General features: G+C 35.8%; 3 protein-coding genes across 4 annotated transcripts; 1 reads left to right on the forward strand and 2 right to left on the reverse strand.

Moving 5' to 3' along the window:
- Nucleotides 1-1,245: 1,245 nt before the first annotated feature.
- Nucleotides 1,246-18,733, reverse strand: LOC129281942 (eukaryotic translation initiation factor 4E-like). The gene is made up of 7 exons (XM_064112868.1): nt 18,660-18,733; nt 16,311-16,522; nt 14,560-14,623; nt 10,040-10,153; nt 8,598-8,737; nt 7,344-7,398; nt 1,246-5,642 (listed from the first exon to the last, which is right to left on the reverse strand). The coding sequence occupies exons 1-7, from the start codon at nt 18,696-18,698 to the stop codon at nt 5,583-5,585; spliced, it is 684 nt and encodes a 227-aa protein (XP_063968938.1). The 5' UTR covers nt 18,699-18,733; the 3' UTR covers nt 1,246-5,582.
- Nucleotides 18,734-22,528: 3,795 nt separating this feature from the next.
- Nucleotides 22,529-37,813, forward strand: LOC129282085 (phenazine biosynthesis-like domain-containing protein). 2 transcript variants are annotated; one of them, XM_064113321.1, is made up of 9 exons: nt 22,529-22,745; nt 25,265-25,364; nt 26,937-27,035; nt 27,499-27,608; nt 28,358-28,387; nt 30,368-30,456; nt 32,614-32,798; nt 33,305-33,367; nt 34,907-37,813. In XM_064113321.1, exons 1-9 carry the CDS (start codon nt 22,632-22,634, stop codon nt 35,017-35,019), a joined length of 903 nt encoding a protein of 300 aa, XP_063969391.1. In that variant the 5' UTR covers nt 22,529-22,631; the 3' UTR covers nt 35,020-37,813. The 2 variants fall into 2 exon arrangements, with proteins under 2 accessions (XP_063969391.1, XP_063969390.1); XM_064113320.1 differs by lacking the exon at nt 30,368-30,456 and adding an exon at nt 31,217-31,308 and having other exon boundaries at nt 34,907-36,790.
- Nucleotides 37,814-39,047: 1,234 nt separating this feature from the next.
- Nucleotides 39,048-48,773, reverse strand: LOC129282084 (bifunctional heparan sulfate N-deacetylase/N-sulfotransferase 1-like). Its single transcript, XM_054918018.2, has 5 exons — nt 48,629-48,773; nt 47,546-47,720; nt 46,153-46,323; nt 44,959-45,068; nt 39,048-44,184 (listed from the first exon to the last, which is right to left on the reverse strand). The coding sequence occupies exons 1-5, from the start codon at nt 48,721-48,723 to the stop codon at nt 43,965-43,967; spliced, it is 771 nt and encodes a 256-aa protein (XP_054773993.2). The 5' UTR covers nt 48,724-48,773; the 3' UTR covers nt 39,048-43,964.
- Nucleotides 48,774-63,939: the final 15,166 nt, after the last annotated feature.

Here is a 63,939-nt window from a genome sequence, read left to right on the forward strand (position 1 = left end):
CTACATCATTGGGTTAAGTATATACAGCCCCATCCCCCACACCTCGCGCAAATCGTACTCTAAACACGTAGTGTTGACTCTTGGGGCAAAAAGTAGATCCTTTATAAAACAAAATAGTCTAATTTTTTATACCCTCGCAAATTTGACCCTAAACACGTAGCCTTCCTAGCGAAAATAGATACCCTTTTTTCATAATTTTAGTGTTTTTGACACCCTTATTACGTTACGTACGTACGTAACGTGCCCTATCTTGAAAAAGACATCTTTTTTACGTGTTTGTTTGGTCGCGCATGGTATCCACTCATCAATGTAAGTGGCCCCCTCGGGGGTGAATTGCCAATTTGACTACACTTGATATGTCTGATTTCTACAGTTTGTCAACTAACCATTTCGGCTGATTTAGCCCATTTACCATTATCTCTCATTCCAGTAAGGCTATACCAGAGCTGCCAATCTGAACAAAAACATTTCAGTATTTAAAAGCTCAAAATCAGCATTTTGGTGGAGATCAGTATGCTTGAAGAAATACCATAGGACAATGGTCCAACACCCCTTAGACTAAATGGTTAGATGAACTTTCAATTGAATAAAGTAAAAGATAATACATGTACATGTAAGTTGATAAAGTGGAAATTAAACTTATAATTTGGCATTAGATAAAGAGGCCGAGTGAAGTATGGAGAAGACCAAATGGCCTGTATTCTGAACTCAGGATTAAATTAACCCTGGTTTAAATTTTTGGTTTAACTACATGTATGGAGAGCCAATTGTGTCACAAATCCCTATCAGTACACCTCCAATTTATTAACTTATTTGACACTCAAATTGTTCATAATTGTCTGGGAATTATATATTTTTCTTCATTATGAAAGCAAAAGCAAACAAAATAACATAAGAAATATAATCAGATTTTTTGCATTTTTGGCTCCCCATAATTTTAGTACAGAGTTAGACCATGGTCCAAGTTAAACCCGACTTCAGAATACAGGCCAGAGTGTTTATTCCATTATGTATAAGGCTATCTGAAATGTAGACTAATTGCTTAGTAGACCACCAGGGGAGCGTTTCATTAAGCATTTTTTATCCGACAAGTTGTCAGATCTAACAATTTTCCTTGATTATGATAGGTGAGAAGCACCATTACTATGGTAACTGTCTGATAAAATGTCTGACAAGTCCATTCATGAAACACTCCAGTAGAAAAAAATAGACATAAAAGAAAGTAAACAAAGGCTCAATAACTGATTTCAACTCCATAGTTTCTTCCATCAGTGGAAACAATTACATTTAATAAACTTTTGTGTCTTTTTCTTTTTTTTCTTTAAGATATAAAATACAACATACAACATTGGCTCCAAATTCACAGCCAAGATACACATTCATTGCTAATTAGCTGTACATTATGTACATTTTTTTTCTCATTTTTTTCATTTACGGTTTACCTTACACATTTCTTCTCTAAAATGAATTGAGTAAATACAACTCCCCTTCTAACGGCAAGTTTCTAAAAGAATACACAACTAAAAAAGTAAGTAAATAAAATATGCAAGAGAAACTCTTATTCCCCCACAATAAATAAAACAATGTAATATCCACTTACCGATAATACAAGATAGATAAGTAGCCAATATTTTATTTGAAGGAAAACCAAGTTACACAAAGATCATGCATCTAAATATCTTGAAAGCTGATACATAAGTGATGAATCTAGAGTAACATATAAATAATTTACCCTCTCTTACTTCACAAATACCTTACTTTATGAATAACATAATAAAACATGTTTTGAAAAGAGTTAACAAATCGTGAATAAAAACCTGTATGTGCATTTTAACAAATCGTGAATCATTGTGGTAAATGTTTCCCAATACTCAGAAAGGAAATTCTTTGAAATAACTATGGCATACATGTACAAATTTTTTTTTTTAATCTTGAGAATCAAATTGGCAGACAATTGGAATTAGAAGAGATAAATCATTTTGTGCAAATTAAATTGAGATACATTATATGCAGAAAAACCAAAATATAATTACCATGGTGATAATACATACATAACTGAGCATTTCCACAAATTTATCAACATTTTTGTACGTTGTTGTCCTTCCCCCATTTTTCTAACTTCAATTCATGAGCTACCCAAGTCATGATCGTTTGAGAGCACTGCAATTGTTCATTAGAACCAGAAAACGGACAAATGATTTCAGGGAAGGTCCTACAAACAGAGGGTCGCATTTCATGGACTTGCTCATCTGTAAAGCGCTTAGAGACATTGTTCTGATAAAGCAGAATATTTTCATACCTGACAACCCTTAGGGCCAACTTAAGGCAAAGGAACTAATTACTAAGAAATTTCTCGAAATGGAATATCTGACTCAAACAAAACTTCAGATAATATTCTGCCATTCCTAATTTTTTGGGGTTTTAAATAAATCTCTTTTGTAAACATATACACTGTTACATGCAGAATCTTTTTTTTTCATCACACCTTGATATGAAAGCATGGAAGCGTTCATTTAATGAAAGAGGACTCAAAAGCGAGTTAAACTCAAGCTGAAAATTCTTTCAATATTCTCTTCCCAATACAGCCGCATCAAATGGGTGAATATATACAATTACATGCTAATCTTAAACAGAACTATACAGTGTGATGACATGCCTTGGAGGATAACTGATCAATATATTTCTGTGTCTCCACGAGCCGAGGTTCGAAGCGTACACGTCTTACGAGCCACCATAATCATCATTCTCAATAATAAACACACTCTTATGTACAAAACAATCCTATAGCAAATGGTAGAAATACCTGCAAATCCTATTCAAAAGCTCCAATTTCTCCGCCCAACTCCCCACCTTCACACGCAATCCCTTACAACATGGTGATAGACTTTGTGTGAAATGGCACTTGGCTATAGATCTCAACACGTAAAAGGTATGAATGCTGTATCTGGTGCTATGTCAGACAAAGCTTGGGTATTTCCAGTTCCCAGTGTCGTCACCAGAAATCAATGCACATACTTTTGAGTCCAGAAATTCCATCATCGATGAATATAGAAATGTAACATTAATAATCATCAAACAAAGACATAGCTTTGATCATTCACAATCATATGATATACTCTCTGCCATTCCCCAAGTCTTGCTAAATATTTCACAATACTTCTCCAACAGACCAATTTAACCTCCCTGCCAACAAATCATGTCTACATAGAGTAAACGAGATAGTGGTAACATTCATGTTTGCGGTTTTAAACACAACTCTATCCTCGACCTAATACCACATGCATTATTCCGATCTCTCTCTACTATCCCCTCTTTAATCCAAAAGCATTTATAACAACAGTATCTCCACATTGAAGTTTACAAACTATGAGCTAGGCTCCTGACAAATGAAACAAACAAAATATCTTGTCCAACTTGACAATCTTATAAACTTAAAAGCTGAAGTATACATGTAAAACTTGACATACTGACAACATAGAATCAAATCATTGCATGCTATGTACAGGAAATCATAGACATGGGGGTCAATGGTCACCCTAAAGTGAATATGTTTCAAACTTGTAATTAATACTAGTGGGGAGATCTTGGCTTAGTATTAAACTTAATTTTATTGAATATGATATTCTTTCACTACATTGTAGATACGTGGTAAGATTTTGCTAACAATATATCTTAAAGAAGATACAACCAATGAATTGTTTATTTATTATTAATCTCTTTATTACAGGGTCCAGTGACTTGAATCTTACTACAAGGCAAATTCTAAATTTTTTATCTTTCGGAGGCTACTTTTCACAATTTCGTGCCTAAATATGAAACATTGGATAAGCTTGAACATTGCATTGAATGGAGATTTTCCTGGGGCAAATTCGCTACGAGCCCCTACGTAATTTTTTTCCTGCAATTAATTCTTTCCAATGGATCCTAAAATAATGTACCAAAGGATACTGGGCAGTTCCATACCAATCTTTTTGTGTGTCCCACCTCATGCTTCTCCAATCTACATCCACTTCAAAACTTCCTGAGCCATGATTATTTGAGAGCATCACAACTTTTCAAATGAATTACAACAGAGAGATAAATCATCTAGAAGGTCCCAAATGCAAGGGGTTGGATGTGGATACTTTATGCCCTACTGTGACATGTCTGTAAAGACTCCTCTAGTGAGTCAAGAAACCTGGGCCCTGTCTTACAAAGAGATACGATTGATCCCATCAATCATAACTCTATGGAAATCCATCAGTGTCATAATTTTCTTATACAGGAAATTTGCAAAATATCTTTTGTAAACAAAGGAGAACACACCAAAATGTCAAGAAATCAATGAATTTATTAATATACATTCGTTTCTAAATTTTTTTTAAACAAACATGTATTTTAGATGTTGACTTTGCTGGCTTTCCATAGTTGCGATTGATTGGTAAGACGGGGCCATGGGGCCCATAACACAAGGCTTAGCAATCATCGTAGAAGAATATCATCACGACTGTCTGCATTTACCACAATGTAAAATGTACACAATCAATCATGAAAAATATTCAGGGTAAGAACATAGTTATTCAGGTATGCATTGAATTTGAATTAGCCATTTTGCAGAACAAACTACAATTCGGTTATGAATGTAATGATCAATTGTGAAGTTGTTTTTATACATGGAGGTGTGCTTATACTTGTACAATACCATCCTGAAGAACAACGAGAGCCTAAAGAAGACAAATATAGATTATCTGTATATGAAATGATATGTGTACACTGACCTAGCTTGCATCACAACAATACAAGTTGAAAATCAAATCAAAGTGTTTGGCAAAGAGAATTATAAACAAACTCTTCATTTTGTGGTGATATTTACAATGATTTCCCTATATATTTACCAGTACATAATACTTGTATGATGAGAAATTTTCGGCAAACTCTGGATTTAGGATGCAGATTTTTCCAATCTTAATCTTGGAAATGGAAATAAGTGGAAATAATATTGAAGCAGCATGTCATTATACAAATAACACAATCAATAAAACCACTAAGGCAAAAAGCGTATTTCGCAAAAATTCAACTCACAGGCCTAAAACATTCAATGCACACAGAACATGAAAATTCTGATATCTATAGTCAAACACAAGAAAAAAGAAACTCAAAAGGATGTATTGGTTACGCAATATTGCTGCAAAATCACAAATCTATTGGACTGTACAAATTACAGCTTATATCAATCATAACAGAATAAAACCCAAACAAATTGGATTATGTTAGAAAAGCTCTGCCACAGTTGGTGAAAAAGATAAAACTTTCTTTTGCCTGTAAGCTGTAAGTGACACTAAAGAGAAAATAGCTGGAGTGACTTACAACCTCATCTGCAGAAACAGGTCATAAGTCTCAATAATCTTATTTCTGTGCGTACATCATGCCGCATGCAGAGGCATTACACAAGCAGGGGGTTGTCCCACGATATGAAGGGGGTAATGCTTGTAGTTGTTGGGAGTGTGGTACACGTGGCAGCGATGAAAACGGCGACGGATCTCGACGAGGTACGGAGAGACGGACACTTGGTAAATGGCGAAGGAGGGTGGAAAGGGCGTGTATCATACAGTGTAGAGACTCTTTGCCATAGACCCCGTCTTCGTCATTGTGTCTTTATGTGCCTGGGGGTGGAAATTGTGGCGAGATAAAGAGAGAGGAAAAAAGAGAGAGAGGGAGAGAAAAGAAAGTGATAAAGAAAGAGAATGAGGAAGAGAGAGAGACAGTGGAGAGAATAAAATATGAACACTGCATTCAACAAGATCTGATAAATAAACAAGTGGAACGCCTCTGGCAGTCTCGCCTGCATTACGCGATTTAATATAGCAGCAGTGCTAACTTTGAAAACTACTATAAAATAATCATTCACAAAAACACCATTCATATAATGACATGATACCACGTTCATTGACCATAGATGACATTTGGACGGTGACTTAAGACTTGTCAACTACACCCATGTCCACATTTCATTTACTCTATCCATAAACTTTCAAAGTTATAATGGCAATTCAACAATTACCCCAACATGGCCTACGTTTATTGACCTTAACTGACCTTTGACCTTGGTTTTGTGACCTGAAACTCACAGGGGATGTTCAGTGATACTTGATTACTCTTATATCCCAAGTTTTATGAAATAGATCCATAAACTTCAGAGTTAGGATGGTAATTTAACAAAGACCCCCAACACGGCCAAAGTTCATTGACCTTAAATGACCATTGACCATGGTCATGTGACCTGAAACTCGCACAGAATATTCAGTGGTACTTGATTAACCTAATGTCCAAGTTTCATGAAGTAGATCCATAAATTTTCAAAGTTATGATAGTAATTCAAAAAATACCCCCAACTTGACCAAAGTTCATTGACCCTAAATGACCTTTGACCTTGGTCATGTGACCTGAAACTGGTGCAGGATGTTTACTAATACTTGATTAACCTTATGCCTAAGTTTCATGAACTAGGTCCATATACTTTTTAAGTTATGTCATTTCAAAAACTTAACCTTCGGTTAAGATTTTGAAAATAATTCTCCCAACATGGTCTAAGTTCATTGACCCTAAATGACCTTTGACCTTAGTCATGTGACCTGAAACTCAGGCAGGATGTTCACTAATACTCGATTAACCTTATGTCCAAGTTTCATGAACTAGGTCCATATACTTTCTAAGTTATGATGTCATTTCAAAAACTTAACCTTAGGTTAAGATTTGATGTTGACGCCGCCGCCGTCGGAAAAGCGGCGCCTATAGTCTCGCTCTGCTATGCAGGCGAGACAAAAAGGACCTGTTAGAAAAATTTGAATATGTGAGGAACGCTCTTTGATTATTACATACACACTTTGTATTGGATTCGTTCTTGAAATCACATCTGATCACATCATTTATCCAGCTAATCATGAAACAACTTTCAATCTATGTACTCAGACATCACAAATTCAGACTAAAAAGATGCAAAAGACTCATCAAAAGAAACATTTCACATAGAGCTTCTCAGAAAAATATTACGCACCCTCTCTCCACCCCTCCCCCATCTTTTTATGTCCACAAGTGAATGCAAACTTTTGTCAAAGGGTTCGTGATTCATGCGAATTGCTATGATTTGGAACCAGAGTTTCTTGGAATCAACTAAAATATTTAAACATTCTCTGAATCAAGCACATTTCATGTTTGAAATCTATATAACCCATGATTTTGATTCTGGTTCAAATCCAGCTTTATGAAAAACATTTACAAGTATCATGAATATGGCCCTGGCTAGCACATGACTTCACCCTTGTAAAGAGTGAAATGATGGCTTTCTACAAATTAAACACACTTACCTCAAAACCTATTGTGTATTTGTGTGGTAGACCTAACCTATCTTTGAATTTTCGTCTGAAAGGAAGAAAATAAAAAAAGTTATTCAAAGGCGTGAAACACTATGACTATGGAGTGTTGCAAGAGGCTTGTAGCAATTGCAAGTCAATTTCAGGTCCAAAAATTGATTGTAAATTTTGTGAGTGATTGCAAGTTTGTAATTCATAGCTGAGCCCCATCTTACAAAGAGTTATGATTGATCCAATCAATCTCAACTCTATGGAAATCCATTCATACTATAATTTTTTCTACAGGAAAATTGCACAATCTCCTTAGTAAACAAAGAGAAACACACTGAATTTTTAAGAGAATGAATTAATGCATATACATCATATCTACAAAATATTTTGAACATACATTTAAGATGGAGATGTTGCTGGCCCTCCATAATTGTTTTTGTAAGAAGGGGCCCTGGTCTACTTCTTGCATCAACAACTATAAATTGATTTGCTTTAGTTAAAATTGATCACTTGTAAAATTGCAACTGAACTTTGTATTTGATTGCAAAAACTTCTTGCAACACCACCTTACATCTACAAATAAAATAATTTACATGAAAAAAAATTCTTATTCTGTGCTGGGTTACCACACTGGAAGAATGTGCATTCATTCCCCATTTGGAAAGCCAAGATGTATTTTGAAAGCTTTACAGAACTGCCAGTCTCATAACAAATAATTATTATATACGAGTGCAATGGACAGAATATTTCATGAGGTGAAAGAGAAATGATCCATTGCGTGAATGAAAAACATTCATTATTAGTTTTATATGACACTTAAGACGTCATTTGGCATTTAAAATGCATGTAATCTGATAAATTTTTTTGTAAAATAATCATTATCTCACAACAATGACAGCCTCAATCTGATTACTTTGCGAGCTTCCTGCATAGAATGTGCAGATGGATTGCACACATATTCACAGAACGGAAATCTCATTAGTTTTTAGCAAAAGTGGCTTTGAGCGAGATCCACAGACAAGACGTTAAGATTGTATTTTGTAATACGAAATAATAATATCAAATACCTTCAAGCCATTACGGACCAATTTTACTTAAAGAAATGTTACCTGTGTTGTAATTTTGAGTCTTAACGTCAATACATAGTCATTTTCATTCTAGCTGACGAAGTAATTAAGTATGCAAAGTGCAACATCTACTATTTAACATCACAATTTAGACTGACTCATAAGTTTTTAATAAGAAGTGTGAACTCACCCTATATTGGTTATTGAGTCTTCTTTCCGCCAGTCCCCTGTCCACATTGCAATCTTATTTCCTTTACTTCTAATGTTGACAACTGCACCGTTGACTAAATCTGAGTCATCATCGAAGCTCTCTCCTATCATTAGCAACATCTAAGGAATGAAAAAGAAAGGGGAAAATTTTACAGCTATTAATCAATAAGACCACGGGAAATAGAGTAATAATATATCTGTTGAGCAGTTTGAACAAAATTAAAAGTGCATTCCCTAAACGAAGTTAAAATGGTCATGAGAATAGAATCAATAAGCATCAATTCAATGTTCTATCACAATAGTTAAGAGTCTCCAAAAACATTGAAAAAATAATGTGTTTTACGGAAATTGCCCTTGATAAGAATGAAAAAGTAATAAAAATGAAATAAACAAAATTCGAAACAATGGTTTTAAAGCCGTGGTTTAAAGCACTTGCATAAATTTCACTTAATTCAGAGAACCATAAGAAGAGTCCATTGTAGCATGTGATCTTTCATTAGAGGCTGCTAAGTTCACACATATTGCTTTGGTATGAAACCAAAGTTAAAACGAATTAAAGGGATCGTTTCACTTTGCGAGCAGCTGATTTTAAAAAAAATCTCAAACTGAGATGAAACATATGTATGAGTGCCTGTATTTGTCCTCAAAAACCCTGAAGACCACAATATAGGATGAAAAACTCTTATTTAGATACAAAAAGCAATTAATTAGCCTGATTTTGAGAACCATCTAGTAGATGGGTTCAGCTTATAACCAGTTTTCTCCAATTCAAAAAGTATGTTGGCTATGTTGACTGCTTCTGCTGTGTGTCTCCTATACACACACTATTTTTAGCTGCACTGTACATTCAGTGTATACCTTGTACACACTGTATGTAGGTCATGCTGGGTTCATCAAGAGTTTGTGTTGTGGTGCACAGATTCGCTGTATATACATAGTCATTGAAACTAACCCCCAATTACTTTCAAACTTTGGTTAACATCTCCAAAGTTTTAAAATAGTTCCTGTAGATATGATACTTTGAAACTTATGGGTTGGCATTTTTACACTATAAGCCTAATGTTTAGCCCATTTTTTAAGAACCAAAATGAGATTTTTTTAAATCAGAACAAAGTGAAATGATTACTTTAAATGAACAGTGGTATCAAATCATAGCAGCAACCTTAAATTCAGCCTCATGTGACACAAAGCATGCATTCATTATAAGACTCTTATTTTAACAATGTTATTTATTCAGAATTTAAAAACAAAACCAATTTACTGACTGTAACATATAAATAATGAAATCTGCATGAACTGTGGATCCAACCCAAGGTTTCAAAATCCCTATTGTGAATGTGGGTCACCACTATAATTTGTTTAACAACTCACAGCTAGATTAATTGTATATATCTCTAATAGATCTAGTAAACTGAATCTTACCGTTTCTAACCAGCATCTGTCTATGTCTTGTGGTTTTGATTTGCGGTCGAAACCTATCAGCCACCTACCACCATCTTTGTTCTTGTCGTCTTCCCACATTGGTTTCACACCATCCTGGGTTGGGGGGGGGGGGGAGGGGAGAGAAACAAGAAGGGATACATAGATTTAGAACTGATTAAAATGACGAACCATTAAAGCAGCACCAACACCTATATCAGGATGACAGAATAAGTGGAATCTATGATGGAAAATCATCTGATTACCGTCTTTGTGTATATATCCTTCAGCATTCTTTTGTTCAAAATAAAGTTCTACTGTTTTGTGCTTTTAAAGCATTATAGAAAGTAAAAGATTGTTGCAGGGGATTGTCCAACCATGACCTCTAGGTGACACAACATTTGCTCCTGTGACTATTGCTCTGGGTTTTATTTTGTCTAAGATATAGGGTTAGGGTTGCAAGATGATTTAATGTTATGTTTAGGTTTCAGTTTAGGGTAGGGTACATGTATACTGTTAAATCTAGTCATTTGATTAGTGTGTTGAATTTTCTGGCAGAGCAATTGTTGCCGGAGCAAATGTCACAGAACTAACCTCTAGCCATGACTACTCTCTTCTAAAATATACATGGAAGAAGATTAAGTGATGAACAGTATTCAATCAATATCAATAACATATACAGTGTATATGGCTGGAGTCATTTCCAGAGGCGAGTTCTGAGTCATCGTAATTATGCTGGTAGTACAAAACATATTTAGAAGATTCCATTCATGTTGTGTTTCACTGTATATCAACTAGAACTTGTTTCAACCCTTTCGGGTAACGGTAGGAAGTAATTCCTTAAAAAGCTATGTGCGCTATGAACACCTAGCTTAGCCGGGTAATACAGGAGCGCCTTGAGCACCTAACAAGGTGGATATTAGTCCAGTAGATATGTGAAAAAGATGCTCGAATCTGGCAGAAAGTGTAAAATTTGGCATACAGGGGTATTTTTGGGCGCTGATTTCAAAAATTGCCGGCCCCAAGCGATTTGACCATCGGGTCGGCCGCCATTTTGAAATCCAAGATGGCCGCCATTAAAAATCATTAAATGTCATTTTCTTGAGTTTTTCATGTCATGTGACACTGAAATTTGGCATATAGGGGTATTTTGAGGCACTGATTTCAAATATTGCCGGTCCCCAGCAAATTGACCATTTGGCCGGCAGCAAAATGGCCGCCATCTTGAAATCCAAGATGGCCGCCATGATATATTATTGCAATCATTTTCTCGAGTTTTATCTGAACTGCGGTATTGAAATTTGGCATATAGGCTTATTTTGGGGTGCTGATTTCAAAAATTGCCGGCCCCAAGCGATTTGACCATCGGTTCGGCCGCCATTTTGAAATCCAAGATGGCCGCCATTAAAAATCATTAAATGTCATTTTCTTGAGTTTTTAATGTCATGTGACACTGAAATTTGGCATATAGGGGTATTTTGAGGCACTGATTTCAAATATTGCCGGTCCCCAGCAAATTGACCATTTGGCCGGCAGCAAAATGGCCGCCATCTTTAAATCCAAGATGGCCGCCATGATATATTATTGCAATCATTTTCTCGAGTTTTATATAAACTGCGGTATTGACATTTGGCATATAGGCTTATTTTGGGGTGCTGATTTAAAAAATTGCCGGCCCCAAGCGATTCGACCATCGGGTCGGCCGCCATTTTGAAATCCAAGATGGCCGCCATGGAAAATCATTAAATGTTATTTTCTTGAGTTTTACATGACGTGTGACACTGAAATTTGGCATATAGGGGTATTTTGAGGCACTGATTTCAAATATTGCCGGCCCCCAGCAATTTGACAATTTGGTCGGAGGCAAAATGGCCACCATTTTGAAATCCAAGATGGCCGCCATGGAAAATCATTAAATGTTATTTTCTTGAGTTTTACATGATATGTGACACTGAAATTTGGCATATAGGGGTATTTTGTGGCACTGATGTCAAATATTGCCGGCCCCCAGCAATTTGACCATTTGGTCAGAGGCAAAACAATAACAGAATAAATAATGAAAAAAATATTGAAGGTTTGAGGAAATTCCATCTAATATTTCAAAAACTATTGGAATTTCATTTGGTGTATTGGTGACGTCAGATGCAAGCAGTTCCCACATGTTTCTTATAGTACAAAATCAATGAAATGTAGCCTCCTAAAAAAAATGAAAATGTTTTTTATTGAAGCCTCGGTATATCAAACAAATGATTTCACACCTGCTCCAGAAAGAAAAAAAAAATACCCATGATGAACCATTTATGCATTTTATATCACACAACATAATGGGGCAGCTGCTCATTCAGTAGCCTATAATGACGTCACAAATAAAAAAAAACTTTTCTCTGGGCTGAACTCCCCTTTTTAAGGGATAGAGCAACGTCCGATGTGGCGCTGCTAAGTTGCTGCCGGGCTCACGATCTACAGAGTATGGGCAAAATAAATTTTCGGAGCATTTCTGTTACTGAATTCTATTTTGAACAATATTATGTGTATTATTATCCTCCATCATTAATATTAATTTCATCATCATCATCATACCACTATAACCATCAGTACTTCAAGTCTGGAGCAGTTTTCTTCATGTTGATTTGTAATAAAATATTGCAATTAGTGCAGCAATATTCTGAAAGCAGCAGGCCAAAAACCTGCCTGTATGTCTAAAATGCAGTGCCTCAAATTATTTAAAACCAAGAAAATGATTTTGATGAATTTTCATGACAGTCGATCCTCTCTAGATTTCAAGATGGTGGCCATTTTGCAGCATATCTATTGGACAGATTACTGGGGGCATTTTCAATATCCCTAGATGCCAAACTTTAAAATAATACGTTACGTGATACTAGATAAAGTGATTTTTTCAATGATATTTTTTCATGGCAGCCATCTTGGATTTCAAGATGGCTGACATTTTGCTTCTGACTCGGGATCAGATCACTGAGGGCCAGCAATATTTGAAATAAGCACCCCACACTCCGTCGATATGTCAAAGTGCAATACTGCAGATCATATGAAGAAATAATTTACAGCCTCTCAACAGAAAAACATTGTTCCGGATGGTTATTATTCAACCAAAGCCACTTCAAATGTGTAACTGCAGAAGAAGCTAGCTGGTTTGTGTATGTATGGTGTTTCATACTTACGTAACATCTATATCAGCAATTAAGGGTGCCAATGTATTGTAACCCTTGCAACGGACTAAGGTGTGGTTGTGTTGGATTTGTTTTTTTAGTGCCTATACAATGGGTTTTACTCACCATTATAATGATGAACATCATTCAAACTTGGTAACCATATTGGAATTCAAAATAGCATCTATTTATTATGTTCTTTTCATTGATCAAGGATGCAAAGATCAAGTTTTTCTCCAAATCTAAAGTGTTACAGGCCATACGTAAGACTTGAGCAAATTATCTTTCATGGCGGCCATCTTGGATTTTAAGATGGCGGCCGTTTTGCCGCTGACCTGGAGGTCAAATTGCTGGGGGCCGGCAATATTTGACATCAGTGCCACAAAATACCCCTATATGCCAAATTTCAGTGTCACATATCATGTAAAACTCAAGAAAATGACATTTAATGATTTTTCATGGCGGCCATCTTGGATTTTAAAATGGCGGCCATTTTGCCGCCGACCAAATTGTCAAATTGCTGGGGGTCGGCAATATTTGAAATCAGTGCCTCAAAATACCCCTATATGCCAAATTTCAGTGTCACATGACATGAAAAACTCAAGAAAATAACATTTAACGATTTTTCATGGCGGCCATCTTGGATTTCAAAATGGCGGCCGACCCAATGGTCGAATCGCTTGGGGCCGGCAATTTTTGAAATCAGCACCCCAAATTAAGCCTAAATGCCAAATTTCAATACCGCAGTTCATATAAAACTCGAGAAAATGATTGCAATAATATATCATGGCGGCCATCTTGGATTTCGAGATGGCGGCCATTTTGCCGCCGGCCAAATGGTCAATTTGCTGGGGACCGGCAATATTTCAAATCAGTGCCTCAAAATACCCCCATATGCCAAATTTCAGTGTCACATGACATGAAAAACTCAAGAAAATGACATTTAATGATTTTTAATGGCGGCCATCTTGGATTTCAAAATGGCGGCCGACCCGATGGTCAAATCGCTTGGGGCCGGCAATTTTTGAAATCAGCGCCCAAAAATACCCCTGTATGCCAAATTTCACACTTTCTGCCGGATTCGAGCATCTTGGCCATTTTTTGTCACATAACCGCTCCACTATATGTGCGCAATATAAATACCCTATATTATTATTATTTTGTAAATTGTAGAACAAGGTCAATTTCATTATCAGTTGAATACAATTATTTGGCCAAAAGAACATATGTCCTCCTTAGTTTCTTTTTATAAAGGGGATATTTGTGTCATTTAATTTACTGTATTATTCCAAGAGATGAAGAATCATTCAATTTTTTTTTATAGAAAACTGGAGGAAAATCTTACTTTCTTACCTTAAATAATGAGTAGTCGCATCCTGACGCTAATCTACTTGCAACTTGAATGTAATTATAAAGTCTGGAGAAAGAGACAAAAGAAGTGATCAAATACATTTGATATCATTAAAAGAAAAATCATATTTTGAGAATGAGAATGAGTGTAAACGTGCTTAAATGAATAAGTCAAAGCAATCATGTATACCTCTTTAAAGTCAAATTTCTCTAAAGCTGCACATATTTCTTTGGTCTTAAAAAGATTTAAGCGAGGCAAAATTTACCATCATTCAACCAAAATACATACATGAGATTTTTAAATAAACTTTGTGGAGCACCTCTGGCAGTCCCCCTGCAACACATTATTCAATAGCAGCAAAGCAAACTTTGAAATCAACTATTAAAGATGAGCAATTTTTTCAGAAAACCAGAAAAAACATCATTCATTTGATAAAAGAATTGAAGTTAATCAACCTCAAATAACCTTTGACCTTGACCATGATGTGACCTGAAACTCATGCAAGGTGATCAATGATACTTGATTGCCCTTCTGTATGTCCAAGTTTCATGAAAAGGGTCCATATACTGTCAAATTTGTTCAAAAACTTAACCTTGATTAAAATGTTTATGTTGATACCCTAAATATGGTCAATGTTAATTCACCCAAACCTTTGACCCATGTAATATCACCTGAAACTCATGCAAGATTAAAAAAAGGTACTTGATTACCCTTTTGTCAATGTTTCATGAAATAGGTCCATAGAGCCTTTAGTCTCGCTGTTTTACAGGTGAGACAATAAAAAATAATTAAAAAATAATAAAAACTAATTAAAAATATAAATTATTTGTGGTACATAATCATTAATGATTACAAAGACCACTCGTCTATGGAAACAGCATTTGGAATTTCCCTTGTATATGTGGCTTAAAACATGTTCTCAGGGGCATCAGAGGAGCATGTGTAGAGCCTTGTCACAGATAGGGTTGCGATTACATTCAACGCTTCTAAAAAACAAACAAACAAATGCAAGTCTCAAATGCAAGCATCTCATTTGTTGAAAATAAACTTGCATTTTATTTTTTTCAAGTTGCAATAAACATTCTAGATCACCTGCCAAGTATAAAGGCAGCTTTCTCCATTATGTAGATGAATCCCACTACAGTGTCTGGTAATACAAAGTTTAGTTATTGACTGTATGGCTTATTTGTACGATTGATCATACACAATAATCGATGCAATCAATCGTAGTAATCAGACCCACCACCAATCGCTCAGCTTTGTGTCAAGGGCCACTGCAGAACACTTTGACTATGGCCGCCAAGATGGCCTCCTCTGATGCCCCTGTGAACATGTTTTAAGCCACATACATGTATACAAGGGAAATTCCAAATGCCGTTTCCATAGACGAGTGGTCTTTGTAATCATTAATGATTATGTACCACAAATAATTTATATTTTTAATTTGTTTTTATTATTTTTTATTGTCTCACCTGCAAAGCAGAGCGAGACTAAAGGCTCTGTTCCGACGTCGGTGTTGTCAACATTGAAAACTCAAACAAAATAAGTTTTTGAAATGTTATAACTTTAAATGTATGTAATCAAAGAAGAACAAAGGTACTTCCAGAGGATTAGAGCCATGTGTGGTGCTAGGTCAGCAGATGAATGATCTTTTCCTAGCCTGGCCATACTAGAAGCCCCCCCCCTCCCCAATTAAAATTGCCATTATTAAAAAAAGGAACCCAAAGTGAATTGGAGGTCCATGGATACTTACGACCAGAAATCTTCTACTGTATCAAATGCTGTGACGATTCTAAGGTTTTCTGTCCATGATTTGGCTTTGTCATTCTTGAAGAACCACATAGACCATCTGCTCTGTAAGGGATGTTTGATGAGACTTTCTGGATCTACGGCTTGTTGGTCGCTTTGGAGATCTTCTTCTTGTTGCTGCAGATGCTTTACACCCTTCCCATCTTTACTAATATCCTGTGAGAGTTACAAAGAGAGAGAGAGAGAGAGTGAGAATTATTGAAACCAACAACATCACATCAGCATTATCTATGTGATTAAAAATAAATTCCAGTTGTGGCAACGATTTCAAAATGAGTGCGTACAAAATTCAATAAGACGACTACCCAAGTGTCTTTTTCGTATACGTGCCACAGGATTCTGGGAGAAATTGTGCAATTACTGAGAAACAAGCAATAATAGAACAGAGAGATTATCTGAGTAGTCAATCTTCACTGTGATTAGCTTAGATTTCATGATTTCACAAAGTTCAGTGTAAGTAACTGTACTACTACATGTAAATTATCATCTATGATGATATAGTGATAATTCACCTTGGTTTAACAGACTTACTCATGAAATCAGTGATGAGACCTAGGCTATTTCCATGATATTTAATACTGTGATTGGTTTGCATCATTACTACATCATCACCATCACCATCACCAATACCACCATCATAATTATCATCATCCCTGCCACCTCATCATCATTATACTCATTTAAGATGCTTCCTAAAGCAAGTTTAAACCTCTGTTTATATCCAAGTTCTGTCTTCTCTTTAGATCATCATCATCATCATCATCATCAATAATCATCATCATCATCATCACCAAATATCCTTCTCCCCACTCTAATCCAGTCCTGAGCACTTTCAATCTTTAAACCTGCTTGAAGAAATGGAAAATGTTTAGATATCTGCTGTTATTGGTGTTTTTATCATCATCACACCACCATCATCATTTCATCATCACCATCATCACCATCATCATCATTATCATCACTATTATTTCATCATCATCATCACTGAAATCAATGCCATATTCTTCAAAATTCAAATCCTAATCATATTCAAATTGCAGATTTGCCACTAAATATTTGTTAAGTTTCTCCAATCTTATGAATTCATATTATATTACTTATCTCATGACATAAACTGCAATCTCTTAAATACTACTTTTTCTCCACATTACTCATCAGCGTGGTTTCCTAAATTTTAACAAAGTTTGAGTTACAAAAATTATATTTTGATATGCATATTAATTTTAAAATGTACTTGCATACGATGTATGATTTATATATGCCTCTCTTTCTTTTTTCATATTTTTCACTTTCCATTACATCCCTCTTTTACCTCCGGCTTTCACCATAGGCCTACTCTCCCTTCATCACATTCAACTTCTCTACCTGCCTATTCTGCCCCCCGCTAATAAATAGGCCTACCTTTTAAAATTCAAATTCAAGTTCAAATACTGCCTAGAGATCTACTTCCTATCTTTCATGAACCTGCTTACACAGAGATTGAGAATGGTAAGATATCTGACCGCGGTAGATAACTGCCATTATTGGCTTGTATCATCACCACCATCAATCCATCACCAATGATCACCATTATCAGGGACAGTATCACCACCATCATCATAATCATTTTTCTCATCGTCACCATCTTCATCTAGATAATAGATCTACTTTTCATCACCACTACACCAGCATCGTCTTCATCATGCTGCCAGCTTAGCCTTAATAATATTTTAACCTGCTTTTAAATTCATGTTACTTCATCACTTGCCAAAACTAAAAGTTAGAATAGAAATGACAGGATGAGGATTGGGATTCAGAACTGGAAGGAAACTGAACTCTCACTCAGTCTCAGTCTCACAACAGACTGCACAGACATGAGACAGAGCCACACTCAACTGACTGACAAACGTTAAATTTCCACTTTTTTGGTTTCAGGAAGCTCTAACGTTACTTCATTCTCTAAACCTGTCTCCTGTTTTTTTGGTAATGAAAGTTAGGTTTTGGGGGAGGACTGCAATAGCCACACAAAAACTTGGCTCAGCTCACATACCAACACAACACGAAATTCACTCCGACCTCTAGCAATTCAATGAACGTGGCTGCACAATGGCAATGCACATGTTCCACTCAACTCAGCATATCAGCGCAAGACAACCGGCGAAATTATCACCGCGAGCCTCCTTACTCTTTCGCTTTTATCTCATAAAATAATAAAAACATCGATCATTACGAGATGTGAACGTAGCATATGATATCAGGAAGCGATCATTAATCGTTAACTCAGTTAAATGGTACAGAAATGCAAGAAAATTACCTCGAGATTAACATGCTTTGCTATATTCACGGAAGCCATTTTCCTTATGTTCCAATTTTGGCCTTCTGTCGTAATGTCACGTGGTACAATCAGGTGGAAATAGAATTGATGAAGTGACCACCAAGTAGAACATAAACGTCACACAAATTTGTCTTGGGGGTCGTGCCTCGAAGGAGGAGGAGTGCAAAAGAAAAAACAAACTAAGGGGGGGGGGGGATAATCTGTCAGATCTGCTGTATTAAAAAAAAAAAACACACAATGAATCGACTGTAAGTAGAATATTGCGCATATGCACATCTCATGCAAATGACAAAGACATTATCGACTTTTCAGTGGTTGTTTATTTGAAGAGGTAGTCCTGTCACTTCTAAGCTTTATTCTTATATAAATCAACATAAATATATAATCTCTTAAGCCTTATTTGAATAATGCGAGCGCGAAGCGCGAGCTATGTTTTATTTCATGTATTTTGTCCTAAAATTTAAACATTCTGGGCAATGTTTGTGATCCTAAATGAGGTGTGTATCCAACTAAATAATTACTGTGAGCGCGAAGCGCGAGCAGAAATTTGTAATGTACGTTTTGATCCGATCAAAAAAGGATTTATTAACGGCTGCTCGTTAGCCAAGAAGACGTTACATATATTTCAACAATCAAATAATGCAAGTGCGAAGCGCGAGCTGAAAATTTTGACATGCCTACCTGAAGTATGGAATTCTACGAGCACTTTTTGTATTCGTGAAAAGGATAAGTATATAACTAAACAATTGATGCGAGCGCGAAGCGCGAGCGGAAAAAATCAAAATTTACACTTAAAAGTGGGACACTCGATCTATTCATGTTTTGTAAATCATGAAAAAGATGAGTAATTGGAAATGTTCCTACATTAATAATGCGAGCGGAAACATTTTGATATTGCATATGATCTGAAACTGGATAATGATTTAAATAGAGAGAGCAAGCTGCGTACCTGAATAAGATATATGCGCGCGCGTGTCTCAGATTTCGACCTAGAATCTGGGCATTCTAAATACCTTTTTTTTTAATCATGAAAATCAATAAAGCGAGCGCGAAGGGCGAGCTTGATATATCGATCTGAAAAGGGGTCAATTTAAGCTCTTGATTTCAAGCATATTGTAGGAAAATTGAGAGGCAGACATGGATCACACTTAAAAAAGAGCTGATATGTTTCATTACTATTACCCTGTAGTAGGTCCATGCTATTACTTTGGCTTTTGACATATAACCGGGACATTTTAAAGGACAAGTCAACCACAACAAAAAGTTGATTTGAATAAATAGAGAAAAATCCAACAAGCATTACACTGAAAATTTCATCAAAATCGGATGTAAAATAAGAAAGTTATGACATTTTAAAGTTTCGCTTAATTTCACAAAACAGTTATAATTATGCACATCCTGGCTGGTATGCTAATGAGGAGACTATGACATCATCCACTCACTATTTCTTTTGTATTTTGTTATATGAAATATTCTAATTTTCTCCTCATTGTCAAGTGATACAACGATTAATTCCTCCCTGAACAATACATGTGGAATTAGCATTGTTTAATACTATATGGTTCAGTCAAGTTTGTCCTTATTTTCAAATCTGTAAAAAATGAAATATTAATTCAAACAATAAAAAACAAAAGAAATAGCGAGTGATGGACATTATCGACTGAGTCACCTAGTTGTGCATATGACTGTTTTGTGAAAAATAAGCGAAACTTAAAAAAGTCGTATAACTGGGCGTTGTTGCGTGCGCCTGTAATCCAAGCTATGTGGGGAAGTTACAAATTGATGCAGAGGTTCGAGGTGATCGAGCCCCGGTCACGTCTTTCGGATGGTGACGTTAAAGGTCGGTCCCAGACGTAAATAATCATATCTGATTGATACACGTCTGACAAAACTCAAATACACACACTTTATTTTACATCCGATTTTGATGAAATTTTCAGTGTTATGCTTTATGATTTGACCTTTAAGAACATATGTCATCATATAGAATGATGACTATCTTCCTATTTCTCTTCCTAAGCGCGAGATGATTTGATTATTAAATTAATATCTTATTTATTAATCTATAAAAAGACTAATGCGAGCCCGAAATCTATAATGGCCTGAAAACTGGACATCTAAAGCACTTTTTGTAATTATTAATAAGATATGAGTTAATATATTTTCAACAATCAATGCAAACGCAAATCGCGAGCCGAAATTTTTGATAAACTGTCATGAAATGGTTTGTTATATAATTAATATTGAGATATACATAACCCACCAATCAAAATTCGAGCGTGCAGCGCTAACTGATACGTTTTGACAATCTGACCTGAATAGGGATATTTTGAGAACTTTATGGAATACAGGAAAATAATAGGTACCTGACAAATCGAGTGCGCAGAGCAGAGCAGAAAATGTTAATATTCAGGCCATACAATATATATTTTTTTACAGAGCACTATTTAAAAATCAATTTGTAAATCAAACAAAATAATGAAAGTTCGATTTCTGAGCTGAAATATGTTTTGTATATAAATCACCTAAAAGGCAATGCGAGCGTGAAGCGCGAGCGAAACTTTTATATAGTGTCACGAAAGATTTTTTTTATTATAATTTTCCAAGTCTTCCCCTCATCTTATTCTTTAACTCGTCTTCCTTCTTTTATGTTTCTCCTTTCTTTTCCCTTCTCTTTTTTTAAATATTATTTCCCAATTTTTTTCCTTTTTATGCTCCGCCAATAGGGGGGGGGGGGGGCATTGGCGGCGGAAGCCAAAAATTTTAGGGGGGGACTACAACAATTTTTTGACAACCAAAAAAAAAAAAGGTTATCAACAAAAAATTTAGGGGGGATCGTCCCCCCCCCCCTGGATCCGCTTATGACACCACACAACACAAATAGCGCATATAGAAAAGACGGATGCCGCACCTTAGAAAAGGGGATGCTTCCCCCTCGGCCTCTGGCTCACAAGTGACATATATTATCCTTAAAAGGAAACCAAATATAGCATTTGTTTGTTTCTTCTTTTCTTTGTTTGGTTTGGCTGGCAAAAATGCAGTCAAGATATTTTGCCACTGCTTTTTTATATATAGTGGTTTTTTTTCCTTTGAAACTTGAAGAATGGCTTCTTTTCATTTAGGTTATTTCATTTTCTTTATTTTTCCTTCACTTTTTCTGTGCTATTTTTTTTCTTATTTCCAATTCCTTTCCTTTCCTTTCCCTCCATTCCCTTCCCTTCCCTTCCTTTCTTTTCCTTTCATTTCCTTCTTGTCTTGTCTTTCTTTTTTCTTTTCTTTTCTTCCTTCTTTTTTCTGATCGCTATTTCTTCCTTTTCTCACTTTACCTCTTCTTTTGTATTTTCCCCCTGCTTTCTGCTTTTGTTTTGATTTTAAGTTTTTTTTTGGTCCTGTAATTTTTTCTGCTGCAATATCACAACAGAGAAAACAAAACCGAGTCGATTTGGGGCCTGAGTGAAAAGAAGTGAAAAGTACAGGGGGGGGGGGGTCAGCAATTCCCTCCAAGATGACTGCCGTACTCTCTTTTGTGGAGTTTTTATTATTATTATTATTATTTTTACCTATCAATTATTTTGTTTATTATTATTATACAGTAAAACGTTATCATGATACATTTAAATTATCAAAAGGAAATGATGTATTCTCACCCCAGATTCTCACTAATCATGAAAGAACACATAGGCTAGGGGCATGTTGCATAACATTTTCGCCATAAAAAAACCTCTGGCAAATGAACAAAAATTCTGGCAAAAACTTCCAGATTTGTTTTCTTTTATGCAACATGTCACTATGTAACAAACGACTTGGTGAAAGAATAAACTCTGTTGTAGTGCGTGGCCTCATAGTTCATTGCTGAGGGACGGTAGCAGAAGACCACTCGTGCTTGTATTGTAATCCTCTCTAAAAAATATTAATTTTTACTGATATTCGGGTGACATCTATACGCTCAAGATGGCAGACGGAAGCGAACAAAAGTCTTTACCAATTTACACTGTTGATGCCTTTGCAAGTGCTCCATTTACGGGGAATTCTGCTGCGGTGTGTCCTATTTCAAGCGCCGAAGAGGTACGGTATTTCGCGCGGAAACCCAGGGCCAGCTGAAGGCACCCTTGTGGTCTCAGGGTACGGTGGTCTCACTCTGAGTCGGAGAGCGAGCGCGAGGTGCATACCGGGTACTGCATACTGAGGCCTGCACGGTAATTGGACAAAAGTTTTGCGAGCGTTTACGACCACGCCCCTCTACATCAGGATGGGATCTGAAATCTGATTTAAAAAAACATCAATTATATTTATACATTAAACCATTTGAACATAAAATCAAACATTTTCTAGTAGATCCATCTCTACTAATCAAGACTGACAAGAGTCTTACTAGGGATTTTTTACTTTGAGTATAAAGACGCTTGCTTGATTGATTGGTCGTTCGATCGATTGATTATTAGGGGGTTGATGCAGTGTAGACTTATTTTAAATTTATTTTAGGTGCAATCTTTCCCTCCCCAATTTAAGTTTCCATCTTAAAAGTTAATGTTAGGAATTAGGCCACATTCGGTATTTGACAAATTACAATAGAGCTCTAAACGTTTAGACTTTAGTCTAAGAGACGAGTTCTAAATATGTGTGCCTCTATTAAAAGTTAACGTTATATTTCAAATCAGTCAACCTGATCCTACACTTTATGTTATTCCAGTAACAAACTTCGTTGACATTATGCTCACCATCTAGATCTATTTCTAAACTAAAGTGTTTTTTTTGTTGGTCAAATCATATGTCTTGAGAAGAACCAAGTAAAAACAATGTTCATAATCTGTTAAAACATAATCTAGCAGTGTCAAGTAGCCTCTGAAAGTAATTGATTTTCATCTATTCTTATTTTCAAAATTGTAATTGACTTTTGTGCAAGCTTTTACCCTTTTAAAGGAAGTCTTTATATGTTTATATAGCATTACTTTGTTTTTTCTTTTTATTGCATTTTTAAAACTTTTTGTGTGTCTTTTTTTGTCATTTTTTTTTTTTTTGGGGGGGGGCATCCTTCATTATGATGTGGGTGGTATCTATGTAATTTAAGCAATTCACCTCTACCACACTGTCGTTGATTTTATATCATAATTTGTTACATCAGGATGAACACATAATAACCACATTTGCTCTTGTACCCCAACTTCCTCCCCTTTAACCCCCTTTAATCTTCTTTGAGCTTATCTATCTGTTTATTTCACTTCATGTTGTTGTTGATTGGTTTCTAATGGCGCTCTCATTAATATATATATATGCGCTAATCAAAATTATCATATCACTAATAATGTTATTATTCGGTAGATAAGGCCATATTTTTAAAGAGACTTTGTGAAGTGTAAGGCTGTTAATTGGATAAAAGATCCAATTAAAAATAAGCGGCCTTATATTTCTCTAAGTCTCTTTGGTTTGTTCTCTTAAATTTTTTTTTTGGTCATTTTAATCACAGTTACTTGTATCCTCTGGAAAATGTGCTTTGAAAGTCCAGCTGTTATATTATTATGATTGCTATTATTTTTAGTGGTCTGATCACTGATTATATCTCTGATTTAATTTTTATCACAAAATGTGTTAACCATAATAATCAAAGTAGATTCAAATCAATAATTGGAAACATGATTGTTTTGACAAATAACACATTCAGGACATCATAAACAAATTTTGTGGTGTGGCCACTTAATTTTTATGCAGATTGAGTCCTAAAATCTGTATGAGAAGTAAGAGTTTGAAAATCATTCACATGATGTAATTATTTTCATTTTATCAGTGTTTTTCTTACAATATTGAAAAAAAAAATGTTTTTAGAAAATAAGAACACTAAAATCCTTGAAGTGGCAATGTAATAGGATTGACAGAAGTCTATCCTTGAAAATTACAAAATGTCTAAGTTTGATCTTTGAACATATTAATGTACATGTATTCTATTATTTTAGGAAACTCATAAAGTTTTTCACATAGCAATACATGACTTAATGCAAGACTGGTTATCCTTTATTGTGCTAAATGAGATTCATGTTTTTCACATTTTAGCTTATGGGGCTGCATTTGCTTTAACCATTATCTTTAAATAATATTGAATTGTTATACTTAATTATAATGATAATTTAATCTACATAGATGAGATTTCAACTGTAGATGTTGGTCACTGGTGTTGGGCCAGATTCTTCATCATGCCCAGCCACTATTATTTTGCTTTACAAATTTGAATAGCATGTTTGGTCATAAGAGAAAAGCTGTCAACTGAGTAATGTACAGTCCTATGTAAAAATATGCTATACAAAAGACATAATGCATAGAAGTCTTTAAAAAATGTGGAGCAAACTGCGATGCGATACCAGGAAAATTATTCCCTGCCAAGTGTATATTTTGTCAAGTTTTTTGTTTTTATTGTCGAAATTCAAAATCGTCTAGTCTTATTTACAAGGAATAAATGCTACTGTTATCAATTCAATATTTAATAGTACTGATCATTTGGAGAAATGACCATTATAAATGATAAATAGAAAGAAATCGACTTTTTATAAGTTTTACCGTAGTTTGTTTGTTGATTTCTATCTTGATAAATACAGGACATCCCAGATGATCTGAAATACCAAATTGCCATGGAGATGAATATATCTGAGACAGCATTTGTTCATCCAGCTAAGTCTGGAGAGACATTCCAAAATGGTAATACACTTTATAAAGGGGAAGTTCACCCTGACAAAAAGTTTATTGTAAAAAAAAAACAGAAAAAAAAAAAAATATTGCCAAAGGTTTGAGATAAATCCATCAAAGAATTAAAAAGTTCAATTATTTGATTTGTGACGTCATATGCGACCAGTATTCCTACATATAAATATAATAAGATAGCAATGAAATGTCATTTTTTCTGAAAATTGAAAATGGTTTTTACTGTACCTTTTGTATATCAATAAACAAATCGTTTTACAAAGAAAACAAAAATAAGTCATCAGAAGCTATTTAAAAAATGAAATTCATGCACCTGCTCGTTTATATTGTCACAAACCAAAACTTAAAATTCTAATAACTTTCTTAAACTTTAACAGATTTTCCTCAAACCTTCACCAATATTCATTTTTATTTTTTTCTAATATTTTTACAACAAACTTTTCTATAGGGTGAACTTCCCCTTCAATAGTTCATTTTAGTGACCAAAGACCATCTAACTTTAAAGTCAGGACCAAGACTTTTGTCACAATGTATCAGCACTAGGGTTGGGGGACTGTCATCTAGAGAGGTGTGAAACTTTGGTAAAGCCGTAAAGGGTCATCAATGTGAATTTTTCTTGATTATTATATAATTTTTTGCTAAGGTGTAGCCGCCAATGTTTTTTTGCAGTTGATTCTTTGTGAAATTTGAGGTTTTAATATCTATATGTAGCACCCTCGTTCAGTGCTGCTTTTTAAAAATTTTTTTTATTAGAGACCATTTGAACATTTCTCATACAAATTAAGTGATTGGATATCAAAAGGCTACGTATACAGAGATTATAACCTGAAATGTTTTTATCCTGTTCTTTTCTTTGAGAAGTGTGTTTCTTTATCTAAGAGAAAACGATGTGTGGATATTTGTATTTTGATCTTGCATTGATTCTCGAGCTGCTCATTTTTATAACAGTAGCTTGCAAGCTATTTTTTGTAGGTTTTTCATGAAAATATGAAACATTGCCAAATTTGGTCTGATATGAACTTAGAACCTAATACTAAAGTAGGCTATGTTTATACATGTACAGGAAAGGAGTTTCCTCTGAAAAGTTTATAAACAGGAATTGACCAGACAGATAGTCTGTACAGGGCCATCCGGCCATATGTCATGAAGCAGAATATTGAGAGCAATAAGATCCAGGATTGGATTCCAGAAACAACAGAGATGAAGAGAGATGGAATTTAAACTTAAGGCATACTTTGAAATTTCTATCAAAAATATGTCATCTTCATTGATCGTTGAGAAGAAGAAGAAGAAAGTATGAGGAGGAGATGAAGAAGGGGAAGAAGATAGAAAAAATGAAAAGAAAAGAGAAGAAAAATAAAAAGGGAATGAAAAATGGGGGGGGGGGAGTAGAGGATAATTAATAGAATTGAACATGGAGTATTATAGTCCAAACTCATTTCTCTTCTCGACAAATAAAAGGTACTAGTTACCATGGTAATAATGGTTACTGGTATCTGTACCTCTTACATGTCCTTGTTGAGTTTAAATTATGCTTTCATGAGTGTTTAAAATATTTTATCCTGTCAGCTTCTGAATTCAACCTGCGCTGGTTCACCCCTACCAACGAGGTCAAGCTTTGTGGACATGCTACCATGGCAACAGCTACGACCATCTTCAGAGCATTAGGTATAACTTACGAAGCCTTGGCCCAATTTAGATCATGAAACTTGACAAAAATTTTAAATCAATAATAGGCTAGCTCTATAAACTTTAAATTCTCTTGAACATTTGAACAACATTGGTGTATTGATGATGTTACGATCCCGCAAGATACTATGATGTATATTGGAAATTAAAAACCAGAAGATCAAACATTCAAATTAAATACTTTATATCATTAATGATGCATAATTTTAATACAATTCATTAGGAAATATTTTCTATATAAATATTGGTGCATATATGCAAATAGTAATACAAAGCAGCATGTATAAGATGCTTCATGCAGCATTCCTAAGCACACTGTTTTCTATGTGTATTGTATTAGCTTAACATTTTGTATCAACATTGATATGACATATGATTTAGTGTTTTTATGCAAATGTGCCTTGATATTGGTTCTCAACTTTTCTGTCTTTGATTGTAAAAGGAAACGAAGGAAGTGAGCTTCGGTTCAACACTCTGAGTGGTCAGTTGGTTGCTAAGAGAGATGGTCAGCTAATCACATTGAATCTTCCGGTCAACCCGTGCGGTCCAAAGGTATATATTTTTATTCTAACAGAATGAGAATGATATTGGTCTTTTGCAAGTGTATAATCAACAACATATGAACATTTTCAGATAAAATTGGAAGTTATGAACTACCGGGGTATCTAGTCTTAATTGAAGTTTACCAAACTTGAGAGTGCTTAGCAGATAGAACAGATGCTGAGCGGTTGAAGTCTGCCTGCAACACAGACACACACAAAAGAATGAGCATTGGTCGGGTGGTATTCATAAAATCTAATATGGATATAAAGCTCAGAAGATCAGACCATTCCTATATGACCAATAATAACAACTTATTTTCAATCGTGGACAAATTTACATGTACAAACTACCTTGAATACATACCTTTAAGTTTAAATAATCCATTATGAGTGAATAAACTATGAAAGTAAAACATTTTAGTCATTAATGCTGTATTTACAATATGGCAGGGGGACGTGGGAGAGAAGCTGGAGGAAGGTAAATCATAGATGTGTGAAAATAGCACATAATAATTGACTTGGAATATGAAGGCCAAACGGAAGGGATGGAGGTTGATATATTATCAGAAGTTCATTCTTGTCCAACAGTTTTCCTGCTCTGTTACAAAGTGATACATTTGAATATTTATAATTCATTGTCTGTTGTTGATATGAAAGATTTTTAGCTTGATACCCATGGACCCTATTACTCTCTTCCAAATTGTGTTATATGTTTCATTTTATCAATATTTAATCAAATGTTTTCTCTTATATCCTCAGGTTCCCGAAAATCTTGATGGTTTAATTCAGGTATGTCTACTTCATGATTTACAAAGCTACTACAATCATTATTCATTGGGATTAAGTCAATAATGTTTTACCCAAGTATTTCACAAAAATTAAAGAAGTATTACAAATATCAATACTTCAGGAATGAAGTTATATTTTGGATAAAAATTGACTTCTGTGTTCGAATTTTACTCAACAGATAGCATGTTATGATCCATTATGAAGTGCATGAAAACTAATTTTATAGCCAGGATGAACCCATATTATGTAGAAGATGTATATCAAACAGAAATCTTTGAATTGAAATGTTCATTAAAAAACCCAGGAGATTCATCCAGCATTATAATCACCTATTGTCTTTATAAATACTGCACCAGTTTTCAGAGTGTTGAGTCAATAGATATTCAATTTTGGAAAGTTCTGTATTTGCTGAACTCAAAGTCCATGCTTTCCTTTTTATTGGCCTGCAGACTTATAAAGGATCGAAATTGACATTGTTTGATTTCAATTTTGATGAAAAAATCTCTTTACTAGCATTCTGTTTTGTTTCTATCTGTTTTGAACGAATATTGTGAATATATCTTGTTATGCCTGCATATTTGTTAAGTCTCTGATCAACTTCATGTTATATGCACATTTATGAATGCGCTGGATTGATAGTCATCTCAAAGACTTATGTGTACAAGATAGAACTTACAAAATTATGTTCAAAAGAATGATAGGAGTAAGAGAGAAAGTGTATAAAGTGGTCTGATCTGAATAATATATCATGATAAACAAGTTGTTATTATTAAATTTAAACCTAAAATAATTATATTTCTAAAATTTGCAAGATAATTTGATACTTCTAGGGCCATTTGTTTTTTACAGACTTTCTAATTTCCCATTAGAGTATTTGTTTTGAAATGCAAAGTGTCATTAGTCAATAATGAAGAGAGAGGGAGGACTACAGCAACTACTGCGGAATAAGCCTACTGTACACTTCAAGATCAAACTATGACCAATTTTTGAGAAAGAAGTTTAATAGTTTGCATTGATTTTTGAATTTTTAAGTAAAAATAGTGGTGCTTTTTTATTGTTAAGAAAGCACAAATGCTTGTAAGAAAGCAAAAAAAGGACCAACAGCTGAAGGTCCTCTCAGAGGGATGTGGTGCAGGATGAATGCTTTTGGAAAGGGCACTAGCTCTCCAAGTAGGGAAGAAAAATACACAGGCTTTCTGGGCGACTTCTCCCCCGAAATCATGCTCAAAATACCCCTGGAATATTCTCATTTATTTGCAATGTTAAAGCTTTTTCAATGTTGCAGATTTAGGCAATCAATTGTGAGAAGTAGACCTTGAAAAACAAAAATGATTTTTTTGTTTTGTTTTGTTCTTGTTTCAAGCATGGATCTTTGGATTGTGAGACCCCAACTCTTCTAACTTTAATATAGATGCCCCTTGTCTTACTTTAAGGGGTAAAAAATATAGGAAGTACCAAAAACAATGTCTTATTCAATCACAAGTCTTTCAATGCAGTAAAAGAAAAATGTGCTTTAAACTGAAACTGATTACAAAATCAGTATTTCATCTTTATGATAAGGAATAAAATTAAAAAGGGGAGACTCGATTGCTCAGTTGTAGAGCAGGGAGCTGGCAATGTGATGGCCTGGGTTCAAATAAAGTTGGTCAGCTAGAACTCTTTTGGTAAGGCATTTATCCTCATTACCAGGTCCATCTGAGAGGGCCTTGAACTTTCAGTCTTCTGGTGTTTACTAACAAGCACTCGTGTATTCATAGCAGTCAGGTTTGAATTTTAAAAAATGCTTTTATACCTACAAGGAGTTTCCCCTTTGTTTGGGCACAAATATTCATGTTTTATGTATAATTATTTCTTGGAGAAATTTTCAGATCATGTTCTAAAGCTTTTATTTTTGAGAACTTGGATAAAAATAGATTTTGTAGTGTCATGCAGGCTTAAGGCACACCCCTTCCCATCTTTCTCATCCCACAAATATTCCAGGAGGTTATCAGTGATTTACCTGTCCAAGATATCAAGTATTCACCAGGTTCTAATAAATTACTACTCAGACTGAAAGATGACATAAGAAGGTGAATAAAGTCAAATTATTATTATTTGATAATGATTCAGTTTACTTTATAAGCTCATTCCTCTAAGATTCATATCAGTCGGATACCCCCCTCTCTCTCTCCCCTCTCTTTTATGGACTAATGGTACTTTCATTTCATTACCTCACACTTGGAATATCTAGTTTTTCACTTCCCCTAATCTTGCTCTAACATTAGGGTTGAATATTAATGGAGTGCGGTGTTCTCAGTTTTTCTATTAAATGCACCTATAGAAAGCACCTATTTGGAAAATGTTTGACTTTGAAGGTGTAAATGACGTGTGTTTGGCATAACCTGGGCTAACGTTGCTTCGATGTGGGCGTATTTAACTAATATAGTAGGTTGACTTTATGTAAGTTTACCTGTATGGGTGTATTACATGCAAACACAACCTGTAAAGGAGCTTGGATGGTATATTCTGATAGTAATGGTTTAGTTAAACCTGGGTGAACTTAGACCACACTTTTATGGAATGCCAGTTGTCAACTTATTCACCAATTAAATCCTGCTTCAAAAATTTATCAAATAATTAACCGAGTCGCAAAATTGGAAGAGTATGAAAATGCAAAAAAATAATGAATTTTAATGAATTAATTGGTACATCGTAATTGTGATGAATATGGAAGAAATATGAAGAAGCCTGGCATTCCATAGAAGTTAGGTTAAAAATTCTAGTTGAGACTCAGGGTAAACCCAGGTTTGATTATCAGAATTCCACTCCTTTTGTCTAATTGTTTATTAGGAAGCTCTTTGCGGCATCAAACCTCTTGATCTTCAGCACGCTCCTGGCGCCAATGTAGAACTTATCATGAGGCTTCCAGATGAGGGGGGAAGGTATTATTTCTTTCTATTTTAATCAGGGAATAATTTTACTTCTCAAATTTGATTAGCATTTGTGATTATTAGAGAAAAGCTTTCAACTATGCTCTTAACAGTTAGTCAAAACTTGCTACATGAAGGAAACTTTGTTTAGCGATCACAAAATTATGTGGAGCAAATTGCGATGCGGTACCAGGAAAATTATTCCATGTTGATCGTCATTATCAGGGAATAATTATAAATGCGGAGCAAATTGCATTACAGTACCGGGAAAATTATTCCCTGAAACTTGCAATTCATTTGTTCTGTACTGCTTCACTGATCTTTATCAAGAAAAATCTGCATATCTTTATCGCTATTTAACTTATTGAACAAATTGGCCGCTGCATTAGGTACCATACAAAAAAATGCTACTGCATTAAATCTTAAGCAGAACTTGAAAAAGGTCATCAAAAAATTTAGGATGTATCATGCCAGCCCGATTGACGCAGTATAGCAGATCGTGTGAATTGCCCTATTGGAAATTGAAATAACCACATTTTTCTCTTTACAAAGAAGTGAACTTCTTTAAGTACCATGTGGACTCAACCATTACAGAACATGTGTTTTGAGGGGCTCATTTCGGAAACAAAAATAACCCTTCACATCCGTCCACATAAGTGCAGCAAATGTGCCTACAAAGCTAATTATTTGATTTTTAAAGAAACCAATTTAGCAATTTGAGGGATTCACTTATATTTTTAGGAGGTGCTGGGTAACTTGACACCGTGTGCTACCCAGCATGCACCTGGTGGTGACCCGGATATACTTCTTAGAATCCCTGATAAGTGTGGCAGGTATTGACCTACTAACATGTTTTACTAACATTTCTAATATTAATGGGAATCGATTTGTAATAAGCTTATTTTTGTTTTGTAAGAGCACAGTGAATTGCAAAAACAAAATGATAAATTAGGCCATTAATGAGGGGGTAATTGCGAATGTTTACACATTTTAAATAGGCATTTTGCACATTATTCTGTACTGCAAAGTCAAATATCATGTTTGTCATATAATAATATAGGGAAATTCTCTTCTGCCCTCCCATCTTTGGCAACAAAGGTATATCATAAACAACATTCTTACAGATGTTGTTCAAAATGATCATGCTTTTAAGTTAATCAAGACATTTTTGGACAATTTGCATGTTGAAACAAACAAGAAAAATTAATGATAATGCTTATTGCTGAAATGATTTTTTTTTTTTGCTGATGCTTCTTTTTTTTTCTAATAATTAAGTTAAATTATCTCATGTCTTATCTCTGTCTAAAAATATTTTAGAGCCTCACTTGAAGGATTGACCCCAAATATTAGCAAGTTCATGAGTCATCACAATACCGGGGAGGTCAAAGGGGTCATCATAACGGTGAAGGCTAATGGAGAGGTTAACGAGGACGGGACTCCCTATGACTTCTTCTCACGCTACTTTGCTCCTTGGAATGGAATACCAGAAGATCCTGTTACAGGTAGGTTGATTAGGTGTGATGATAGTGATGGTGGCAGTGGTGATGGTGGTGTTGGTGGTGGTGTGGTGTTGGTGGTGTTGGTAGTGATGTGGATGGGGATAATAGTGATGATCAAATGGGGCTGATGGTAGTGAGGATGGTGGCGGTGGTGATGTGGATTGGAATAATTGTGGTGATTGATGGGGATGGTGGTGGTATTGGTGATGCTGCTGTTGGTGACGATGATTATTATTATTATGATGATGATGATGATGGTGATGATGATGATGATGGTGATGATGACGATGTTGATGATGATGATGATGATGATATGACAACAGTTGTGATAATAATCATAATGATGATGTTTCGACAATAACGATAATGTTCATGGCAATATTCAAGTGATGAAATTTATAATTCTTATGATGCTTTGGTGCACATTATTAATCAAGAATCTAAAGATGCTAGTTTGTTCATTTAACTATTTCACATTCAATCATATGGCATGTACCTCCTGTTGACAGGTGCAGCACACACGGTTCTATCAGACTACTGGTCTAGGGTCCTTGGAAAGCAAGAACTATTTGGTAAGTGTAATGCATGACATTTGAATCCATATTTAATCCAACAGAGTATGTGCAAACTATGTATGCATGAATCAAGACAAGGAGGGTGTTTCCCAAAGATATAAGTCATGCTTAAACACCAACGTGCAAATGCCATCTAACACGTAACCTCATTGAAGAATATGCATTAGTGTGTGCCCTCTAAGCATGATTTGACCAATGTGGCAATTCATTATATATTGCATGCAAATGGGAATTTAAATGTGATTTGAAGTCAAACTTCAATCTTTGTAAAACATATCTGGGTTTCAATATTTTATTAATTGCAAGTTACAGTGTCTACCTGCCACTCCCCTGAGCTTCTATAATTGTGCAGTTTGATTGTTTGAAAGCAGTTTTTTCATAGATGTTAAAGTTATTATTGATGATAAACATTATAAAATGGGCTCTTGATTTTAATTATGATATATTATTTTGAATGTGAGCCATCTTTTTTTTTCAAGTGCTCCCTAAATCCAGAATACTATTGGTACTTGAGAATGTCACCGTATGTCATCTTCAGAGATGATATCTCTCATAATGATGAATCAACTGTTTGTAAAGCAAAGCTTAAAGTCCATTTTAATTTATACTCCTTATTACTTTATACTCTTGAGTCATTATGTCAACTATGGAACAAATTAACCTGTTGGAGACTGGATAATTTAGCTATAACACATGATTTCCATAGACTCCAGCACACAAATATTCAGTCTCAGTCATGAAGTGGCAGAAAGACCAGTTCATCTGTCTTTTCTTTTCCAATACTATTGCCGCTTAGCTCTTATCTCACATGGTCTAATCCTTATTATATGACACCTAGATAGATCCTTGTCATTCGATTGCTTGTTTCATGTCGATCATTCAGCCCATTTTACAATGACGTCATCATCCGTGCAATTTTGGAGATTTTGTCCATTGCAAGCGCGCCAAGACCACCGGCAGTACATGTAAAAACGCACACGTGTTTACAGTGCGCGTGTTTGTATGTATGTGACAAAACAGACTGCGTTTGCACTGAATGCACTTTTGCATTCAAATTTATAAATGACAAGGATTTATTTAATCTTTAACTAGTTCATCTACCAACCATTTGGTCTGATTTGTACTTGGTCCATTTACCATTTTGTTTTAATTTCGAGTTAAGCTATACCCATTTGTCTAATATCCTCTCAGTCTAACACCACTTAGTCTATATGATTAGGTGAACTGTTTATGAACCAAATTTTTCATATGACAAAGTAAATAAGTACACGACGTGGAAATTACACCACCTGGATATTAGACCAAATGGCAGTGAGACCAAATTAGTATTAGACCAAGTGATGTTTGAACCAAATGGTAACTAGACCAAATGGATAGCTGATCAAGTGAGTTTAGCCATTAATAGTATTAGACGACCCAAAAATTCCTAACAAAGAAGAGTAATATTCTATCACTGCTGAATTGGACGTACATAACAATAACATATTGATCTCTTTTTTATTATAATCATACTTTTTTTTACTTTGTATTTTCCAGCTCGCCAGTGTTCTAAGCGAGGGGGCGACGTGCGAATCCGACTCCTTGGAGATAACAGAGTAGAGCTTGCCGGTAAAGCAGCGCTCGTCATCCAAGGCAAAATAAACATCTAAAGGCAAAGAGAGCAGCAGACAATTAGATCAAGAGTGAGCAAGAGAGGTAGTTTGGAGATACCAACCCCTCCCCTATTCTGCAGGCACAGACCTTTGGTTTTTGCATAGTGCATCATGCAGTGTCTGAAGTAGTGAGACAAGATTCACTATCTACTCTGGCTGGCTATATCTAGACATGGTATAAATTGTTCAAGTGTCAGATTTGGGTCTGCGCTTGCAGACTACCCCTCTTCTGATTCCATGACATTTTCTCCGGCAATAATTGCTCCGGCAACAATGGGAAATCTGCGCGTTAAGCCAAACATAAAACCTAACCTCCAAAACTAAATAAACCATAATCCTTATCTTTACATTATCCTGAAACAAATACTCTATTACAATTCTATCTCTAACCCTATGCCTTCTGAGATATTACGGCCGGAGCAAATGTCGCAGGAGAAAATGTAGCGTCACCCCTCTCCCACCCCTTTCCATACAATGCCTCTGGATCAATGATTGATAACTACTAGCATCATCATCATTAATTTTATGCCGTATGACATGTCCATTATAGCAAAAGTCTATCATTTCCATTCTTTCCTATCTTGTGCTTTTGTTTTTGTTTCCTGGGCTCTGTCTTACAAAGAGTTACGATTGATCCAATCAATCTCAACTGTATGGATCTCCATCCATACCTTAATTATTTCTGCAAGTAATTTGCACAATCTCCTTAGTAAACAAAGAGAATCACACATTTCCAAGAGAACGATGTACATTATGTATGAATATACATCCTATTTAGAAAATACTTGAAACAAATTTGCATTTTAGATGTTGACGTTGCAGCCATCCATAGTTGTGATTGATTGGATCGATAACAACTCTTTGTAAGACGGGGCCTTGGTTGGTGTTTCCATTCCTGATCATGTCCAACATCTATGTTCTTTGGCCTTCACACATTCTTTTCCCATCCACCCTACCCTCGACCATGTCATGCATCGTGTTGTCATGTCTCAGTATGTGACCAGTCTATTTTCTGTGTCTGTCTTTAATTGTGTTCGCAATGCTTTGCGTTTTTCCTGCTACAATAGCACGTCTTCATTTGACAGCATAGGGATGTTCTATTTTATGAAAATTTAAAAACTGAGTTAAAATAATTCCAAGGATGGATTATCAAACTTAACTCTTTGCACACTGAATTAATTTTTTGGGGGGATGAAAATGACAATCGTTTCCATGTTATTTTCTTTAATTCAAGATATCCATTATAAAGATGTTATCCTATTGCCTTTTATTAGCTTATCTAATTTGATGGTAGGGGAGAAAACTAATTATTACGATTGTTGAATTTAATTTTACGAATGTGCAAGATTGCAACATCAGGGCGCAAAGGGTTTATAAAGTTATTGAGAAAAATTTTCATAAGTACAGCTACTTTCGTTCTTATCCAGTTTACTCTGCCTGTAGTACTGAAGATTCTTGCAGATTTGAAAGGACTGTGTCACTTTCCAGTTAAAAATTAATTATTACAAAATCAGTTGGGGGCAAATACAGTATAGATTAAATTTCATGTGTTATTAAAGTGCCTACTTTTCTCTTTAATAGGCATGTAATACTAATATCAAGAAGATTATGAATTGTGATTAGTGTAAAAGCTATATAACTGCTGATGTACAAAGAAATCAAACTGAAATAATGTCTATTTTTATGTACTTTATTGTCACTTTGTGTTGCTTTATTGTCTATCGAAAATGTCATCGTGTATTAAAAGAGTCTATGAAGATAACAAAGCAGTATGATTTGTGAAACGTGTATTTATTAATTTTTCCCAAAATTTCTGTTCTCAATGAGGGTTGTACATCATTCATGAAAAAAATTGTAAAGAAAAAAAAGATGTTTTTAATAGGATTAAATTCAGTTGTGATACTAAGAATTCTGGATGAAAGATATATAAAAATTACCTCTGAACAGTTTGATCAATTTTTGTTTAGGTTTCTAAAATAAGCTCATTCCAATTCGAGATTCTCTCTAGAATATGATTTTCATGGAAGATGTACAGAGAGTATTACCGGTACTTGTAAAACCGGTTTGTGTCTATATATGCAGGGTGGTGTTGGGGTGTTTTCATGGGGGGGGGGGTAAGATGAGGTAGACTCGAGACATATTCCATTTAAGTAATAGAGGTATTTCAGTTACGTGACCCATATCTCTACTTTTTGTCCTCTTTCTTCCATATTCTTTCTCTTTTAAAAAATTCTCTTCGTCCTTTTTATTTTTTCACTACTTGAAAATTTATCATGGCAATAGTTATTTTATTTCCCCCGCTCTCAGATTTTGTTGTGGAAACTATTTTTTTTAAGATGTGGTGTATAAGCCCAATGCAACAAAATGAATCGAGGGATATAAATGAGATATTTTAACACTTCAGCAAAATGAGTAAAATGATAAAACTAAATAAAGAGCAAAATATTAAATTATAACTACCGGATACTTATCTTCAAAACAGACCATCCGTCATTTTAATATGTATCTACTTTCTCAACCTTCACATTTATTCTCAAGTGATAAAATTGTGACATGAAATATTATTCAACCCCTGACAGTCATATTGATTACATAGCCATTTTATAAGGAAACTTATTTTTAGCACTTAGTAAAGAGGAGGGTCAAATTGCTGTTTCTTGTTCTCACAAAAAATGCTCATGTGTGCAGGAATGATGATTGATCTTTTGCTTATGAACTTTACAGATATTGCTTGAATAAACAGCCTCTCTTGGTGTGGTTGCCTGTTTACGTCAGTAAAGGCATGGTTTGCAGATTTTATGCCAATTTATGTTTTCTTTATTAAAGGGGTGAATTTAATTCCAAGGGGCTCTATTACACGATGGTTCTTTTAGCCAGAGTCGTGTGTTTAATAGCCAATGCATATTTAAAAAAAAAAGCTATCCAATTATCGATGGCTAATTTTCAGAGATTATTGAATAGTTATAAAGGCTGGGGGTTGCTATAGAGAGGTGGCCACTAACAAGTTTTACTCCGTTTTACTATCCATGTATCAAGCTTAAATCTGGTGCTGTCCATTGGCTGTCATTAATGGGGGCAGGACTAAGGGGAAATACACCTTGTTAAATCACCAAGGAAGTTGTTGACATGCCACCTTGCTGAAGACTAGTATATCTAAAGATTGATCTACCTGATGAAGGCCAATGGATGACTAATGTTTTCATCTTAAATTGGGTTCAAGGTGCTTCTCTTACCTAGATATTCCACACACACCGACTTTCCAAATGTTAGCAGCACTAGCATATCCAGCATCAACTACATGTAGGACAAAGAAAGGTATGGGCCCATGCCCAGGCATAAAAGAGTCACTGTTGTCCCCAGACAATTGGGCCCATGATGATGATGCTGGATACGCTCCTGAGCAAGACGTTATTATGGGGAAATAACGAGTAAGATTTTTTTTTCTTCATTATATACAAAGTTGCACAAGAATGTGCATATACATGTATTTTGAATTTGTGAAATACCACAAATAATTCAAGATGAGCCTGTATAGCTAGATATTCCACACGCTCACTTCCACATATGTTCGCATAGTATTCATATTTAGGAAAAGTAACAAGTAATTTTATTCTTCTCTTATTCTTGAACAAAGCTGCTCAAGAAATTACATTAACTTGAAATTAATGAAATACCATGAAGAATGCATATTTTTTTTTATAAGAAATTATTTTATCAAGGGCAGACATGCAGTTTAACCCCCCCCCCCCTTCTCTCTATGTGTGTCTCATCCCCCTCTCTCCCATTCTCTCACTCTCTCTATTCTATCATTACTTGCACCCAGCACAATCCTTGTCATCACACAAGTCTTCTTAGGCGTCAAAATAGCCTAGTCTTTTTTAGGGTTAAAAAAAAGATCATACACGCAGTTATCTCTCCGTATTCAAAGTCATAAATCTATCATACAGAGCTGACTGAAACGTGCCCAATGAGCATTTTTCTTCTACTTTGAACAATACAAAAAAAAGATAAGGATCACAATATGATTTCATTAGAAAAGTGCACTATATGTACATCCATCTTGTGACATTTAATAATAAGAGTTTTAAATCATATACATTCTAATACTTGTATGGTACTGATAAGTCAAATAATTGTCCTCAATTTTCATTCTAAATCACACAATCATAATTATAAACAAAATGTCACATTATATATAATGAGTTCATTGCCCTTTTAGTTTTCAAAGGGGATTTAATTTTAAAAATAACTTATTATTTTCAGTTCATATTAAATCACAAAATCATAACATATCCAATATGGCAGTTAATGTCAAGCAGAAATTCCCATGTACCAAAACAGGTGACAACATGTTCTCCTGCAAACATTCAGTTTCCTCCGATCTTAATATCTCAGAGGGTATAGGGTTAAAATTAGGATTGTATTCTAAGAATTTTTAGTTCAGAATAATGTAAAGGATTAGGGTTGAATTAGTGTTTTAGTTAATAGGTTTTAGGTTTTGCTTAACACGCAGATTTCCCATCAGAGCAATTGTCGCCAGAGAAAATGTCATGAAACACATTTCTCCAACAACAAATCATTAGTCGATAGTTATGACAAACATAGTGAACAATATCATGGAACTTTCACCATATTTGCAAATAACAAAGACATGTGAACAATCCTAACAGGAAAATTCAATTTTGAACCAAAAATGACAACTATTTGGCATTTAATAGGTACATGTATTTAACTCATTTGTAACCTTTGTTAACATACATAAATGTAATTAAATACACCTGTATGTAATCTCATTTGGTAGATTACTTATAGTTCATGTCTCTCAAGCAAAATCTGACCAATGTGGTTATGTTTCATGAAAATTGAAATAGATCCTTGCTAAATAAATATAAACAAAAGAACCTGTGGTTACTTGTTTGAACAAAATTTCATGTTCATGTTTTCAAGTAAAATTCTAAAGATTTTGGCCCGCTTTCAGAAGTTGGGATTAAATTAGGCCATGGTATAAATCTGTGTTAAAATTATGGGGAGCCAAACATGTCAAAATTTTACACTGTATGTTTCTTATGTTCATTGTGCTATTTCCTAACTCTTTATTAGTGAAGACGGCAAATGATCGGATACTATGAACCTCTACTGTTAAGAGATTTATCCTCCTTAAAACTTACCTCATTAAATAAGTTTCACTTTCCTATATTTCGCTTCTATTTTTTTCTTTATGAAATTATACCCCTGAGTTAATTTGCATTATCATATTGTGTTCAGATTTTTAAAGTTCGATTTGTGTTCTTAGTTATTAGGATTATTTAAATTTACATACATGATTATTGACCCGTTATATTTAAGTTGTATATTCGCCGATTATCTCTTTAATTGTATGTATAATTAAGTTTTCGTAATGGTGTTTTCACTATCAGTTTCTTTGTTGTTCTATTACTGAGATATCTTGTATTCTTTTCCCCCCCTTCTTTCATAGCGCTTTAAAATTTTTGTATATTTTTATTGGCTTTCCGCAGTTAAACCACAACTTCAGACCGAGTTTAAATTAAACCCAACTTCAGAACATGGGCTATTATCTTTATGTAATTTCATAATTAAGACCATGAGTTGCACTATTTGAAATATATTTTTTCTCTATCTCTCTCTACCCCCCCCCGCCCTTTCTCTCTCTTTCTCTCTTCCTCATGCTCTAACACTAATAATGATCACATAGTACACATCATATTATTCAAAGAAATTCTCCCATCATGTCATTTCCTTCATGACACTTAAAACAATTTCTAACAAAAGTATGAAATTATTAACAACACAGAACAATCTTCTTTCTATCCATAAAAAAATTATTTCTCATTACTGCTTACTGCATTATACAAATTAAAACCCGTTTCTCAGTAGCTTATAAATGTCGCTAAGAGTACTTTTTTTTACAACTTGACCTTGTCCAAAGCTCTGCCACAATATTATGTACCGGTAAAAACAAAAAAATAGAATAAGATAAACATACCTACAGGAATTGTTATCTTACAATTTCAACAAAGTATCTTTACAGATTGTTCACAGATTCAACTAAAAAGACACAATTTCTCAGACTTTAGAGTAACTGCAAAAGTTATAACTTCAAACTTTTGCCCACATTTCTGTTTTTAGTAACTCAATGACAAAAGTTATAAGATTCATTAATAATGTTCAGGTCCAATGAAACTAGTAATTCCAAGAACCAATGAAAAAAAAACAATTAAAATATTTAAAAATATATATTTTTAGTAGTTAGTAGTAGCAGTAGAATATGTAGTAATTTTATCCTGAATTCAACAAAAGTAACAAAATCACCCCCCCCCCAAAAAAAAAAAAATAATAATAATAATTAATAATATATCCCACTTTCCCCATACAGAAGAGAATAGACTTCAATTGGTACAACACAGAAAAGTTTCTCAGACAGCATTAGTAATTAAATATCAAATATAAAAAAGACACTATACATGTACTGGCATTTGTACAATACTGAGATGCCTCTATCGTGATTTCATAGTACTGCTACAAAAAATGGGGTTTTCAAAGGAAATTTTCAGCTCACATTCCATTAGAAATAAGTTTTGGGATTTATTGTTCGCAAGTCAAGTTCACACAAGGTTTCGACTAATTAAAGCCAGTAACTAATACCCCAAAATAAAAGAGGTGGTTAAGAATATGTCTCAGGCCCTGTTACATAAAGCTTTTAGCAATGGACCCTAGGGCTGATATAACAAATTATAATACACAATAACCAATGCAATCAATCGTTAAAAAATCATCCCCACAATCAATTGCTAAGCTATGGGGGCTTGGTTTAAACTCTCCATATTTGTTCAGAAATAAGCACTTTAATGGGTGCATTTTGCCCATGTACAAATAAAGAATACAGATTACTTGATCTGAGTCTGTATGCATGTGTGCTGAGAAGCCAAAAAGGGAGAGTTCAAACCAACCCATAGCTTTACATTCATTTGTGAACTCGGACCCAAGAGTTTCTACTTATATCTTCAGATAAAATTGGCAAATGAGCACATTCACTGAGTAGGAGTACAACACCTTCGGTACCACATTTAAAACAATATGCAACATTCAAATATATTTCTGATAGATAAAAAAAAATCATGTATAAAACATGTGCACACTTGCAGCAAGGGTTAATGTTTTTTTTAGTAATCATACTTTGAAAATGAAGATACAAAAGGTGCTTGTTGGCATAAGGAAAAAAAATTGTTTTTGTTTCTTTTAAGAAACTGTTGCCTAAATGGCTGCTACGGCAATCAAGTATGTTCTTAAAGAATGTCTGACATTACACTTGAGCATAGAGCAAACAGCACATTATCCCATTAAACATATCAATCAAATCATGGTCCATTCTTGTAAAGCTCACATCACATCTCTATAGATACATTTCCATAGGTAATAGCATTTGAAGAACCTGGATCTGGCTTTGGTAAATGTAGCACTCAATGCTTTCAAGGAATGACCCCTACCATGTACTAACTCACATCACCTGGGTTGAGAGAGGTAAATGAAGATAAATGTCTTGCACAAGAACAACAATGCCAATGGAGGATTCAAACTTTGTACCTCATGGCTTAAATTCCACAGACTTAGCCTCTTGACTATTAAAGGTATCTTGATTTTTTTTAGTATAAAAATTAGAGTTTCAACCTCTAGTTTAGTGATATTGTGAAAATGGTTATATTTGGCGTTGAAGTTCATTTGAAAGGGCTTTATATGCACAAATTGGCATTGCTGTATAAAAAGGGTGCTAGATAATGATCCAGCTCCCTTTTGGATTTGAACTTGTTAATGATGGTTAAATCTCAGATGAAGGGGGATGGATCAATGCTCTGTAACAATAAAAAGATTATCACCTCAATCAAAGAAGTGGTCAAATGTTCCATTTTCTCACTGCCTAGAAACAGGACTAAATCTTGGCAGCTTGATTGTGGAAAGATCAATAACAGGATGTCTGCTATTGTGCTGGAACAACAATCTTTACCATTTTTTCCCCACCAAGTAAAGCATTACCAATCTACACCAGAAATGGCTTGTATGCTAGGTTCTCACTTCTAATCAAACAACCTGATCAGATCAAAATCAAGTTAGTTTGGTCGATTATTAAGAATTGTACCCTAGAAGTTACCATTGGATGGCAAAGTGACAATAATAATAACTTTGACGCAAAAGGGCCCTGGTTGGTCTATCTCGGCGAGCTAATCTGGGGCCAGTAACACAGAGCTTAGCAATGCTAGTAGAACATTTTTCTACGATTGATTCCATTGACTACAATGTACAATCAATCGTAAAAATCAAGCGTACGGTTAATCGCTAACCTTCGTGTTACGGGACCCTGGTGATTGATAACCATCTAGCTCCCAACTGAATTAATATATCTGACATGTTCAGAATACTTTGTAGGTGACCATAGTGATGTTGATAAAGGTAGATTGATGCTGTCCGTGGTAGGTTGACACAGATGAGCTGCTGAGCAAGCCCAACCTTGCCCATAAAATGGGCTTGATCAGGGCTCCATTGCATAAATGATTGCTATGGTAGCTTTGTCATCTATTTGTACCTCCCATGGAGTCCTATATTCTGATCAAATTATGAACACTGCTAATTCAGCTCTTTCAAATAACAGGTAACGCTACGGTCACAAATACCTTTAAGAATAATTTAACGAATGGTGTTTATACATAGCAATAAATGGTATAAAATCATTGGTACGGTGTTCATAAAGGCATTTGTGACCGTAGCATAAGATTGAGCTGTCAGATCGGCAGTGGGAACTTCGCATTATAATCCTTGAGCATGGGCAAAGGGATAAAATTACCAAACCACTTCTTCTCTACAACCCTTTCATTTGAAAGTCAGAGAAATACACTATTGGATCACTACATGAGGTTGGTGGTAAGAGTGAACTAGAACTCTTTGATATGGTCAGCCAGCCAGTCAGGAACAGGTTGGTTGAGTTTTTCCAAGACCGACGAGAGGACAAGATTATCCTGTCGATAAAACGCTTGAAGGAATTCCTCCGACTCGGTGTCCATTTCGGGATACTTCCGACCTTTGCCCTTCCCTAGGCAGCGCGTTCTATTCTTGGGGCCCACCGGGCAGTAAAAACCTTTATTTTTATCATACCTGAAAAAAAAAAATCACAAAAATATATTTTTACTACATTCAAATCGGTAACAAACATAGAAGTTTGATAAAGATAGGTTGAGTTTGAGCATAGCTGTATGCAGATTTTTTTTTCAAGGGGGGGGGGGATGCATAGGTTATTTTGAAAAAAAAAGCTTAAAAGCGCGAGGGAGCGAAGCAACTGAGTTTATCTTGGGGCACTTTGCATTTTTAAAAAGTAAAATCGAAAGATTTCTCAAACTCTTTTGGTGAATTTTGTGGAAATTTTCCGTAAAAGATTAAAGTTTGCAAAATTTCAAGGGAGAACTGTCCCCCTACCCTTACTCTATGTATGGCCATGAGTTTGAGGTGAGAGGGCTAAGGAGGGTAGGATGGTCATTATGAGAAATGGAAGAAGCATGCGGAGGGGCAGAGTAGGGTTGGTTGAGGATAGGGGCTATACTGAGTCAGGCAAAGCAGAAGATGAGTAAGGAGGATTGGCACAAGTATGAGGTACAAATATCGATGCTCACAAATACAAACTGGATTTTAAACATTTGATTCACTTCATCTTTACTTAATTAGTAATTACAATTATAAAGTGCATATAGTGAAGTGTACATATGGATGGAATGAGGCCAGGGGATGCGCTGGAGACCGACAAAAATGGAAGCATAGCGTAAATGCCTTATATGCCGCAGGGCAGGAATGATGATAGGTGAGGTGACACATGGATTCTAGGAATTACCAGAAAGTAGCAAATGACAGAAATTACTTACAGACGGGACTACTTACTTGAGTAATCTGGAATAATTGAGGGTTGGTTTGATCTTGAGAAACTTCTGAACCCTCAGCATGGCAAGAGCTGGGTTAGTTTTCAACATTTCTCCATCCAAAAGGAACATCTGGACATTGAGGAAAACACAACCAATGCATATTTTACATAAAACATCATTTTTATACAAAAATCTAGAATATCACTGTGATAAATAACAAGGACTTTGGAAATTGGAATCCTTGAATTAGTAAAGAACAATCCCATGATCCCATTTCTTATAAGTCAGTGGCAATGAAAAGCTTGATGATTCTCATCTCCCCCTCTCTCTCTGCTTCACATCCCATCGGTTTATTTTCAATTAGTCTAATTGCCATTTCGTACATTCACAATTTCGTCTAATAACCAGTTGGTCCAATAGCCATTTAGTCCATACGCCTTTTCGTCTAATTGGACCAAGTGTTAATTGGGGGAAATGAATGAAAAGAAAATGTGCATTGGACCAACTGGTTATGAGACGGAATCGTCATAGACGAACTGGTGATTATCGGACCAAATGGTTTTAGGACCAACTTGTTATTAGACAGTATGTTGATGGACGGAATAGCATTAGACTAAATGAAGGTAGACCAACGATTAGCAGATGAGTTGGCAATAGACAAATTGGCAATTTACCATCCCCTCCCCTCTCTATTTTTGTTTTCACTTTTTCTCTCCCATGTGTATTCACTTTCTGTCCCACAATATGTTTCTCTTCTCTCTTTCTTTAACTTCCTTTTAATTTCCTTTTGAAATTATCTTTCCTCTTTCCCTTCTTCCCATCCCTCTCTATAATTTCATTCTTCTGATTTTATCAAATCCTTGATTCAGCTCACTTCCATTTCCATTCTTCTCCCTTTCTTTCCTGATGCCCCATTCCCTTTCTGTCCTGGTGGGTGTTTCATAAAGCGATTTGCAAGTTAAGAACGACTTTAAGAACGACTGGTGAAACTTTCTTACGCGCTAGATAGCTAAATATCATTTACCACAAGCACTGGAGTAAATCCTTGCGTCAAACCTATTATACAAGGGGGGATCTATTGTTCCATCACCCTCTGAACAATAGGTGTGACGCAACGATTTACGCCAGTGACCACAAGTAAGGAACACCAGTCGTTCTTAAAGTCACTCTTAACTTACAAACAGCTTTATGATACGGTCCCCTGTTCTCTTACTTGTCTGGATGAGAAATGCTGGAGCCATCTTTGTAGATGTGTTGAGTATCTTCCTGGTTCTAGGCAGTGTTTCTGAAGGTCCCGGAGTAGTTTGGGAGCGTCGGGTTTGGCAGTGATGACATCGCGGAATGAGTACTGTAAACTGGTTGCATCATTGTGTGCCCTCATGTGCTGCCAATTAAAAAAAAATTAATTTAGTGATCACAGGAATATTTTAAGAAAGAGTTACCAAAGTAACAAAACACTGAAAATCATAATATTATAATTCATGTATAATCTCACCAGTAGCGACTGATTTTTTGTTTAACTTTGCAGGCCTACAATCTCACCATTGTTTGCCTGCATGTGCTGCTAATTCAAACAATTGCAATTTTGTGATCACATGAAAATTTGAAGGAAGAATTACAGAATCATGTTTCCTCCTTTTTGGGGTCCACCCTACCAGTACATGCCTTGTTTCTGCCGTTCTATAAAATACATGGGTGTGTCATGGTCTAGTGGTTCCCACTCTCGCCTATCAAAGGGTTGTGGGTTTGAATCCTAGCCATGGCGTGTTTTCCTTCAGCAAGAAATTTACCCACACTGTGCTGCACTTGACCCAAGTGAGGTGAATGGATACCTGGCAGAATTCATTCCTTGAATGCATTGAAAATGTGGTTATGTCAAGCTAAAACCGTGGTAATAATAGCAGTGCTTTGTATCCTCAGGCAAAAAGCGCTATATAAATCCATTTTTATTATTACATATTTTTTGTAGGTCGAACCCGCATTTTCCCCATTGTTTCAGTACTTCATGAATACCCAAGCTATGATAATTTGAGAGTATACAAATTGTCATACGAACTAGAAAATAGAGACAAATAATATCAGGAGGGTCCCCCCATAGGGGGGTTGGACGTACAAACTTTATAGAACTGAAAACCTTTTCACAACGTAACGAGCCCAAGGTCTATGTAAGTGACATTATAAGCAACTTTTCCCAGTCAGAGACCAGTCCTCATGAATATTCATGAAATGTAAATAGTATTGATATAAACAAATACAAAGCAATTTTGTCTAGCTCATCAATATAGCATATTGCGCTTGCGCTTCAGGATGACAGTTTCTGGTTCAAATCCCGGCTTTGATACATTAACATTGTTTAATTTTTTTTAGCTGGATTTAAACAAAACCTGCAAAATTTGAAAAAAAAAGATAATATAGTTCAAATTTGTAGTCTTTTTCAAAGGTTTGAAAACAGATTTCTTGGCTCACTGGTAATGAAGGTAAAAAAGGCGCCACCTCTGAAAGTAAATTATCTTTAGATTTCAATACTAAAATGTAATACAGGTTTTTAACATAAATTTCACATATCTGAGTCTCTGTTTTTTTATAATATCTATAACTTGACCTACCTGATACCAGGAGTACGCCCTCTTTGCCGGGTCAAGAAGAATGACAATCAGCTTGGCCTTCGGGAGCAGAGCTTTAACCCTCTTGGGAGCTAATACACTATCAAAATAATTGGCACTCTTCTCAAAGGTGTGGGTATGGCTTTGGTTCTTGGTGGACGGAAAAAAGTCAAGATACCTGACGACAGAAAACAAAAGAAACATATTTTATCTTTTTTTTAATCATTTGTTTGGCATCACCTGAGCCTGGGAGGTGAAAAGTGAACTGAATTACTAAGACCCGCAGGTCTCTCCTCCCTAAATTACTGCGGGGGGGGGGGGGGGTTCAGGTGGACCAGGTGTGTGTGTGTGTATTTGAGTTTTGTCAGACGTGTATCAATCAGATATGATTATTTACGTCTGGGACCTACCTTTAACCTCACCATCCGAAAGACGTGACCAGGGCTCGAACCTCTGCATCAATTTGTAACTTCCCCACAGCTTGGATTACAGGCGCACGCCACAACGCCCAGAATGGTGGACCAGGGGTTAATTTCCACCCTTCTCTTATACGAATAGTGCAGTGGATACTTAAGTAAAAAGGTGGTGACTCTCCTCTACACAGGGCATCCATTTAACATCCTATCCAAGGGATGGTGTGTCTTCCACTGTAACATACATAGCCTGAATCCATGGAACAAGGGAGGGACATGTTTATACACAACGCAGGCTTCAGTCATCCGCCTGGAGTGGACTCAAACTCACAACCTTTGGTTCAACAGTCAGATGCTATACAGACTGAGCTAACCTGCTCCTTCTAAAGATAAATTAATTTTCTGGGCAAAATAGTAATTGGTATTATATTTTCTTTGAATCCTGCTTTTCTCTGAATGAATTATCTTTTCTATTGATGTTACCTTAACACTCAAAATCATTTGAAAATTTCTGCATAATTGAAAAATTCCACTCTTGATGCTTGTTTCTCCTTTATTACATAAACTAATCTAATTATTTGTAAAATACTAAAGAGAGGCTGTTTTAATCAAGCGCTTTGCAACATGAAATACTACTATAATTATTTTCAAATGAGAACGTTGGCAAACTTACCAATCCAGTCCATTATAGTAATTGTCTCCATTAAAGAATTGTACCTCTTCAAAGGTTTTATCACTCGGCCGATTGTTGGCAATCCCTTTATGCATCTGGAGGAAAGTGTAGAGGGCTGTAGTACCTGGATTAAAAAAATGAAGAAAAAATCAAGGTAAGTTCGCTTTCAAGTCGATAACAAAATATATTATAAACTGAGTTCCAAAAGAAACCAATCAAACTTTTACAAGGGCACTGAACAAATTACACTCAGTCAAAGTGGACAATATTTTAACGCAGGCAAGCTTCAATAATCTTTAATAAGCACACATCAATAATTAAGAGATTGGTTCAATCACATAGAGGCTTTACCCCCACAAATCAATTGGTTTCAGAATCCAAAGTCACAAAATGGCAAAAGAAAGACCAATGAAAATGAGATGGGATTAAACAAACTTTTGTGTAGTTCATCTAAAAAACCAATCAAATCTGTCCAGTTTAGAATTAAAGATGACACATGATGAATAACAAAGGTTTGATATTTTATATGAACCGTGGCCCGTTTCACAGTGAGTTAAAACTGTTGAAACTTTGCCATTACGGCAACTACCATGGTAACAGGGCTCAGCAGCCAATCAAAATCAAGGTTACCATGGTAGTTACCATAATGGCAAAGTTAGAACAGTTGTAACTCTTTATGAAACGGGCCCCTGGTCTATATCCATTGCCTTGATTTATTAAATAATAGGGCAAACTTATGCAGACTAAATTTTATTTCCCCTCTGACATTGAACTGAAACCCCTGAACATAAAAAAGTATTTAAAGAAGAACATATAAACAGGTTTAATCTGGTTACATATGTGCCCATGTTAGAAGGCAAATCAATCATCTAGGACAAATGAAAAATACTGACAATCACAAATATTTTTACATGGATGATTTACTAAGGAATTGGGAATATCATTCTCAAGTATGCTCAAACAAAAGCAATAATAAATGCAGAAAAAAAAACACAGGAGACATTAGTTGTAACCTTTCAAGCTGAAAATCAATAATTTTCAGGGAATCTGTTGAAAATACATGTGGAACGATTTGGCAAGGTTATGTACAAGCCAATGAGTAATGAAAAAAAAACACCAGAATACATCAATTGTTACCTTTCAAGCTTAACATCAATACATTTTAGGGAATCTGTTCAAAATGCAGAAAGATTTGACAGCTATGTGTATGTATAAGGCGATTTATACTACAGTGAAAAAAAACTTTAAAATATGCAATAAATGTAATTGTAGATTATGAAATTTGTATTTATGCAGAAAGAACATTTGAGTAGCATTCTCACATCTCTGATCACCGATGTAACATTTATTTACTGCTCTACTACTGATAGCCTAGCCCCACCCCCATCCCACTGCCAAGTCTGAATGTATCTACATGTACATGTAAATTCTCCCATTTCAACCGACTATAAATGAGTCTTCAAGTTATAGAAGTATCTCGCTACCCGATATGCTCATGATAGCTAAACCTCAGACGCCCATTAACTTGGTAATGGGATATCCAAACATTAGTCCCTCTGTTGAAATGTGACTGACCTAGATTCAACCCAAGGAACTGTCAGTGCCTCACGGGATCATACAACGGTTTACTTCTTCAGAAAGTGTTTAGTCTTGACTTTGAAATTTTGATTCAACGACTCTAGCAGGGGGCTTCTTTCACAAAGCAGTTCTTAAACTTAAATTGTATATGGCAAGCCAAATGTGTGACAGCTCATTGCATTAGCTTTTTTTTTTATTAATAAAAGTGAAATTTCTTGAAATACAGTATCAGTTTTCCCATTTGCAATGAAGGAAATATATGTACATGCGTACCTGATTACAAAGATTTTCTAAAGAGATAAAGATATATTTCCCGCTTCCTATGAATAATGACATTTCATCTGTCCATGGGACACAGGAAACCTTTTCATTAAGACCACGTGCATATCATCATCTTTCTTGAATGCTCCATATTTCAAAATACAGTGTGTCCAACAACAAAAATACAGATAATTTCTTTTTGTTTGTTCAACATTACATCACCATTTTCTCTTCATATTTGATACCTAATATGTCATGAAAATAAAGATGAGCAAGAAAGTTTAAAATTTCAATGTCAAAATCAACTTTCACGTGAGAAGCTGGTAAAGAATTTTTAAAGGATACAAATAACATACATTACAAGGAGGTGGATTATTATTACTTCTTTGTTTTGCTTTTTTTGTGCTTGATCTCTCAATGATATTGGATTCAGATTCACACTTGAATTTCTGCGCAAACCGTTTTAGACAATCATCTGAACTTGTGATTTCTAATCTGAATAATACAATCCACCAAGTATTGGGTCTCAAATCAAAGAAGAGATCTAGTTCATATTATTTTTGTCAAATTCATAACCATATTGTGATGTCTCAATCTGCAGGTAGGTACCATTTTTCTGGGACACACTGTACAATGTTCATCTGATACAATACTGATCCGATACAATCGTTATCAAGGATGGACATAACCAGCGTAATAACCAACTTGGCACACACATCCATGACTGTCCTCAGTGACCAACAAGCCAAAAACACAACCTGGAACTTATCCAGCTACAGAGTACACACACACACTTTAGTAATGAAGGAATATTATATACATGTATGTTCTACACCAAACTTTTCAGTATTTCCATAGCCAAACATTTTTTTTAAATGCAGATGTCACATTTCAGAAAATGAAAATATGAACCATTTCTATAAAATTGCAATGATTGGCAGAATTTAAGGTAGCTCATTTGCAAAAATGATATCTAGGGTAAACTTAAGCTTCATTTATGTCGCATGATTTAGACTGTATTTAAGTGTTCAGTGCTGCATAAGCAGTTATGATTAATATTTATATTATATTGGATGGCTCAGAATGGAATACCAGAAATATTCCAAGAGTACGGGAAAATATTCCATGAATCGCAGATGAGTGGAATATTGGCCCTAACGAGTGGAATATTTCTGGTATTTCATCAAATAAAGCCATCCAATATAAATATTATCATCTATACACCCCCCAAACAAGATAAGTGGGAGAAATAAGTCGCATTTTGGCATCATCACTTTAGGATCAAGTTTGGTCATTGACATGCGACTTACATGTAGTTCATTATGACGCCATTGAGTGTAATTGTGATCTATGCTGCGCATCGCATTGCTTTCATTGTTGAACGCGTTGTATATTTCCCGCATTCTTGCATGCGCACTAGACTGTTGAATACGGCCTCATACTCAATGGTAAATTTTGTACAGGAGCCTGTGGGATATTCGTCGGATTTCGGTCATTTTAGGGATATGCTCTGATACTGCACAGGCAATCGATGCAGACCAAAATATGCGTTTTTAATGTATGGCTAAAACGCTCTATATAGATAATTAGTATTATCTCATCTTGATGGAAATTTCTTCTCAATAAATGGGATGGGGTGGGGGCATTGATGAAAGGGAGTTTCATTTAAAGGACAAGTCTACCCCAACAAAAAGTTGATTTGAATAAAAAGAGAAAAATCAAACAAGCATAACACTGAAAATTTCTTCAAAATCGGATGTAAAATAAGAAAGTTATGACATTTTTAAGTTTCGCTTAATTTTACAAAACAGTTATAAGCACATCCTGGTTGATATGCAAATGAGGGAACTGATGACATCACTCACTCACTATTTCTTTTGTATTTTATTGCATGAAATATGAAATATTCTAATTTTCTCCTTATTGTCCTGTGAAACAAAGCTTTATTTCTCCCTGAACATGTGGAATTACCATTGTGTAACATTTTATGATTCTTGATTCAGTCAAGATGGTCCTTATTGTCAAATCTGTATAAATTGAAATATTGTATAATTCAAACAATAAAAATCAAAAGAAATAGTGAGTGTGGGACATCATTGATTCTTTCATTTGCATGTGACTAAATTGTGCATATAACTATTTTGTGAAAAATAAGCGAAAACTTTAAAATGTCATAACTTTCTTATTTTACATCCAATCTTGATGAAATATTCAGCATTATGCTTGTCTGATTTTTCTCTATTCATTCAAATCAACATTTTTCTGAGGTGGACTTGACCTTTAATATACATGTACATGTACACCAATGTAAACATGTATATAACTGAAAGCATCATACCTCAGTCACATTTGCTCTATGTTAGCAGTCAGCGATTTGAAAACAGCCGTTCTATAATTTTTTTTACCAGCTACATGTACATTTAGGTGGTTTGAATAAAAATAAATAAAACGGCTGTTTTCGAATTTCTGTACGGCCACCATAGGGGAAATGTGACTGCAGCATATGAGTAGCAGTCTGAACATGCCTGAAGGGTAGATGAATGGAGCTAGTATGTCGTTAAAACTTGGCGTGCCATGAAAGCTTTCTCATGCATCTTGATAAAGCGGAAATACCCCAGACAAACTTAGGCGAGGCGTCAAAACCCCAAATGCGTTCCAACGCGTGCATAGCCATTGTTCCATAATGAGAGTGTGCAAAGGAGTTCCAAGAGATTAGTACGAAATACCGTTATATTCTACATTAAAGCTAATTTGCATAATCCGTACACGCTGGGGAACGGGGCAATTATTATCTCGATCGCTATTGGCTAATCCGCCGGAGCGTCGCACGAGAATACACTGAATAGTGCAGGTTCACATACACACACGCACACACAGCGCGCCAGCGTACACTTCACATAAAATGAGGTCAGTGTTCGGCGTGCACGTCGGATCAACATTTGCAGCGAAGCTTTGCAGCGAAGCTTTGCAGCGAATGCAGCGCGTGAGGTGCGGGCGGATCTACGAGAGGGGGGAATAGGGGATGCCTGGGGCTAGCTTCCTGTACAAAGTACCAATTAAAAAAAAAAAATCCGTGTTTACGAGAGTCGCGCAAGCAAAACGGTGGCGGATTAGGACATGCTTTTAAATTGTTTTGAGGGGCGAACGAGTGAAAATATATTTTGCATACCTTTCGTTATCAACCCCCGTTCTCCATGACGAAATGTAATTGACGAAAGGAAAGTAAAACAAAATAGAAGTCACAAACATCTCAGAATAGTTTGCGATCTATCAGGACATGTTTTAAAATTGATTTTAGGTGTCAACAAGTTAAAATATATTTGATATACCTTTCGTTGTGATCCCTTGTTCTCCGTTAAGAAATATCAAATAAGTCTTTTCTCGACGATGTTGGAAACGTAAATAAAACAGAATAGAAGTCACAAACATCTCAGATGGGTGTGCGATCTATCACAACATGTTTTAAAGCTGTTTTTAGGGGTCAACAAGTTAAAATAGATTTGATATACCTTCCGTTATGATCCCCTGTTCTCCGTAAAGAAATATTAAAGATGCATTTTCTCGAAAAAGTTGGAAACGTCGATAAAACAAAATAGAAGTTGGTAGCATCTCATATTTATTGGTGATACATATTTTTCGAGGGGTCAACAAGTTAAAATATATTTGATATACCTTTCGTTTTGATCCCTTGTTGTCCGTGAAAAATATTAAAAACGTCTTTTCTCGACGATGTTGGAAACGTAAATAAAACAGAATAGAAGTCACAAACATCTCAGATGGGTGTGCGATCTATCAGGACATGTTTTAAAATTGTTTTTAGGTGTCAACAAGTTAAATTATATTTGATATACCTTTCGTTGTGATCCCTTGTTCTCCGTTAAGAAATATTAAATACGTCTTTTCTCGACGATGTTGGAAACGTAGATAAAACAAAATAGAAGTCACAAACATCTCAGATGGGTGTGCGATCTATCAGGACATGTTTTAAAATTGTTTTTTAATAGGTGTCAACAAGTTAAAATAGATTTGATATACCTTTCGTTATGATCCCTTGTTCTCCGTTAAGAAATATTAAATGCGTCTTTTCTCGACGATGTTGGAAACGTAGATAAAACAAAATAGAAGTCACAAACATCTCAGATGGGTGTGCGATCTATCAGGACATGTTTTAAAATTGTTTTTAGGTGTCAACAAGTTAAAATAGATTTGATATACCTTTCGTTATGATTCCTTGTTCTCCGTTAAGAAATATTAAATACGTCTTTTCTCGACGATGTTGGAAACGTAAATAAAACAAAATAAGTCACAAACATCTCAGATGGGTGTGCGATCTATCAGGACATGTTTTAAAATTGTTTTTAGGTGTCAACAAGTTAAAATAGATTTGATATACCTTTCGTTATGATTCCTTGTTCTCCGTTAAGAAATATTAAATACGTCTTTTCTCGACGATGTTGGAAACGTAAATAAAACAGAATAGAAGTCAAAAACATGTCAGATGGGTGTGCGATCTATCAGGACATGTTTTAAAAATAATCTTTAGGGGTCAACAAGACAAAATAGATTTGATATGCCTTTCGTTATGATCCCTTAATTGTTCTCCGTTAAGAAATATTAAAGATGCATTTTCTCGACAAAGTTGGAAACGTAGATAAAACAAAATAAAAGTCACAAACATCGCAGATGGGTGTGCGATCTATCAGGGCATGATTGAAAAAAATTCGAGGGGTCAACAAGTTAAAATAGATTTGATATATACCTTTCGTTATGATCCCTTGTTCTCCGTTAAGAAATATTAAATACGTCTTTTCTTGACGATGTTGGAAACGTAAATAAAACAGAATAGAAGTCAAAAACATGTCAGATGGGTGTGCGATCTATCAGGACATGTTTTAAAAATAATCTTTAGGGGTCAACAAGACAAAATAGATTTGATATGCCTTTCATTATGATCCCTTAATTGTTCTCCGTTAAGAAATATTAAAGATGCATTTTCTCGACAAGTTGGAAACGTAAATAAGACAAAATAGAAGTCAGTTGGTAGCCTTTCATAATTATTTGCGATCTATCAGGACATCTTTTAAGATTGTTTGAAGGTGACAACAGGTTAAAATATATTCTATATGCATTTCGTTATGATACCTTGTTTTCCGTAAAGCATAGGCGGTTCGGGGCGCGAGGGACTCCCCCCCCCCCCTCTTGGACGAGCAAAAAAAGATAGAAAAAAGGGAAAAGAGGAGGGAAAAGAGAGGAGAAAAAAGAGGAGGAAGACGAGTGAATAAAATAAGATGAGGGAAAGACTTGGGGGAAAAAAATCTTTCATGTCACTCTATACAATTTTCGCTCGCGCTTCGCCCTCGCATTGCCCGTTAGGTGATTTTCATATCTTGTTCAATGAGTTTAGATATCAAGTTTGAAAGTTAATTTACAAAACACATTTCACCTCGGAAATTTAACTTCATTATTTTGTGTGATTTACAAATTGATTTTTAAAAAGTGCTCTGTAAACATGTCAGTTTTATGGTCTGAATATTAATATTTTCTGTTCGTGCTGCGCACTCGCGAATTTTGATTGGTACCTATTATTCTCGTGCATTCCATAAATTTTCAAAATATCCCTTTTTGGGTCTGATTGTCAACAAACTACTTGAAATCCCCTTTTCATGACAGTTTATCAAAAAAATTGGCTCACGGTTTGCGTTCGCATTAATGATTAAATATATTAACTTGATGCATCATATTTATAGTTACAAAGGTGCTTGAAATGTCCAGATTTCAGGCCATAATATCATCATCTTTCGCGCCCTCATTATGCATTCATGAATATTTAAGATATTTCGGGTGATTTCATGCAACGGTCTAGAGTGGGCCATAATGTGCCTACACTGTACATCTATAGGTCCTTGGTTGAAGTCCCGGGGGGGGGGGCACTCGACCAAAAAAGTGGTAGGGGTGTGCCGCGGGCGAGACAAAAAACGGGGGCCTTGGAGCGGGCTCATTGTAAAAAGGAGGGTCCTCGGAACGAGCTTTGGAACTACAAATGTTTGTGAAAACGGGGGTCCTTGGAACGGGTCGCCTGTGTGCGAGTGCGTATGCATCCCTATGGAACGTACAGCCGGCGGCACGACTGACGGGCGCGCTAGCGGAGAGGCGATGGTCGGACAGCGAACTGCGGCCGCTTTTCACCAAAATTGCGACCGGAACGGCGTAACGGAAAATATGCGAAGCCCTGGAGCGGATTTTTTTCCTTCTTTTTATCTCGAGAAGAAGAAAATGCTATGCTCTGGAGCGGCTTTCTATGTTCTTTTTCTCAATAAGACAAAAATGCTATGCCTCGGAACGGAAATTTGAGTGTAAAAATGGGGGTCCCCTCCGCGGCACATACCCACTATGCATTATATACTGAGTGCCCCCCCCCCCCGGGGTTGAAGTCAACGATCCTATATAACGACCCCTTGAACCTAAATTGGGTCAATTACGCCGTCTAGCACGTTTTGAGAACAATGGATGAAGGTGTGAAAATCACAAAGCAGCTAACAATAGGAAAAATCCGTTTCAATTGAAGTTATGCTATAGATTGCGTATAGCGGTTTGAATGTGAAACCCTGAACATGCTGAATGCCTCATTGTCTGTATGTTACTACTGTGTACTAGTAGGTCCATGGTTATAGACTCTATTATAGTTGCGTGCATGTCTTCTCCAAGCCGATCCATAGCTTGTTGGTGTCTTTAATGCACGTAAAATACAAATATACATGTAACTATAGGTCCCATTATAGGGCATTTTTAACGGAATCGCCGATGAGATAATTTTGACAAAACAAAAATGAATCACACTAATTATGCAGCAGCTATGTTTCTAAACATTACACGATCAAAGAAAAGACACGGGATGATATTTATTAAATTTGTTAATGGCGGCTGGTCTTTATGATAAAAACATAGGTCTATTTTCTAAAATCTTGTACCATTATTTGAGAACTCGGTGTAAATACCAATAAATCATGTAATGGACATGGTCTATTTTATCTTTAAGACATGAGAAAACAAATAAATCAATTATATAATTAATGTGTGTGTTTTACTTTTTACAAACGTGTATCAATCGAACATGCTGACTACATGAAGAGTGTTGAGGTCCATTACATGATTTATTGGTATTTACACCGAGTTCTCAAATAATGGTACAAGATTTTAGAAAAGAAGTTTTGAGTGTCATCTCGTGTACATCAAATCTTAGCAAATGTTAAAAAGTTTCTGAAATGTCAATACTGTGAAAGTATATGCACTTCATTAAACGTGGACATCAGCAGGGTGGTCTCCATTAAAAGGATTTTTTTTGCCCTGTCGATGTGTACCTCTCGATGTACGGAGGCGATCGGAGCTGCACCCCTTTCCTATTGTCAGTGAGAAAGGAAGAAAGTGATTACTCGAGATGGAGGGAGAAAAAGAGGAAGAGGATCTGTAATGGGAGGAAGAAACATAATAGAACGGTAGGGCCGGAAGGAGAGGTTGGCCATATAAAATTATGAAAACATTCAGGTCACTGTATCAAAATCAAGTTCAAGTTTATTTATTCAAAGTTTAAAAACAAACATCACATTATAATAAAAATAAATATTGGCATGCAATGCGATGTAAATGACTACAGTAAAAGTATGATATTGTTTTAATGAAATGTACTCTGGCTTCTCTTTTTTTTTCTCTGTTCATTTTCCTGATCACTTCAATCTTATGTAAATATTGGCCTAGTATATATTATCAATTATCATTGATGTGTAATTTATGGCGAACATTTGATGTAAAGGATTTGTATGTGATAATTTATTTATAAAACATAAATAAGCATAGACAAATCGGTTCAAGGCCCACTGCTGCTGGTTCGTGATGTCATTATATTGAAGGGGGGGGGGGGCGGGGTCACATCCCTTGAACAATAGATTCACAACGTAATTAAATCGACTCCCATCGACCCCTTTAAAAGCGAGAGCGGGGGCCTGGATTACATAACACTATTAATAACATAAAATACAGGATATAGATGCTAATCTACAAAATCCCCAAAAGAGAGAAAAGAATTGATATAAGGTTAAGAATTCAGACTATAGAACGGAATACCATTTACAAACACAAAATAAGCTATGCACAAAAACGTCCACCCGTATGCAATACTTTAATGAGGGTCTTCATCCATGACATGCAAAAAGAACAAAATGTCACTTCGTGTACTTCCCTTTATTTTGTGGGTACCATTTTAATCCTTTGCCCCAGTGATTAATTGATTACAGTGATTAATTTTATTATGTCACAATAAACCTAATTATGACAGTTTATGCACTCCCAAGAAATAGTGTTTACGGGCCGGTCTATCGTCTACACACAGACCACACAGACTTCGCACAGTTCGGTCAAGGCGGTACGCGTATCATTAAGTGCCAAACGGTGCCAAATATACGGAAATTGTGAGGAGCGCTTTTCCTATGAAAGGAATTGATATGCATTATTAGGGCTTAAAACTTGACCAAAAAAGGTTATCACCCCAAATTCGAGAATATGGACCCATGTTTAAGGCCAATATCTAACAAGGCAAAAGCAATTTTGTGTCTCGCCCACTTATGAAAATGACCAGAAATATCGTGATTTGCGAGGGCACGCAAGAGAATTATATCGAAACTTCATTGTGAAATGACTGGGATGGAATAACACTTGTCATAAGAGCCTTGTACATAAACTTTAAGGTTGACCTGCAAATGACCTTTGACCTTACCAGGTGACCTCTGACTGCAGCATAACATGCAGGTCCCCCAAGTCCATCTACCATCCAAGTTTGGTTGAAAAGCGACTTACGGTTGCAGAGTTAGGTGTCATAAGAGAGTCTTGCATGTAAACTTTAACGTTGACCTGAAAATGACCTTTGACCTTACCATGTGACCTCCGACTGCAGCATAACATGCAGGTCCCCCAAGTCCATCTAATCGACTTACGGTTGTGGAGTTATGTGTCATTAGATTTGTGACGGACGGACGACGGACGACATTTGGATCCCTAAGTCTCGCCTTCACCTCCGGTGGGCGAGACAAAAATTGGGGGCATGAACCCATGTATCTAAAAGCAAGTATCTAAAAATTTGGGCCATGCATGTTTAGGGATTTTCCAGCATAAAACCATACCCCATGTTTAGAGATTTCCCGGAGATTTCTTCCAAAAGAGCGACCCATTTCAGCGGCACATCCCCGTATACCTTATTTCGTAAGTCCTCCCCTGGCTCTAATTGTATTCAAAATTTTCTGAACTCTTAAGATATTTGACTTGCACGTAATTAATTTCCTCGTAATTTTTCTCTTATGGCTCGACTGTATTGATCTTTTATTTTCACTTTGCCGATACCATAATAAGACTCGTGAAACGAAAATGTGTAGATTATCTATTATCTAAAAGTCAGATCCGACTTGAAGAGAAGCGATTATCACATAAAGGGTCGTAATCAGTCATGTGTTCATTGGAGTCAGGAAAATAGGGGGTGAGATTTGACGTAAGTGGGAGAAGTAGGTTGATGGAAAAAGGGTCAACAGAACATTTTAGCCCCTCCCTCTCTCTCGCCCTCCCCTTCTGTTGAGTGACTGATTTTTATTGTCATGTACGCGTGAAGTCCAGAGCAGAATGTTAATTTAATTAATGATAATTAATTAATGATAATTGGGGCATCAACTTTTCCTATCAATCAACAATTTATCAATAAATCAACTATTTCAATGGGCAATGTAATCAATCAAACATTCAGTTTTTCAATAAAGTATTTCATAAATTATAATCAAGTCAATTTCTTGGTAATCATTGAATAAAAAGAAGAAAAAAATGACTATCAGCCACTGGTCACTTCAGTGGCAAATAAGTTTTGAATAGGCTACCATCCAGGAAGTGAGAGGGGTCTGGGAAATTGAGGGGGGGGGGTGGAGATACATAAGAATTTTATTTGTAAAATGACAAAAAGATGATGAATGCCCTTTCAACCAAGTCTTACCATATCTCGCCCTCTCGCTTGTAACAGGTACCATCACATTACTCCGACTCACAAAACACACTGCTTAGGTCTACAAGATGAATAGGCTACACTAAATTTACAATTCCTGTTCACTCAACCATCATTCTTACAAGATTCAAAAATCATATTTGTTGGGGAAAATCCAGCATAAGTGTTACCTTCCCCTTAAAAAATCCCAAACTTAGGATTTTTTTTAAGAAGTCACCATGCAATCAAATTTTGCCTCATTGTGATGTCAACCATACGATAAATAGACATAAGGAGAAAAATTCGTCCATAATTGACATCGTATACCATTATGTTACCTGGTTATTGATCATTCGTTCTCTGTATATGAGGTTCATGGGTCGAATCTCGAACCAACTAAAGAGAGTTGCAGCTCCGTAATTAGCTTGAAGTAGAAGTTCGCCTTGGTGAGAAACACTCATGAAACTGTTCAGTCTAGGACCTACCTTTAATTTTCAAATGAAATTCAATCTCGACAAGCATGCCCCTTCCCCCACTGTCATGCCATCACAATCGCCATAATCATAATCATTGTAATCATCAAAACTAGGATTATTATCATAATTAATCTCAGCACCTTCATCACTGTCATTATCACCGTCATCATCATAAAACATTAATAAATTCATCATAAAACATTAATAAATCATCACCGCGGGCGGCGGAGCAGAGGATATATCCTTTGTTCATAGGGTGCATCATTATTGTCCCCCACAGCAAAATATTATCCTCTGATCATCACTATATTGCTACCATAATCATCAATCTTGTCGTAATAAATATTCTCGTGATCAATTACGATCATTATTACCATCACCATTATAACAACATTATAATTATTATTATCACCATTCTTGTCATTGCCATCATCGTTGGGATTACAATCAAAATCATCACCATTATCATAATCAGCCATCATTACCTTTCTTTTCGATGTCATCAGCACGATCATAATGTCTTTTTTTATTCACACATCATTATGTTTATAGATTAAAAAACAAAAAAATGTTATTATCGTCATCATCATTACCACCGCTTTCATCCTCATCCTCCTTATCCTTCTTCATTATCACCAACATCATTATTACCATCACCATTATATCATCCTCGATCATCATTCCGTTTTCACAAACGCTGACTACTTGTAGTAGTTCCGTCATTGGACAATGTGGTTTGGGAGGATTCATTGGGGTCAAGAAAGCACAATTAGAGATTATCAGAGATCGTTGCGTAACTTCAGTTGAAACGGATTCTTCCTATTGTTAGTTGTTAATTGTAATTTTCACACCTTCTTTGTTCGCAACACGTGCGAGACGGTGTAGTTAATCAAACCCATTCAAGTCGCTCCGGGGCATTCACTTCAAAGCTTCAAAGGGACTTTAAGAGTTATGTTTCCTAAAACGAAGTAAATCAAGTGCATTGGGGTCTTGGGAATAATTTAAACAAATTCTTGACCACTACGAACTACTCAAAGAACGAATAACAAAGGAGATTAAGAACTGAACATGACTGGGAAATGGGAATGGATGAGGATTTCAATAAGTTGTATGCATAAATACGAATGCTAGTACCCATGAGCATTGGAGAATGCAGGCGGGGGGGGGGGGGGGGCACAGTCGGTCCATGCCCCCTTTTGAGAAGCAAAATAAAAATTTGTAATGTAAAAATGCAAGTCAATCTTCATCATTTCATAATTTCAAATCAATACTCGTTTCTTCATCATTTTGAGTTATTTTAAGAAATATACAAGTAATTTGCTCAGCCATTTCATGATATTAAGAGAAGTCATAACAAATATTGAATAATGAACATTGCTTTATCCAAGTTTCCATCCTCATGATTTTGCGTTCCTAATGCCTCGGTCATATTTGCTCTACGGCGGCCGTACGGTGAGTCGGAAACACCTGTTTTATCCATTTTTATTCAGACCACGTGTTTGTAGCTATTACAAAAAAAAAATGTTAAAACGGTTGTTTTTTACTCGCCGCACGGCCGTCATAGAGCAAAAATGACCGAGGTAAGGTCAGGGAATGTTGCAGGAGTTCACCCCCCCCCCCCTGGTTCACCCTCCACTTAGATAAAAAAAAAAATTGCTTGTATTTTTTTTGTTATGAAAAGACCTAATGGGGGGGGGGGGGGAGTGAAAACCTCTGTCAAATTTTCATTGAACTCGAACTCTACCTTTCAAAAATTCTGCGTACGCTACTGCAAAAGCTAGAGCTATTGGAGCTATACGTAGCGTAAAGATAATTTTGTTTCATAGCGGCAAAGCTCTGCCTCAAGTACCTTGTATTGTGTATGCTTGCGCGCACATGGTATCTATTAAACTGATATTAAGCGTGGTATACCGCAAGAACGATACTGAGTCGTGACTAAACTTTTCTGAGGACTAATTCGGAGGAATCACGTACAAGTGACAATGCGGCCGTATTTGTCAGCGCTTTTGGAATTATTATAGGCACGGTTGTAGTCACATCTTCAGGAGCGAACAGAGCTCTGCAAGCTGATTCAGTGGGTCCAGCGCCTGTAGACGTTGTGCGCGGTCGCCGCGGTTGATCGAACGCTTTGACGGATCGCATTTTACTTCCGCTGGTAGCCAAAACAAAATTTATTTCCCTTTCCATCTTTGTCAGGAATTTACGGGAATTATATACATATTTTTGGAAGCTCACATCATCAGGTACTAATACTTTGGTCACATTTGCTCTAGGGCGGCCGTACGGCGAGTCGAATGCAGCCGTTTTATTCATTTTTATACAAACCACATTATGTAGCTCGTACATAAAATGTTAAAACGGCTGTTATTGACTCGCCGTACGGCCGCCGTATAGCAAATGTGACGAAGGTGTAACTGTAAGCATGAATAAGCGATTCGCCGGAGCAAAATGTTTGCGTCCAAGTTCTTGTCCCTTTGAATACTTGTCACGCCTTCCAACCAATTAATTACGGCACACATCGTCATTCATTATACTAGTAGTTGCACCCTCACAACATTTCACGGCAAACAATTGAGGTAAGGAACTTCTCTACACGCGCCAATAAATTCCTCTAGGCTTGCCAGCCCAATGCCCGGGAACAATAGAAGTGCCAGAACGCGACTGCACGGGCTCGTTATGTCACTCCGCGATGATCGCAAGGGTGCTCTATTGATATGCAAATTCAACCTCATTAACTTCGTGGCGTGCAAGCCCGTGCATGAAAAGTAATGAGGGCGTGCAAACGCGTTTGCACACCCCTCCCGGATATTGACGTCCCGCCTTACACATTCACAAATGACTGTCTGTAACTTGCTACTCCACAAACATAGAGTATGGCATTACAAAGAAATTGATATATTTCAGGGAATAATTTTCCTGGTATCGCATCACAATTTGCTCCACATTTTTGAAAGACTGCTATGTATAAAGTCTTTTGTATAGCATAT

Source organism: Lytechinus pictus, chromosome 18 (genome assembly GCF_037042905.1).
Source record: "Lytechinus pictus isolate F3 Inbred chromosome 18, Lp3.0, whole genome shotgun sequence".
NCBI lineage: Eukaryota > Metazoa > Echinodermata > Echinoidea > Temnopleuroida > Toxopneustidae > Lytechinus > Lytechinus pictus.

Excerpts from the sequence above, each read along its gene's own strand:
- LOC129281942 (XM_064112868.1), bottom strand. The coding sequence starts at position 18,698 with ATGGCTTCCGTGAATATAGCAAAGCATGTTAATCTCGAG. Across the intron at positions 8,738-10,039 it reads ACAGATGCTGGTTAGAAACG|ATGTTGCTAATGATAGGAGA; the intron begins GTAAGATTCAGT and ends TTCATTCCTTAG. Across the intron at positions 5,643-7,343 it reads AATACACAATAGGTTTTGAG|GCACATAAAGACACAATGAC; the intron begins GTAAGTGTGTTT and ends TTCCACCCCCAG.
- LOC129282084 (XM_054918018.2), bottom strand. The coding sequence starts at position 48,723 with ATGCATAAAGGGATTGCCAACAATCGGCCGAGTGATAAAACCTTTGAA. Across the intron at positions 47,721-48,628 it reads TACTATAATGGACTGGATTG|GTATCTTGACTTTTTTCCGT; the intron begins GTAAGTTTGCCA and ends TTCTGTCGTCAG. Across the intron at positions 45,069-46,152 it reads AGCATTTCTCATCCAGACAA|ATGTTCCTTTTGGATGGAGA; the intron begins GTAAGAGAACAG and ends CTCAATGTCCAG.
- LOC129282085 (XM_064113320.1), top strand. The coding sequence starts at position 22,632 with ATGGCAGACGGAAGCGAACAAAAGTCTTTACCAATTTACACTGTTGAT. Across the intron at positions 27,609-28,357 it reads TCAACCCGTGCGGTCCAAAG|GTTCCCGAAAATCTTGATGG; the intron begins GTATATATTTTT and ends TTATATCCTCAG. Across the intron at positions 32,799-33,304 it reads ACCAGAAGATCCTGTTACAG|GTGCAGCACACACGGTTCTA; the intron begins GTAGGTTGATTA and ends TCCTGTTGACAG.